Genomic DNA, 72,089 nt, shown 5'->3' with positions numbered 1-72,089 from the left:
TGTGGAGTCAGTGGGCCATTCTCCAAACGTTTAAGTTTGTCTCATGTCGGGGAAGCTCTGAGAGACAAAGGGGTCATTAGCAGCTGCCTGCCCTCAGGGCTCTCCGGGTCTAAGCTGGTAAACTGAAGTAGAGCCTTGGTGAGCTGCTCTGAGAACTGAGACGGATTTTCGTCCTTATCCTGAATTACCATTTTAGTTTTTCATAGTTTACTGGTTTTAGGGCAGCCTTACGGAGGCCTGTCAGCAGACAGGTAATAAACCTATCTCTGGCTAGACAGCCACTCTGGGTGTTGTAGTCCCAGTGTGGCTCCCGGTCAGGAACCGCCTCGGCTCCTGGGGGGTGTGAAAGGTTAGTTTGATGAATTTCGTCTGCATGAGTCCTAGCCTGCTCCCATACCCACCTGCGCTCCTCCAGGAGTAAATTATTAGAAAGTATCATGTATATATCATGAAAGGTGAGACTATAAGATTGAGTTATATATTGAAATTGTTTAATAAAGGAAGCAGAATTCGACGTATAAGAACCCAGCTTACTTTCTATCTGAGAGAGTTCTGCTAGAGAGAATGGAACATGAACTTTAACCAGTCCATCCACACCCGCCACCTCTCGCAAAGGGAGAACAGTGGAAGGTTCTGGATGGCTGGAATCAGCTGATGTAGCAGCTCGAGAGTGGGTGGTAGGGGGAGTGAAGTTTGGAGCGAGGGCAGGGCCTTTGGAAGCAGCTGCTGCCGAGGAAGAAACAGCTTTAGAAGAGGAAGAGTCTGGATCGGAAGGAACGGTTGTTCTAGGAGCTGGAGCTGGAGGTCCGATAGGCGGAGGTTCATTAGCAGGGTCTAAAGTTAGAGAGTCTGGAGTCGGAGAATCCTCCAGTTTAGGCATAGCTAACATCATATGAGCAGGAGAGAAGGAAACGAGAAGAGACAGTTTAGCATTGAGAAAGAAGAAAGCAACTCTTTCCATTTGCCTGAACGCTGACAGTAATTGGATAGCTCCCGCAAAATATCGGGATCCAAGGAGCCGCTAGGCGGCCATTTTTTGTTATTCTCGAAAGCATACTTTGGCCACTTTTTTGAACATAAACAAGTTATCTTAGAAATCTTTACGTAAGGCATTAAGCTGAGAGGTTTTAAAGCTTCAACAAGACAGCCTAACAGAGAGGAAGGACTAACAGGGTTGGAAGCCTTGTTTCCCATGTCTGCAGCGGAGGCATAAAAATAATAAAAAAAAAAATAAAAAATAAACGTGATCCGGAGCCAAGACCTCAGGAGTCCCCAGGGTCTAGGGCGGATACCGGGCACAGCCTGCTTCTCCACTCATCAGCGAGAGGCAGTGGCCCCCTCCACGGTGAGGGAATGGATTCTCTGAGAATCCGGATGGCGGAGGATGGAACCCGTCAACCTCACATGACTCCCGGGGCACACCCCGACGGTGGCCCCAATGCGAGAAATATCTCAGGCTGCAGACGTGGGAGACGGCTAGAAAAGTTAGGCCTGCGATAGGGGCCGACCGTAGCCAATGAAGACCATGGTCGGGGGTTCCCCCGGTCTCAAGAATACGTGTGAGGCGCCGGAAACCGTTTACACTGGCCGAAAAATGGGGGAACTCACCAATTGAAGAAAGCGGTGTTGGATGCAATTTGGATGCAATTCAGGCAAATGGAGAGCGGTCTGTCGCGTACGGAGCAGATTACCCGGTACGCGGGCTTCCAGGCGCAGGGCGCCCGGAAGTGCCTGCTCGGTTTCGGCACCAAAATGTTAGTTATTTAGCTGCGTTGTGTTCTTACCCTGCAAGGAAATGTCACGAAACACGACAGAATCCGCTTATAGAGTTTATTAGAGTTAAAGGGACAGAGTGTGCAGGCCTGTGGGAGAGACACGTGTATGGAGAAGAAGAGAGACTGGGAAGCATGGTGCTCCACTTTAAAACCGGCTGGGGGCGTGGCCAGGTCACGTCACTACTCCATGCGTGTGTGTAGATCACATGGTCACGTTGCACGCTTATGTGGCCATGTAACGTCACGGATCCTGGTCACGTGAGACGCCTTGACCCGGAAATGCCTATCCTGACCTGGAATTGGCTAGGCAGAAGTCTCCGCCCGGCATATGCGACCGTGGGTGCGTGTTGTGAACCCTTCAACCAAGACTGGAAAAAGCACAGGGGCAAATAGCCAAACTAGTAAAACCTGAGTAAAAAGATTCTAAAACAGAGCTAAAAACAGTTCCTAGTTGTCTCTTTCAAGCTAGTGGCAGCCTACCTGTTTGAGCTACTATGGAGGTTTCCTGGCATGCTTGCTCGACCTGCAGTATGGCGGGAATGAGGCCTCTGCAAGTGGCACATTAAGCTGCATCATGGATTTAGCCTTTGCTAGTACAAAAAAAAAAAGAGGTTTCTGGGCTACACGCTGCTTGTGTGTAGCATAGACCCAAAATGGCTTCCAGAGCTGGCGGAAAATGTACCACCACCATGTTGGGAAGCTGAAGTGGGCAGCGGCAGCAGCCACAGTGCTGTTCAGTCTTAGAATGCTGCAGTTTAAAGCAATAGGTTCAAGGTAATATAAAAAATAAGCAACGTAAAGATGGCTATCACACAGAGAATCTGGATTATGTTCTCTTTGATATTTGTAACTAAAGAAAAACATTTGATTGTAAAAGCTGTTGAGTTATACCAAAATCTATATTTTAAAGGTACCTTGACTTCAAAATTTGGATGTAAGAATATGTTGCTTTGTGAAAGAAAAAAAAATTAAAAAAAAAAAAAAAAAAAAAAGAATATGTTGCTTTGGAAAGGAGGCTCTGCTTTTGTTTCCACAGAAAGCCAGAGGCTGTGTATTTGTTCCAGATTAAGATACATCAGGTTTGACCAGCCAAGACCCCCTGAAAGGTCTCCAGTGACACCATGGCCCAGATGATCCAACATCCAGAACCATTTCAAGGCAACTGGCTCAGACAATACACCCTCATGGACTACTCCATAATCCTAAAATTTTCTTTGTGTTGCCATAAGATACAGCGCCCCCCTCCAGCAGGAAGTAGTAAGAGAAGCTACACCCAAATTCCCAAATATACGAAGCTGGCTTTGGAGATGTGTAAAAGTTAAAACCTTCCTCTTTAAAAAAAAAAAAAAGAAAGAAAAGGGGAAGTGCTGTGGGATGGTCTGTATGTCAAATTTCTCTGATTGGTCAATAAATAAAACACTGATTGGCCAGTGGCTAGCCAGGAAGTATAGACGAGACTAACAGAGAGGAGAATTGAGAGAATTCTGGGAAGTGGAAGGCTGAGGAGGAGACACTGCAAGCTGTTGCCATGACAAGCAGCATGTGAAGATGCTGTGAGATATCAGACTGCCAGAGCTTGTTGGGACCCAGAGAGAAAATTCTCCAGCTATAGGAGGGGCATGAGAAGGAAAGGTGAATGAGAAAGGAGGAGGAATAAGAATGGAGGGGGTTGAGTAGGTTGGGGGGATGACAAGGGAGGAGGGATGAGAAGGGAGGGGGATAAGATGGGAGGGTTATAGAGAAGGGAGGGGGATGAAAAGGGAGGGGAATGTTAAGGGATGTGGATTAGAGGGAAGGAAAAATAAGCAGGGAGGGTGATGAGAAGGGAAGGGGGAAGAGAAGGGATGGAGATTGAGAAGGGAGGGGGATAAGAAGGTTGGGAGTATGACAAGGGATGAGGGATTAGAAGAGAGGGGGGATGAGAAGGGAGGTAGAAAGAGAAGGGAATAGAATGGGAAGGGAGGGGAATATAAGGGAATGGGAATGAGAAGGGAGCTGGAATGAGAAGGGAGGGCGGTTGACAAGGTTGGGGGAAGACAAGGGAGGGGGGATGAGAAGGGAGAGGGAGCTACAGGGGAGGGGAGTTGAGAACAGAGTAGGGATAAGATGGGAGGGGGATTGTGGTGATATTGTGTTCCCCAAAATATTGTGCACCCTAATAAACTTATCTGGGGTCAGAGAACAGAACAGCCACTACATAAAGAGACCAGAAAATGGTGGCACACATGCCTTTAATCCTATCACTTGGGAGGCAGAGATACATCTGGATCTCTGAGTTGAAATCCACACTGGAAACAGCCAGGCATGGCAACTCATGCCTTTATTCCCAGTAAGTGATGGCAGGAAGCAGAAAGCTTTATAAGGTGTGAGGACCAGGAACTAGAGTTGGTTAAGCTTTTAGGCTTTTGAGCAGCAGTTCAGCTGAGATCCATTCAGATGAGGACTCAGAGACTTCCAGTCTGAGGAAACAAGATCAGCTGAGAAACTTGTGAGGTGAGGTGGCTGTGGCTTGTTCTGCTTCTCTGATCTTCCAGAATTCACCCCAATACCTGGCTTCAGGTTTGATTTTATTAATAAGACCTTTTAAGATTTGTGCTACATCTGGCACCCAATGCTCGTGGTATGAATTCACAAAAAAAAAAAGCCGCTTGTCTGTGGCCTTTAGGGACCCAGCTCAGACCTGAACTACCCTCAGCAGGGCAGTGATGATGCACGCCTTTAATCCCAGCACTCAGAAGGCAGAGGCAGGAGGATCCCGAGTTTGAGGCCGGCTTAGGAAGCTTGCTAAGAGAAGCTTTGGCCAGGGCCCAGCCACAAATGGTGGCAGTGGGACCATGGAGGCAACGGCTGCTGCTCCACGTTGCTGGCTCCTTCTCATCATGTTGGTGACTGTGGTGATGCTGCTACCTGGGACAAAGAGCTTACTACTGCTTGTTCAGAGAGGAATTGCCAGGACCATCGTGTTACAAGAAAGCATTGGCAAAGATCAGTTTAGAAAAGTTTGGCAAGACAAATGGTGGGGAAATTTTGCTGTGAAGATTTTCTCTTCTAGGGAAAAATATTCATGGTTCCAAGAGATAGACATTTATCAGATTGTGATTGTTCCAAACCACAGAGGAGACACACAAAAAAATCTGCAGGGAACCATGAGCACGCCTAACAGCAACTTTGAAATCTGCAAAAGAATGACTGGCCCCCACAATGATGATTCCACGTGGACTATGATAAAGCCATTAAGCTGATTAACACCATGGAAAGATCAACTTTTGGCTACAAACTACTCAGGACAATTTCGAGATGGCTAGCTGAGATGATCCAGCCTGACAGACTACTCCAACAAGGACTTGTGACAAGCCCTGTACTTTCCCATTATCCAGAGACTGGACAAATGATACAGGACTTGACAATTAACCCAAAAATTTTCTTTTCAGGATTCTATAAAGATGTCTTCACCCCCAGAAAGCAGGAAGTAATTTTAAGAAAACAACGCCCACATTCCCAAGAGGTCGGGTGGGTGTTTTTTGGTCATTCAATGGTTTATGGATAATTGTCATTGTTTATGATGGTTGGTTACAAGTTGTTAATTGTTAATGGTCAGGAAAAAAGCTGAACAAGGAGATTAAATTCAGAGTTTTTGTTTAAAAAAAAACAGGCTGGGCAGTGTGGTGCACGCCTTTAATCCCAGCACTCGAGAGGCAGAGGCAGGCGGATCTCTGTGAGTTCGAGGCCAGCCTGGTCTACAAAGCGAGTTCCAGGAAAGGCGCAAAGCTACACAGAGAAACCCTGTCTTGAAAAACTAAAAAAAAAAAAGAAAAAACAGAATATAGATATGAGGTAGATCACTGAATCTACTCTGAGAAAAAAAGATAAAGAAATAATAGGATAACAGGGTAGATCATTGAATCTAACCTAAAAAGAAAAAGGGGAAGATATAAAAATGACAAAGGTAGATTACTGAATCTATTATGAAGAGAAAAAATAGAATATGGATATGATAAGATAAAAAGGTCAATTATTGAATCTACTTTTTAAAAGGAACTACTTGTTTTAAATAGGATAAGTAATGAAAATTTTTTGTCTGAATTTGTCAAATGTTAATGGACTGGGCATTGTTATATATTAATGGAGTTTTTCATCTGAATCTGTCAAATGTTAATTGACTAGACACTGTTAATCTAATTCTTGACTGTATATATTGTATATACTTATTGGATATAGTTTTTCTTTTAAATTTTAGACAAAAAAGTAGAAATGTGGTGATATTGTGTTCCCCAAAATATTGTGCACCCTGATAAACTTATCTGGGGTCAGAGAACAGAACAGCCACTAGATATAGAGGCCAGAAAATGGTGGCACACATGCCTTTAATCCTATCACTTGGGAGGCAGAGATACATCTGGATCTCTGTGAGTTAAAATCCACACTGGAAACAGCTATGCATGATGACTCATGCCTTTAATCCCAGGAAGTGAGCCTTTAATCCCAGGAAGTGAGGAAACAGGATTAGCTGAGGAACTGGTGAGGTGAGGTGGCTGTGGCTTGTTCTGCTTCTCTGATCTTCCAGAATTCACCCCATTCAGGTTTGATTTTATTAATAACAACTTTTTAGATTCTTGCTACAGGGGATTGAGAATAGAGGCAAGTGAGAAGTGAGTGGTATGAAAAGGGAGGGGGAATAAGAAGGGAGGGTAATGAGAAGGGAGGGATATGAGAAGGGAAGGAGAATGAGAAGGCAGTAGTCTGAGAAGGGAGGGGGGATGAAATGGGAGGGAGAATGAGCAGGGATGGGGATGAGAAGAGAGGTGGAATGAGAAGGGAGGGGGGAATGAGAAGGGGGTAGGACTAGAAGAGAAGGGGCAAGAGAAGGGAAGGAGGATGAGAAGGGAGTAGGAATGGGAAGAGGGGCAATAAGAAGGGAGGAAGGATGAGAAGGGAGAGGAATTAGAAGGGAGGGGGAGGAAAAGTAGGGGGATGGGAAGGTAGGGGAAATGAGAAGGGAGCAGACATTAGAATGGAGGGGTAATGAGAATGGAGGGGAATGAGAAGTAAGGGGGAAAGAGAAGGGAGGGGGATGACAAGTGAGGGTAATAAGAAGGGAGGGGGATGACAAGTGAGGGTAATAAGAAGGGAGGGGGATGACAAGTGAGGGTAATAAGAAGGGAGGGGAAGGAGAAGAGGGGGATGAAAAGGGATGGAGGATAAGAAGAGATGGAGGATGAAAATGGAGGGTGGATGAGAAATGAGGGGCATTGAGAAGGGAGGGGGACAAGAGAGAAGGAATGAGAAGGGAGCGGTGATGAGAAGGGGGAGAGATCTGAAGGGAGGGGAGGATGAAGAAAGAAGAATAAGAATGGAGGAGGATGAAGGGAATGAGAAAAGAAGGAGAATGAGAAGGGAGGGGGTTGAGAAGATTGGTTGGATGACAAGGGAGGAGGGATGAGAAGGGAGGGGATGTAAAGGGAAGGGGATGAAAAGGGATGGGAAATGGGAAGGGAGTGGGAATGAGAAGAGAGTGGCAATGATGAGGGGAATGTGATGAGAAAAGAGGGGTTACTAAAAGGAAGGGGTTTTACAAGGGACGGGAAGGAGAAGGGAGGGGGATGAGAATGGAGGGTGGATGAGAAAAGAGGCACATTGAGAAGGGAAGAGGGACAGGAAGAGAGAAGCAATGAGAAGGGAGTGGGGATGTGAGGGGAGGGGAAGGAGAAGGAAGTAGAATGAGAATGCAGGAGGGTGACCGGAATGAGAAGGGAGGGGAATGAGAAGGGAGGGGAGTTGAGAAGGTTGGAGGATGACAAGGGAGGGGGGATGTGAAGGGAGGGAGATGAGAAGAAAAGGGGAGTGATATGTGAGGGGGAACTTGAAGGGAGGGTGCATGAGCATGAGAAGGGTGGGGTTGACGATTAGTGAGGGGGAATAAGGGGACAGGAAGAAAACTGTGAGATGAGATAGGAGGGGGGATGGGATGTTAGGGAGAGTGAAATGGAGAGGGCAAGAGAAGGGATGGGGGATGAGAAGGAAGAGAGGATGAGAAGTATATGGGAATATGAAGGGAGGTGGTTTGAAAAGAGGGTGGGCATGATAAGGAGGGAGAATGAAAATGGAGAAGGATGAGGAGGATGAGGTGAAGGGAGGGGGAATGAGAAGGGATGGGGATGAAAATGTAAGGGAATGAGAAGGGAGGTGGGATCAGAATTTAGGGGAGATGAGAAGAGAGGAGGATGAGTAGTGAGGTAGAATGAGAAGGGAGGGTAATGACAAATGAGGGGAATAGGAAGAGAGGGTCAATGAGAATGGTGGAAGTATGAGAAGGAAGGGGAAAGAGATGTGAGGGGGAATGAAAAGGGAGGTGGGATGAGAAGGGATGGAGGATGAGAAGGGAGGGCCAATGAGAATGGAGGGAAATAAGAATTGAAGGGTAAAGAGAAGGGAGGGGATTGTGAAAGGAAGGGGACAGAGAAGGAGAAAGAGATTGGCGGGGAAATGAGAGGGGGGATGAAAAGGGAGTGGAAATTAGAGGGAGGGCTAATCAGAGCAGAAGTGGATAAGAAAAGAGGGATGAGTAGAGATAGGGACTGAGAAAGGAGAGGCAATTAGAAGGGAAATTTGCTTAGAAAGGTGGGGGATCAGAAGGGAAGGGGAATGAGAATGGAGACTAATGAGAAGAGCTGGAAGATGATAGCGGTGGTGGTGGGGGGGTAATGAGAAGGGATGGGGATGAGAAGGAAGGGGAATGAGAATGAAGGGGAATGAGAAGGGAGGAAGATGAGAATGGAGGTGGGAACTAGAAAGGAGCATCAATGAGAAGTTACGGGGCATGTGTGGGATGATGAGAAGAATGTGGGGATGAGATTGGAGGAGTTATGAAAAAGGAGGGTGATCAGAAGGGAGTGGGAATATTTAGGGATGGGGATGAGAATCATTGGGGATGAGAAGGGAGGGGAATTAATTAATTTTTAATTTTATTTTATTATTAGGTGTCATCAGAACATGAGGAACCTTTGGGGCCAAAGCATTGTGAAGGCTGAGTGCTACTGCCTTAGGGTTTACTATTCTCCCCATTTCAGCACTATGCCTCAGGTGCCTGTAGTTCTTTGTCTAGGGTTGAGGCCTTAGGGGCTTCCCCCTTCCAAAATAGCATGTCTATTGGTGGCGTCCTTGTTCAAAAAATGCTTAGGTAGCTGTGTTAGTAAGACATCGTGGGTGTAATTCCTGAGATTCCTAGGAGACACAATCTAAAAGCAAACTCCATATCTCCTCTGGATCTTTACAATAGTCCTGTACCCTCTTCTACAATGATCTCTGAGCCTTGAGTACAGAAATTGTGTTGTAAATGTATCATTTGGGCAAACATACATACACACATGCATACATATGTGTGTGTGTCAACAATTACAGAAATAGAAGCAATAAATTTAAGAGAAAGAGCAGGGATTTTGCATGGGAGGGGTTAGAGAGAGGAAAGATAGTAATTATAATATGTTTCAAAATAGTTATGAGGGCTATCTTGATTATTTGAAGAAGGAAAATGAACCCTAATTGTGGATGGCACTGCCTGGTGACTGCCCAGACAAAAGTACATGTAAGAAACACACATCACTGTTTATCTGCTTGTCCTCACTCTCCCTGGCAAGTTTATCAGTGTCCTTGCTGTGGCATTCCTTCATCAACATTAGAACCAACTTCTCTGGGATTTCAAGATACCAACAGTCCTCTAGGAATTGTCCAGGCCTCAGCATTACATTGGGACTGTTGAGACTTCCCACCTCACTTGTGAGCTGAACAGCTACTGGATTCTCAGCCTCTCCAGTGTGAGACAGTCATTGTTTTACTACCTATATGGCATTGCCAATATAATAATCATAGATGTATATATGTGTATATGTATGTATAATAGTTCTGTTCCTTTAGAGAACACTGACTAATACAATGACTTATGAAGGTTTGATGTTTCTTGAACTCCTATTTTTTTTCCATTAAATCATATATGACTGTTTGATGCTGTGGGATCTAGAACACCTTAAATCCTTTATTCTTTCCTTTAAAAATATGTATGAGTATTTTGTCTGTATGTATGTTCATTGTACGTGTTTGCATTGTGTTGGAGACCGACTCTGGATAGCGGTGTCTTGAACCTTGTGTTACCTGCCACGATTTATCAAGCCTCGTGTAAATAGGAGGCTTTTAGTCTAACCTAGGAATGTAGGATTAAATAAACCTCTTTAAATCAGCTAGCTGCAGGGGCCTGGGACCAAAGCGACCTCCTGCTGACCCTCCTTAGGAATTTTCTTTGTCCTCTCCTCACTCCTGCTCCCCCTCCCTACCTGAAGCCCTGTTTATAAGCTCTAACACCCAGTCAATAAACGAGGCCTTGACGCAACTCAGACTGCTTTGTCTTTCTTTACGCGCTTGGTCTCCTTTCCCTCTCACCCCCCATTGATTCACAGGTGGTCCCTCCTCGAGACCCTCGAATAACCTGGCCTGCTGGACGGGTCAAGTGGCGCCCGAACGTGGGGCTCGAGGCATGGCGGCTCACTACTGGACGGCAAAGAGAAAACGTGGTCTGGCCAGACTCACTAGGGTAGAGGTGCCCCAACAGCATCACTCGTGCGCCGCGGGCAGCCTTGAGGTAAGTGCCGTTCATCAATCAATGGGTAAAGCACTCTCTAAAGAGGCTCTCTTCATTAAGGAAATGAAGAAATCAGGGAGAGGGGAATAAGAGTCAAAAACAAAGAAAGAAAAAAAGATTTAACTAAGTTTTTCTGTTTCGTGGAAGAAAAATGTCCCTGGCTGGTTATTAATGGCCCGGGCATCCACCCTTTGACGTGGAATAAAGTTGGAAAGGATATCAGTAACTTACTTAAGGACTGAGAGAACGTCCTCGATGCATTCTTTAGTTTCTATGGAGTAATCAGAGATATTTTAAAGGATTCAGAAAAGGATAGTAGGGTGTCACATCTTCTGGCACTTGCTGAGGACCTACTAAACGATGTGTCCGTCCCAGAAGATGGTAAGAGTGAGGTTGCCACAAATCACATTGAACAAAAGACCAAAAGACCCCACCGGGACCCTCAAGGGTCCAGAGGTTTATTGACATCTACCGGTAAGAGCGCTCTCTGTCTTGTCTCTGTCTCTGTCTTGTCTCGTTAAGTTTTGTGCCAGTCGACTGATTTGTACTTTGCAGGCTCTCACTGGGACAGACGTGTCCGGACAGTGATCCTGGGAGGGAAAGAGAGACGTCTCATTCCCTGATTTGGGCAAGGGACCCCCTAGTCCCGAGCCATTTGGGGCCACCTCAGAGGTGACCATTTGATTTTAGGAGTCTCCTCCAGGGAGTGCTCAGGAGAGGAGCATTTTTGGGTACCTTTCCCCATGGTGGGAGGAAGTGCCACTTTGTATTTTGTTCCGGGAAATTGTTAGAGCCATTTTGTGGGGGATTTTTTGTTGTTGTTGTATGTTTTATTGTGGTCATTGTTACTTTACACTCTGTTTCTCTTCCAAGAAATAAGGTACATGTCTGACTGACAGGGATGTGAAAGCCCCCTGATGTCTGTTTGATCTGGATTGTTTTTGGTGTGATTGAGCCTGGAGGGTCACTCTACACAGAGCACATCAGGCTGTCATTGTTCTTGGAGCTTTGTTGGTTGTCTCGTTGGGGCAAAGTTTTTCTTTCGTGTGCCCTTGGTCTTGTGTGTAGTGTGTTAACTGTTCTCATTGTTGACTTGACTGTGACGGACGCTATGGGACAGTCCCCTTCTTCTCCACTAGACCTTTGCCTAGCCCACCAGAAGGATGTGCGAGCCACAATCGAGGGGCTTGCTTGCTGTGAGTGAGGCCATCATCATCTCAGTGCTGATGTGTTGGCACTTGGATTGTCTGTGTAAATGTCATCTGTTTCTACTACTCATCTCCCTTATTTTCCTGCGGGGAGGAGAGAGAGGCACAGCGAGGGCCACCTCCCTCCCTCCCTAGCTCTCTTGCTATCAGGACTGCAGGCAGCTGGCTGCTCTCACGAAGGTGGGGGTGCGTGCTCTGGGTACAGGTGGGCTAAGATTCTCATGTCCTGCTCTGGACAGGGCAATGGCTGCCTGCAACTGACAAAACTGTGTGAACACTGAACAGAGAATCTGACTTTAGTCAGAGGAGTTAACAAAAACTTTTTTTCAGGAACACTGGCAGCCAAGGAGATACTTTATGACCACTGCTCCCCCTCCCTTCCTTTACTGTGATAACTTCAAAGTCTCTTCTGCCAGCTAGGAATTTCTCTTGTTAACCCTTCTCTGTCCTGATTGTGAAACCTCAGTAACCTCCCCCCCCACAACTTCATCCCCTACAGACAAAGAGAAGCTAAAACCAGGATTCTTAAATGTAGATAAGAACTTAGACGCCTTTTTCCAGGTGGCTTTATCAACTACAGAAACTTAAGAAAACACAGAGTTAGGATATATGACCATCTGACAGAGACTAAGTGGTCATAAAACATCCCAAACTCCCCAAATTAGACTGGGAGTCTAATTAGTGAGTAAGAAGAGGATTTATATGAGCGAGAATTGTTGAAGCCAAGGTTGGATAAAGCACCGGGACAAATAACCAAATGAATGGAAGCACAGGATCTATGAACCAAAGGCTGAGGGGCCCCCAACTGGATCAGGCCACCTGAACGGGTGAGACAGTCATTTGGCTTGATCTGTTTGGGAGGCAGCTGTGCATTGGTGCCAGGTCCTGGGCTCGTTGCATGAGTTGGCTGTTTGAATCCTGGGACTTATGCAGGGACACTTGGCTCGGTCTGGGAGGGGGGAATGGACCTGCCTGGACTGAGTCTACCAGGTCAACCCCGGTCCTCGGGGGAGACCTTGATCTGGAGGAGGTGGGAATGGGGGGTGGGCTGGGGGGAGGGGTGGGCGAGAGGGGGAGAACAGGGGATTCTGTGGCTATTATGTTGAACTGAATGGTGTTATAAAATAATAATAATAATAATAATAATAATAATAATAATAATAATAATAAACCAAAAAAAAAAAAACAGACACCCAGAGAGAGAATCTGGAATTGAAAAAAAAAAAAAAGAAATGTTAAATTACCAGTTCAAGATACTGGGGAAATTATGCTTTTGTTTTCACAGGAAAAATAAAAATTTACATGGGTTTTGGTCATTTGAGTTGAATGTGTTACAAATACTTGCCATCATTTAAAAAAATTGGTTTCAAATTATTGTTGGTTAAAATAAAAGTTTAAATAAATGAATTTTTGACTTGAGGAAACAGTTTAAGATATAAAAATTTAAAGGCTTAAGCATGTCATGACAGTTTAAAAAAATATAATGAAACTTTAAGGTCTAACTTTAAAGTTTAAGTAAACATGTTTCAGATTTCTTTCTCTTGCTATTCTGCTGTTACATGGAGACTCCAAAGGGTCATAGTTTTAAAAATGTCTGTCTACTCTGCAGGTATGAATGAAAATGTGGCCACATGTATGTTTGGTTTTGAATGTCTGAGTTTGCATGCATGTCCTTTGTGTTTAGGAATACAAGTTAATACTAGTCATCTGGCTATCCAGATACTAGTTTAAAGCATAAACGGTTCTATTTAAAATAAAACAAACTGAGAGGTATATTTGACTAATATATCTATAGGAGAACAAATTAGCCTGGTCATTATTACCAAACTTAGAGATATTTTCAAGATTAGGCCTAGATTTATTTGGCTCAGATACATTTAATAGATAATTGTCCTCAAACCTGTCAATGATCTGATGAATATGACATTTAAATTATTTGATTAAAAACTTACTATCAGAAACAGAGACTCCTAGCTCCCCAGCTCCTAGCAATGACTCCCAAGGTCTCCAAAGAAGATATGGAATGACAAAAAGATGCCACCTGAATTGCGAAAGACACTGACCACAGGGCAAGATGCCCCAATGCAACACCTGCCTCCAGGACCCAGCCCAGACTGTGGACAAGTAGTAGGACACTGTCAGTCTTCCGTGTCCCTATTCCACAGAAAAGGTACTCTGCCTTATGGGCTTGATGGTGGTAAAAGATTGATGTTGTTCTGACTGGTACCTCCAACACTATAGAAACCTGGGTAAGGGGTTGATCACTGTAATTTATAGGATTGAAAACTTCTTGGTCTGCACTCAGATATAGTTTATCCTTCTCAGATCTCTGACAGTACTGATGGCTAGGCTAGCTCTAATTTTGTCAGCATGGCAGCATCAGACAACCAGATCTTTCTGCAAGGCCATAGCTAGCTTGTAAGCGCACTTTTAAGAAAATGTTCTAAGATGTAAAAATTTAAATAAATCATAAAGGTTCGGATATGAGTCTAAAATAAGATATGTTTCAGATTACTCTCCTGTTCTATGGTTCAGAGCTTAACATTTAGGAGTCCTGATGAGCTGATAGAGCAATGACCACTTACTGTCCAGTCACAAGCTCAACATTTTGGATTTGTTTTAGATGTCATCTAGATATGTCTAAATGTAAACCTAAAAGTGCTTTTCACCAGGCTTAAAATCTCTGTCCAACTTACACCTGGCTTTCTGGACAGAAGTAAAATGCCCAAATCTGTAGCTCTTGTTGGGACTCAAAGGTATAAGTCTACTTCTGCTGTTTTACAGATACCCATTATCTGCTTTGTCTACAATATGGATTTCAGTACAGATTGGTAATACTAATGTATCTAAAACTTTCATGTCATTTTGTAAGTAGGCCTCAAAGGATTAAAAGAGTCATAAAAACATAAACCCACTTCACAGAGGTCGAAAGGACCCCAGATAAGTATTCCTAAAGATGGTATTTTTCCTTTCTCCTGGTCTTGGGATTACTGCTTTTCCCATTACTATGGGTATAAACCTAAGGGTTCCAAATAAATTCATAAATTTTAACCTCTGTTCCTAGTTTAAATCTGTCTCAACAGATTTCTACTTGGCTGGCAGACACCTCCAAGTTTCAGTTGCTGACTCCACCACTCCAGATGACTGTGGACTCCGGACGTGCTAAAGGCTAACGTGGACCAGCCCAGCTAACATGATTCTTCTCTGTCACTATGGTGTCAGGCAGCTACATGCTACTGACGAATGCCCCCTGCCCAGTCTTTGACCAGATTTTCAGCCTTTTGGGGGAGGGGCCCTGATAACGACACCCCAGTGCCAGCTTGAAGCAGTTCCAGAAAGAGAATACATCGTCCCATTTTCCTTGTTCAAAAAAGGCTGAAATGCTGGGTCAAAAAAAAACTCCCTGACATAGAGACAAGATGGCTAATTGTACATGAACTATGCATGGCCATTACAGGCCATGAGTTACTAAAATAGGCCATAAGGTACCTAATGCAATACCATAATTTTAAGATTAAAATTTGCCAAAAAGAAAATGGGGGAATGAAAGACTCTAGCCCTTCAGGCTTACACCCCCAAGCCTCAGGAAAAGAGAAAACTTCAAACACCAGGAAATGAAAAACTAAAAATCTAGTTCCAAGAACAACCTGACTTAGCCATTGTTCAATCTCCCCTGCAACCATATAACAATGTAAAGAGATTTCTGTTAAGAGATGTGCTCAACTGTGACTGGGATAGTTGCAGGTGTTCCAGGAAGGACCACTGTGACCTTTGTGTAAACTCCACTCCTGCCTTGATACCCCTCCCTTGAGGTTTCAGGAAAAATGTACCTGTTGATGCAAATTACCCGTCTGTGATCACTCTGTACCCAGACCATGATCTTGTGAAACGAAATTGTATGGGAATTGTAATCTTGTGGGTTTTTCTTTTATTAGCTTTTATGGGGCTTCAGTAAGATGCGGCTCTTGCTCTTAGGAGCAGGGTTTGCCCTTCTATATAGAAGCTTTAAAGAATCCCCTTGGCTTTCTACCCTGATCCCCACCCTCCTGGACCCCTGATTATTTTCCTTCTCCTTCTCATTACCTTTGGTCCCTGGACCTTTCAGCAGTTGACTCGGTTTATCAAAAATCAGATTGATTCGGCCTTACCACGACACGTCTCGATTCATTATCACAGAGTAGATTCCGAGGAGGCCGGCCAGGAGCCCCATCAAGGACTCAGATTCAGTGTCCTAAAGCCCTAACGTCCCCACGGTCTTGCTAGAGAGTACTCAATGACGGGAATAGTACAGGGCCCACGCAGGAGACAACAGTGTACAGAGGTCGTTGAGACCGGCTCAACATGGCACGCTGCCGTGCGTGGGAGTCCCCCTGTATAGCCTAAGACAGAGGCTCTCTCGGACCTCCGCAAGCCCGATCACATGGACTTGGTCCATTTTTGAGAAAAGAGGGGGAACTGTTGGAGACCGACTCTGGACAGCGGTGTCTTGAACCTTGTGTTACCTGCCACGATTTATCAAGCCTCGTGTAAATAGGAGGCTTTTAGTCTAACCTAGGAATGTAGGATTAAATAAACCTCTTTAAATCAGCTAGCTGCAGGGGCCTGGGACCAAAGCGACCTCCTGCTGACCCTCCTTAGGAATTTTCTTTGTCCTCTCCTCACTCCTGCTCCCCCTCCCTACCTGAAGCCCTGTTTATAAGCTCTAACACCCAGTCAATAAACGAGGCCTTGACGCAACTCAGACTGCTTTGTCTTTCTTTACGCGCTTGGTCTCCTTTCCCTCTCGCCCCCCATTGATTCACAGGTGGTCCCTCCTCGAGAACCTCGAATAACCTGTCCTGCTGGACGGGTCAGCATTGCCCATGTGCACAGTGTCTATAGAGGCCAGAAGAGGGCATCCGATTCCCATGTAACTGGAGTTAGACAGTTCTGTGTTGATGTATGGGTGTGGGGAACTGAACCCAGGTCCTCTATCAGAACAGCAAGTGCTTTTAAACTGCTGAGCCATCTCTCCAGGCTCAGTATCTTCAGTGTTTTAAATAGTTAATCAGTATTTTAATTTTATAACTGTCCATGCTGAACATGCTGCTTTACATAAATTTGTATTTCAAAAAGGCAGAAAAATCTGTAGGCTTACAGATTTTCAGAAATATTTTTAGACTGTTGTTTAAATATAATTTAATATCTTGTGCAAATAACATTTTTATTTTTTTTTTTTTTTTTTTTTTTTTTTGGTTTTTCGAGACAGGGTTTCTCTGTGTAGCTTTGCGCCTTTCCTGGAGCTCACTTGGTAGCCCAGGCTGGCCTCGAACTCACAGAGATCCACCTGCCTCTGCCTCCCGAGTGCTGGGATTAAAGGCGTGCGCCACCACCGCCCGGCAACAAATAACATTTTTAAATCTCTTAATAAATCATGCAATTTAAATATCTACACAAATATTTTAATCATCCATAACAATACTTCATAGTTCTTCAAACACCATACCTCTAAATTATTTTTGTTTCAATTAAGACTTCTTTTTAAAACCATTTTGTAGCTAGAGTTTTTCTCTCCGGTCCCTGCCAAACCCTGGCAGTCCTGTAGCCCACTTATCAAATAAATACACACATGCTTATATTATTTAAACTGCTCGACCATTAGCTCAGGCCTACCTTTGTCTAGCTCTTACTCTTATACTCAGCCCATTTTTGTTAATCTATATGTTGCCATGTGTTCTGTGGCTTTACCTGCTGCGTTTACACGATGCTCCCTGGACAGCAGGCTGGCATCTCCTCCTCTCTGCCTTCCTGTTCCGAGCATTCTCTTCTCTACTTGTCCCACCTATACTTCCTACCTGGCTACTGGCCAATCAGTGTTTTATTTATCAATCAATCATCCACAACACCATTTCTTAAATTTTCATACATGAATATGCTGTATGTTGGAAAGCTCTAGTTCCTTTTTAACTTTTTAATTAGCATACAATAAAATACATAATAATGAATTTCATTGTGACAATGTCATACATAAAAATCACACACTACGCACTTACTACTTCTTGTTCTTTTTTCACTGGTCCATCCCTCTTCCCAACTAGTTGCCTTCCACATTAATGCATTTTGTGGTATGAATCGGTGAACTTAAATAGGATTACTTACATTTGCATGGATTTATGGGCATATAGATAATTTGACAGTGGCCATATTAATAAAGAAAAATGTTTCTTTCTCTCCCACACCTTAAACTAAGAAAAGGATGAGGCCTTGTGAGCCTCTCACCCTTCCATCCAGAAACATGTTCCAATTCTATCCTAACTCCAGGTCAAAATTTATGTAGTAATTTTTTTTAATGAAAATCAATTCAGTGTCAGAGATAGTGCTGGCTCTAACAGACACACACAGGTCAAGTAGTGTTCTTGAATCATTAATTCAGTTTATAGGCCTGGTTTTTCTGGGGTTCTCTATGCAAATACAAAGGAATTGGTTATCTAGTCTACACTCCTGCTACACCTTATAAAGTGTCTGTCTCCCTCTATCATGGTATCTCTTTCATTGCTCTCCCACTCCATCCCTGTTCCACCTCAACCATCCCATTCCCTTATGTTCTCATCCCCCATGCCCTACCCTCCATTGCTCCCTCTCATCCCCAGTTTACTCATGGAGATCTCATCTATTTCCCCCTCCCAGGGAAATCCCTGCATCCCTCCTAGGGCCCTCCTTGTTAGTTAGCTTCTCTGGAGCTGTGGGTTGTAGTCTGATTATCCTTTGCTTTACTTCTTGTATCCACTTATGAGTGAGTACATACCATGTTTGTCTGTTTTAGGGGCCCCTGGCAGTGGGATCAGGATCTATCCCTGGTGCATGAACTGGCTTTTTGGAGCCCATTGTCTATGGTTGGACACCTTGTACAGCCTTGATGCAGGGGGAGGGGCTTGGGCCTGGCTCAGTTCTGAATGTGACAAGGTCTGCTGACTTCCCATGAGAGGCCATACCTTTTCAGAGGAGGGGATGGGGAGGTGAGTTGGGGGGAAGGCTGGGGGGGTAAATGGGAGGAGGGATGAGGGAGGATCTGTGGAATGAAAAAAAAGTTTCTTAATAAAAATAATTTTTTATAATTAAATACTCTTTTTTACATTGTTTTCTTGGTACTTTTTTAAAGCTTAAGTCAGCATTGTCTTCCAGTGTTAAATGCATCCCTTGTTTCTTCTTTGAACTTTCTTGGCAATACAATGCAATGGGCAGAGCATCCATCCTGAGCCAGTTCAATTAGGTGTAAGTTCATATTGTTTTAATCTTTGTGCAATCTGATAAGTAGATGAGCTCAGATTTAAGATCATTGAAAGCAAATTTATTATAAAAGGAATTGTTATGCATTAATACTGCAGTTTTCAATAAACATTGATTTGTGTTTCAAAAAAGAAAGAAAATCAGCATCTCAAACAGATTTATTTTATTATTAGTGTGTGTGTGTGTGTGTGTGTGTGTGTGTGTGTGTATGTGTGTGTGTGAGTGTGTGTGTGTGTGTGTGTGTAGTGTGCACCCTCGGAGGTCAGAAGAGGGTATCAGATCCCATATAAATAGAATAACAGGCAGATGTTAGTGGCTGGTCTGAGTGCTGGGAACCAAACTCAGGTCCTCTGCAAGAGAGGGAAATGCTAACAGCAGAGCCATCCCTCCAGTCCTTCAAACAGTGTATTTTAAAATCAAACCTTCTAACATAGCAAAATCACAAAAGTATAATAATTTGATAATTACCATACTAAGGAGGACCAGACATTTTAGGATCCTTGGCCTTTGAAATCTTTCAGCTTCATTGTCATTTTCCCTAGAAAAGAAGTGGCTTAAAAATCAGCATCAGAGGTAGAGTTAGAACACTGGAAGCTTTGGCCTGAATTGTTTTGAAAACCTGATTTGGATGGTATGGTGATATTTTGTTTGTGCTTTAACTTGCCTGGAGACCAGAGGGCAGAGCTAGCCACCAGATAACCACAGAGGCCAGGCAGTGATGGCACACACCTTTAATCCCAGCATTTAGGAGGAGGAAGCAGGAAGATCAGGAGTTCAAAGACACCCTAGGCTACACAAGATTGATGCAGTCTAAAAGAGAAACAGACCCAGGCAGTAATGGCACACACCTTTGCTCCCAGCACCAGGGAGATGGAGACAGGAAGTGATATGACTGGGGGAAGAGAGGAATATAAGGCGGGATGTAGTGGGTAGCCATTCCACTGGATCTGGAAGTTCCAACCCCCATTGAGACTCTGGCAACTGTCACGCCTACAAGGCGGGGCCAGGGGAGGCATCTGGAGACCCGAGATCTGGATGGGCCAGTGCTCTCTTTGTTCCTGGACCCTAGACGGTGGAGGTTGACTGAGCAGAGCTCCAGAGAACACCGCTGGACTGGGATACACCTTCCCCAGACCCCACAACCTACCTTTCCCTTTTTTATAAGTTACCCACTAAATAAATCTTCCTTTTAACTATGTGGAGTGGCCTTAATAATTTCACCAATAACTGGCGCCCACGTGGGTCAAATTCCAAAGGCCTGGGTGGCTCCTGCCCTCAGCCTCCTCCCTGGCTGGCAGGTACCTAAACCCGCCTGCAAAGTTCCATATAACCAGGCAATGCCTACACGGTTCCATTCCCGAAAAAGGGAGCAGCTAGTCCGGTCTCAGCTCCCTAGCTTAGCCCCGAGACCAGTGAAAAACCACTGTGAGTAAGGTATCCCCCTCCTCCGTGGGTGCAGGCTTCCGCTCCTACCACCCCAGCTCCTCGGCTCCGGCTCCTGGCCATTCTGCCATCTGCTTCCAGCTGCTGCCAGGCAAGGTCGCCAGCAGGCCCTGCTTTGGAACTGTACCAGCGCCGCCTGCTGGCTGAAAAGCGCTACTACACACCCCCACACCATGGAAAGGTAAGATAGACAAACCAGCGTTTTATTTCAAGTAAAAGTACTTGATAATTTTACATCTTAAAATTGACTAACAACTTTTGAGTAATTCTTGTAATATGGCTGACAACATTACCTCACAAGAATTTAAAAACCTTTTTGCCTGTATGATGAATGACATTCTCCTGGAAATATATGACCTTCCTCAGGCATATTTGGCCTGTACCATTTTGGCATTCATCGTAATAATTCACACAGTGTTCAAACACTGGTTTAATAATAAGAACAAAGATGAGTCATTATTGGGACTGATACAGGCTTTAAAAGATAGCAATGAAGGCTTACAGAAAAAGAATCTCTTTCTGGAATCTTCTTACAAAGATAGCAATGAACACTTACAGAAAAAGATTCTCTTTCTAGAATCTGCTTTAAAAGATAACAATAAAGGCTTACAAAAAAGAATCTCTTTCTGGAATCTGCCTTCAAAGATAGCAATGAGGTGAGGGCTTACAAAAAAGATTCTCTTTCTGAATGGAATGGATAGGTATAAGATATTATGGTAGATCATTGTATATACTAGTAAACAAATTTAGTAAAATAGCAACCTTTGATAATTTTCTCTGTAACTTGTACTATTATGGATTCTTATATGTTGATACAAATGTAAACTATTTTTATATTCCTGTTTAAGATAATTTGTATATTGATACAAATACAGAACTATATTTGTTATAATGTACATATATTTCTACTCTTATTTGAAACATTTTTATATTGATACAAGTGTAAATTTATATCTGTCATACTTTATGTATGTTCTACTTCTGTTTAGGATATTCAGTATATTGATATATATTTAAGATTATTGTCATATTGCATATCGCACTATATATTCCTACCTCTGTTATAAATATCTTGTGTGTTGTCACAATTTTGAAGTCATCGTTCTTAACCATACATTTGCTTATAGATTGTTTACCTTATTTACATGAAGCCTTAGTCCTTAGGTTATTTCAGTAGATAAGACTTATAGATTTATAGTCACCTATGCCTGTCATCTCTATAGTTACATTAGTTAGGTTATCCAGATTTACAGATACATAGGTCAGATGGACAGGTAATCTTCAAACACTTCATAGACCTAGAGAATATGGCATTTAAATAACTTAGAATTCTGTTGACATGAGACACAATTGCTCCTGGCTGCACCAATTTGATCCCGAGAGAATGTTGGGCTTCTAAGACATTTCCATTTGGAAGTTTGTCTTCTTGGCACAAAATGGCCTACTGGGCAAAGAACTGCCCTTGTCTTGATGGCTGACAGTACAAATGCAATGCTGTCCTTCCTGGACAAGTGGGACACAAGGAAAGCGACCACTATACTCTGCCAAGACAGGGTAAGATGGTCTTTCAGAATTCCTGCTTCTGAAAATGGTCTGTCAGATACTCTAGGCCTGTAGCCAATTTGAATGCACCAACAATGCTGAGAAATATTAGGTGACTGTCCAGGCTGCCAGCTGTCTCTGTCTACTCTTGCAAGACTCCGAAAGTTGCTTGAATGCATCTTCCATTTCTCAGGTACCATTATGCTCCTTCTCAGGTCTTTGATGGGATTGAAGACTAGCAGTTATAGTTACAACTTAGTATATATAATATCTTAGATAGAACATATTAAGTATTAGATTCAGGTTCTTTAGGATAGGACACCTTTTGGAATGATCTTTATAACATGACATTTACCTATGCTCTATACTTCTCTGAATTTTAGTATGTGTTTCTTGCTTGATATTGTTTGCATTGGTTGTAGTTCCATCTTATCTAGGTCATTATCCCTCATTATTCCTGGACAATATTTGATAACCATTCCTTTGTATATAGTCTTGTACTAGTTTAGAACCTTATTTATACAAAAAGGGGGAGATGTAGTGGGTAGCCATTCCAGCTTTGATCTGGAAGTTCCAACCCCCATTGAGGCTTCAGCAACTGTCACGCCTACAAGGCGGGGCCAAGGGAGGCATCTGGAGACCCGAGATCTGGATGGGCCAGCGCTCTCTTTGTTCCTGGACCCTAGACAGTGGAGGCTGACCGAGCAGAGCTCCAGAGAACACCGCTGGATTGCGATACACCTTCCCCAGACCCCACGACCTACCTATTCCTTCATTTGTAAGTCACCCACTAAATAAATCTTCCTTTTAACTACGTGGAGTGGCCTTAATAATTTCACCAATACCAGGAGGAGACAGGAGCTCAGCACCCTTTCAGGCTGAGGATTCCTAGAGGTAAGAAGTTTTTCCAGTGGCTGGCTGCTCTGCTTCTCTGATCTTTCAGCTTTGACCCTGATATCTGACTCTGGGTTTTTATTAAGACCAGTTAGAATTCACGCTATAGGATGGCAACACAATTCTCAAGAACACGAGGTTCAACTGGCTGTGAATGTAGAATGAACAATAAGTTTCATACATTTTGATTTGGGTTGAGATTATAAAATGGAATATCTAGCACTTCTGACAACATTCCAACCTAGGATCACTGGGCCTGATTGATATGGATTCACAACACGCCCCCACAATTGGGCATGGTTGTGCATACCCAGCAGACCTAGTCACTTCCACCTAGCCACTTCTGGGTCAAAACGTCTCACATGACCAGGACCCCCTGGCTTTGCATGGTTGCATAAAGCACATAGCACAATCATGTGATCTACACACATGTGTGGAATAGCTACATGGGCCTGTGTGCACAGGCATGGCCCAGCCTTTATAAGCCGGCGCCATGATTTCTGGCTCCATTTTTGCTCATGTGTCCTTTCCACAGGCCTGTGCACCTCTGTCTCTTTACCTTATCTTAATAAAACTCTTGTTAGTGGATTCTGTCGTGTTTCGTGACATTTCCTCGCAGGGTAAGAGTGCCGCAAATAACCAACACTGATGTGAATACTGAGATGAAAAGCATTTAGTGACATTTAGTTTTAATAGAGCTGAAATATGAGGGTGGTGACACACTCGCTGTACTCACCTCTTTGATCTCTAATATAAATCTTGTAATGGGCCACTACATTTCACAGACAAGGAAGTTGAAGGTCAGACACATCAAGCCACCATCCAAGAACACAGACAACTCAGGCCTGGGACCCAAATGTGGCCAGTTGCCATCACCCCACACACACACACACACTGCTCATCCTCTCCTTACCTCATAGCACTCTTCCCTTCATTGTAGATGTAACCAACCATCTTATTAAATAAGAAACACAGAACCAATGTAAAAGAGAAAGCCCAGAGGTCAGAGCTCAGAGCTAAAATCTCACCCTTCCTCCTGCTGTCCCAGCTTCGGGAAAGAGACCTATTTCCTGTCTGTTCGTCTATTTATAGTATTTTGTTCTGCCTTCTCATTGGTTGTAAACCCAAACGTGATGGCCTCCTCACTGCCTGTAAGTACTGCCCCCTAGGTCTTAAAGGCATATGTCTCCAATGCTGGCTGTATCCCTGAACACACAGATATCTATGGGATTAAAGGCGTGTGCCACCACTGCCACACTCTTGCTATGGCTCTAATAGCTCTGACCCCCGGACAACTTTATTTATTAACATACAATCAAAATCACATTTCAGTACAATTAGAATACCACCACACTTCATAGTTTCTTTTTCTCTTATTCTTGTTTTTATTTCTTTCCTCCTTTCTTCCTTGGCTGTGATTAGAATCCAAGAATGTCCTGACAGTGAAAGGGAAAAGTGACTGTGTCCTTCTCTGCAGAGGCTCATGTGCTGCAAAAGGACCCTTCCCTGCTGAGCATCACCATGAAGGCTGGAGCTTCCTGCATCAGCAGCCTGCAGGCTCTGGCTCTGCCCCTTTATCTACAATGCACAGAGCTGAAAGCAATCAAGGAAGCAAGTTTTAGAAGTTCACATATGAGGCAGAGGCAGGAGAATCTCTGGAAACTCATGGGCCAGCTAGCCTTGCTTATACAGCAGTGAGCCCAATAGAGCCCAACAGAATTTTAAAAACATGACTTACACAACTTTAGGAAAGGAGTCCCTACTGTAATTCCTCCTGACAGGTCCTTTAGAAGGAGTCTGAATGGACTTCTTGGGGTCAGGAGTTGCGGAGGATGTTATAAGTCTCTGTGGTGTCCATGGGGCCTCTGACCAATAAATGGAATGTTCACAGATGATTTCCAAATTGGAGGTTTGTGACAAGCTTGCCCTCATGAGCCTCTGCCTGTCCCATGTTTTGACCTTGTGTCCCTATGGCAGTCCTGCATTTACATGCTGCTTTCCTGCCCCTAAATGCTTTTGTGTCCATTTTGCTATGCATACAAGTCTCTCTTGCTTAGCCAAAGATATTCACTGTCAGTTCATCATGTTCATCTTCAAACTGTTAACTGTCCTCCTTCACTGTATTAACTCAAAGTAAGCTTTTGAACGTCACAGACCCCAGTGTGTTATAAAAAAAGGTTCACTATGTGGGTATTAGAGAACTCTATTTCTCTCAGCATGGTATTCACCTCCTACCTGAAATGAGAGAATTTATTTTTATGTCACTTGTGAGTCTATGAGTATTCAGTGGGTGCACAACTATCTCAGCACCTGTGTGGAGGTCTGCAGACAACCTTGGGTGCCTTCCAGCTTGTTTAAGACAGGGTCTGTTGGGCTCACTGCTGTATAAGCAAGGCTGGCTGGCCCATGAGTTCCCACATATTCTCCTGCCTCTGCCTCACATCTCCCAGTAGGGGTGAGCTTGCATCTCGCAGCCTGAAGTACTGTGTTCAACTTTTAAAATGTTCTTTATTGAGAATTTTGTACATGAGTACTGTATGTACATCATTTCTACCCCTTCCTATCCTCCTCCCACTCCTCCTGGGTCTACTCCTCTAATTCCTCTTCTTCTTTAATAATTGTTACATAAATAGGAACCTAGTGAGTCCATTAAGTTTCACTCTTACATACATTGCTTAGAGCTGGCCACTTGGGATTGGGTAACCTATCCGAATATTTGTTCCTGGCGGGAAAAACAGATTCTCCCTTTCTCATGATTACATGTAGCCCCTCATGTAGGGGCAAAGCCTTATGAGGGTTCCCTCAGCCATGTCAACCGGTATTGTCATTATACAGGTCTTTTTTAGGCAACCATAGTATTGAGATTTTGTGAGTGCAGTGTCCCTGTCATACCTACAAGTACCCGGTGCCAGGGAAACTCCCAGGGATCCACAGAGATGACCCCACCTTAGAATAATACTAGCTAGAGTAGAGAGGGTGCCTAAACTGGCTTACCTCTGTAATCAGATCAGTGAATATCCTGTCATCATAGAGCTTTCATCCAGTAACTGATGGAAGCAGATGCAGAGATCTACAGCCAAGCACCAAGCAGACCTCTGGGAATCCTGTTTAAGAGAGGGAAGAAGGATTGTATGAACCACGGGGGTGAAGGTCATCAGAAGAGAACCCACAGAGACAGCTGACCTGGACTCATAGGCGCTCACACACTGGACAGACAGCTAGAGAGCCTGAATGGAACCAACCTAGGACTTCTACACATGTGTAATGACAGTTGTGTAGCTTGGTCTATCTTTGGGACTCCTAGAAGTGGGACCAGGGCCTTTCCTTAAGGCTTTGGTTGGCTTTTAAGAACTTATTCCTCATACTGGGTTGCTTTGCCAAGTCTTAATCCAAGGGGAGGAGCTTAGTTCAACTTGGTATGCCATGCTTTGTTGACACCCATGGGAGGCCTGCCCCTTTCAGAACAAAGACATGGGAGTGTATGGGGCATAGAGGAAATAGGCGAGGGAATAGGAGGAGAAGAGGGAGGGGAAACTGAAGTTGGGATGTAAAATAAATGAAAAAAAAATAATAAAAAGGAAAAAAAGAAGATACTGTCTCACAGTGTCTTGGTCTTCTTGCTTTTACAATATTGCTGTTCTCTTTTCCTCCATATTTTCTGAGCCTTCCATGTAGGTGTTGCATTATACATGTACCAGATGGGGCTAGGTTCCATGCTCATTTCTTCTCTGCATTTTGACCATTTGTGGATTTGCATAGTAGCCTCTGTGTGTCACAAAGAAAAAGAAGCTTCTGCTGTGAGGAATGAGAGCTATACTTCTCTGTGGGTCTGAGAATGAGTATTTAGAACCATTTGAACTCAGACCATGCTTGGCAGCAAGCATCCTTACCTACTAATCTATCCTGCTGGTCCACTCCTTTAAGACATTTTTGTTTAAAATGAAACATCTTTTCAAAATGATAGTGATAGTGCACAACAGTTTTAATTGAACAACAACAGAATAAATCTCTCTAAAATGTTTTCAAATTGAATAATTCAGTGAAAATAAAATGAGAATTTACTGTTTTAGATCATTGCAGTGGTTAGTTTTAAATGTCAGCTTGACACAACCTAGATTCATCTGGGAAGAGCACAATGAGGGATTGTCTCAATCAGGCTGGCCTTGGGCATGTCTGTGGGGGGCTGTCTTATGTGAACTGATAACATAATTGGTTATATATTACTGATAACAAAGTCTGAATGAGGGTGGCATCATTCCCTTGTTTTGAGCCCTAGACTGTTTGAGAGTAGAGAAAGCTAGCTGAGTACCAGAAGTGTGCATGTGTTTATTCTCTCACTCCTTTGCTGTGGATGTGACATGCTGCTGAGAGTCCCTGCCTTGATGTCTCTGCAATTACAGGCTGTAAGCTAGAAATATAAGCCCAATAAACCTTTTCAACCCTAACTAGATTTTTGCCAGTCTATTTTATCATATCATATTTTATTTATCATATCATAAAGCCTACAAACCACAACAATGACGAATATATAAAGACAAGCCCAACAGTGCAATTATATCTTGGGAGCACACAAGTTTCTAATTGGACATAAGATCCCTATCCTGCCCAACAGAGGCCATACCTCTGAATTGAAGCCCCCTGCTCCATCAGATGCCATGCCAGCACCCAGATCCTCAGCCCCTGCTCTCCTCATCATCCTATCCTGTCCACAGCCAGCACCCAGATTCCCAGACCCTCCTCTTCTAGTCACCCTTACCTACCCACAACTCTAGAAGAAGCCCCTGCTCCACCAGAGTACATGGCAGCACCCAGGTCGCCAGGTAAGACTGCTATTCAAGGACCACCAACATTCCCCCAGAACCCTTGTAACCTAACCCCAAAGCCCCTTCCCTCCTCACCATCCTATTCTGCCCACACCTCCAGCAGAAGCCCCCCTGCTCCACCAGAGGCCAAGACAACACCCAGAGCCCCAGAGGACCCCTACTAGACCAGAAGCCGAAGAATTCCTACAGCTGATAAACACCTTCAGTGAAGTGACTGGATATAAGAGTAACTAAAAATAAATCATTAGCCCTCCTATATACAAACTAACAGGCTGAGAAAGAAATCAGAAAAACAACTGCTGTGGGTATCACTCTGTATAAATAAAATGCTGATTTTAGCCAGTAGCCAGGCAGGAAGTATAGGCAGGGCAAGCAGAAAAGATAATTCTGGGAAGTAGAGGCTGAATCAGGAGACGCTGCCAGCCACCACCATGCGAAGCATGATGTAAGATACCGGTAAGTCACGAGCCATGTGGCAAGGTAAAGATTTATAGAAATGGGTTAATTTAAGATGTAAAAACTAGATAGCAAGAAGCCTGAGCCATTAGGCCAAACCGTTTAAATAATATAAGTGTCTGTGTGTTTATTTTATATGTGGGCTGCAGGACTGTGGAGGCTTGGTGGGACCTGGAGAGAAACTCTCCAGCTACAGACAACATTCTTCACAATAGCCACAAATAACATAAAATATCTTTGTGTAACTCGAACCAAGCAAGTGAAGGACCTGCATGACAAGAAATTCAAGTCTTTTAAGAAGAAAATTGAAAAAGATATCAGAATATAGAAATATCTCCCATGCTCTTGGATCAGTGGGATTAACATAAAAAAATGGCCATCTTACCAACAACAATCTATAGATTCAAGGCAATCCCATCAAAATTCCAACACAATTGTTTACTGACCTTGAAAGAACAATACTCGACTTCTTATGGAAAAAACAGAAAACCCAGGATAGCTAAAACAATCCTGTACAATAAAAGAACTGCTGGAGCATCGCCATCCCTAATTTTGAGCTGTACTCCAGAGCTACAGCAATAAAAGCATCATGGTCTTGCCATGAAAACAGACAAGTTTTTCAATGGAGTAGAATCAAATCTCCAGACATAAATCCATATACATATGCATAACTGATTTTTGACAAAGAAGCCAAAAATTATACAATAGAAAAAAGAAAGCATCTTCAACAAATGTTGTAGGTATAATTGGATGTTAGCATGTAGAAAAATGCAAATTGGCACAGGAGACAATTCCCTGAACAGCACACCAGTAACACAGGTACTTAGATCAACAATTAATAAATGAGATGGGACTTCATGAAACTGAAAATCTTCTGTAAGGCAAAGGACACTGTCAACAAGACAAAACAGCAACCTACAGAATGGGAAAAGGTTTTCTCTAACCCCACATCTGACAGATGGTTAATATCCAAAAATATATAAAGAACTCAAGAAACTAAACATCAACAAACCAAATAATCCAATTAAAAATGTAGTACAGATCTAAACAGAGACTCTCAACATAGGAAACTCAAATGGCTGAGAAGCACTTAAAGAAATGTTCAGTGTCCTTAGCCATCAGGGAAACGCAAATTAAAATGACTCCACGATACCATATTACACCTGTCAGAATGGCTAAAATTAAAACCACAAGTAACACCTCATGATGGTAAAGATGTAGAGCAAGGGGAACAAGCCTCCATTGTTGGTGGGAGTGCAAATTTGTACAGTCACTATGGAAATCAATATGGAAGTTTCTCAGAAAACTGGGAATCAACCTACCACAAGACCCAACTATCCCAATTCTGAGCATATACCCAAAGGACACTCCATCCTACCACAAGGACACTCAACTATGTTCATAGCAGATTTATTCATAATATCCAGAAACTGCAAACAACCTAGATGTCCCTCAACCAAAAAATTGATAAAGAAAATGTGGTACATCTACATAATGTAGTATTACTCAGCTGTTAAAAAATAACATCATGAAATATGCAGGCAAATGGATGGAACTAGAAAAAATCATCCTGAGTGAAGTAACACAAGCACAAAAAGAAAAATATGGTAGGTAGTCACGTATAAGTGGACATTAGCTGTATAGTAAAGTATAATCATGCTACAACCCACAGACCCATAAAAGCTAATTAACAAGGAGGGCTGGAGGGAAGGGGCACATGAATCTCCCTGAGAAGGGGAAATAGAAGAGATATCTCGAGTGGATGGGTAGGGTGGGGGATGATGGGAATAGGAGAAATAGAATGGAGGGGAGAAGGAAGGAGAAGGTGCTGAGAGAGACAACTGGATTTGGGGTGCATTTTGGGGGCAAAATGGAAACCTAGTGCAGGGGAAATTCAATGGAATAAATGAGGGTGACCCTAGCAAAGACTCCTAGTAATAGAGGATTTGGAGCCTGAACCAGCCCTGTCCTGTGACCAATCAAGTCTTCCAGCAGAGGGATTAAGGACACCAACCCAGCCACATAATCTTCAAACCTGCAATTTGTCCTATCTACAAGATGTGCTGGAGTAAAAGTGGCACAGACCCATGCCACAAGAGGAAGCCTATCCCTGACACTGCCTGGAACACCAGGACCCAGAGGCTGGATAGCCCAGAGACCTAGGATAGAACCAAACATGACAAGCAAAAAAAAATCAATGAAATGATTCCTAACGGTATTCTGCTATACTCACAGACCAGTATCTAGCCCAATTGTCATCAGAGAGGCTTCATCCAGCAATTGAAGGAAACAGATGCAGAGACACACAGCCAAACATTAGGCCAAGCTCTGGAAATCCTGCTGAAGAGTGGAAGGAAGAGGGTCAAGGACATCAAAAGAAAACCCACAGAATCAACTAACCTAGGCTCATAGAGGCTCACAGAGACTGAACCAACAACCAGGGAGCCTGTGTGTGTCAGTCCTCTGCATGTATGTTACAGTGATATAGCTTGGTCCTCTTGTGGGACTCCTAGCAGTGGGAGCAGGGCCTGTCTGACTCTTTGGCCAGCTTTTGGATCCTTTTCCTCCTATTGGGTTGCCTTTATACAAGGGGCGGTGCCTAGTCTTAGTGCAACTTGATATGCCATGTTTGGTTGATATACTTGGGAGGCCTACCCTCTTCTGGAAAGAAACAAAGGAGGAGGGGGCAGGGGAAGGCACGGGGTGGGGGGGAGGAGACTTGGAGGACAGGAGGCAGGGGAAACTGGTCTGGATGTATATGTATTTCTTTAGCCTCTGTGTAAAGTGTTCTAAGAGAGTTGTTCAAATGCTCTCTCAATTTGAAGTTTTAATATCCCCTGCAACATAAAGAGGGCAAGACCTCCATGATATGTCAGCATTTTTGTCTAAGATCATCCATAGGCAGCATATTACATGTAAATTCTGACAAATATTCTAATTTTAAAAATCTGGCAAATTTAGATTTTCAAACAGTGATCATGAGGGTTTGGTACTGGGTCTCACCAAGTAAAACGCTTTAATCTCTGCTCCTGTGTCTAGACGGACCAAGCCAACTCTGCATTCAGTGTCTGCAAAGAGATACAGAGAAGAGACCCTTAATTTGTAATACCATCTTAATTCCCAGCGGGAAAAACATTGGGCTGTGACATTGGAAGGTGGGGCCATGAGATGGCCCCCAAGTTAGACACAGTGTTCTTTTGAATTTTTGTTCCTACCCTATTCTCTGCCTCCAAATAGCCTTAAAACCCATTGTTAGTCCTTGCCAGGGGCCTCTCTGAGACCTAGGCAGATGCCTGAATCCAGGTCCAACTCGGGGCCTATTTCTTGAAGATATCATAAAGGTAGCATTTTACTTCAAGCAGCCCTTTTGCCACACCTCCTAATGGCTACTGTAGCCTCCCGTGGGGTGGACCCACCTCTTTACGCCCAAACATACCCCCCACTTCCGCACCCAAACTAGCCACACCCAGGAGCACGCATATGTGTACTGTGGAACATGCGCAGCCTGCTGTAACAATTTTCGCCCAGGAACTGGGAGGTACTCCACGGTGGCCTCTATCTGGAAGCTCTAGTAATGGAGAGCAAGTACTTCTACTTCGACCTCGACTATTATGGGGTAGGCTTCTATGAGGAAGAAATAAAGACCGAATCTCAGCAGAAGGCAACTTCAGCAGCATCCCGGAGATGCTTCCGAAGAGGTGGAGGAGTCTTGCATGAGCTGGGTGATAAAGACCACACGAACCCCAAATATGGCCACTACTATAACCGTGAAACGAACCAAATGCAAGGCAGCCTCAGTGAGCCCGGATGGAGAAGTATGGAGGGGCCTGGGAAAGCAACTGGAGGAGTTTCTCATCGCCCCACCAAGAAGCATACAAAGCACCACAAGTTCACCTACGGGCAAGTTTGTGAACTGGAAAGGGTTTTCCGAGAAACCCAGTATCCCGATGCACTCCGAAGGTATGTACATGCTTTTTAAAGAACCCACTCTGTTTCTCAGGACTTTGGGCCCTTTTACTCCCTAAGTTACATCCCGATTCCATTTTACTTTGCAACTTAAGACAGAGTATGAAGCCAGGAGTCGGTGGCGCACGCCTTTAATGCCAACACTAGGGAGGCAGAGCCAGGCGGATCTCTGTGAGTTCGAGGCCAGCCTGGTCTACAGAGTGAGATCCAGGACAGGCACCAAAACTACACAGAGAAACCCTGTCTCGAAAAAACAAACAAACAAAAACAAAAACTTTGCCCTCTGTTTATTATGAACTTGAAATCCTGTCTCATCCTCCTCAGTAGCTGAGATTAGTTTGCTACCTGAGTTGGGCTCCTTCCCCCTTGGCCCTGAAACCACAAAATCTTCAGCCGAATTTATGGTGGGGGTGAGGAAAATGGCCTCTGAGGATAAAGGTCAAACTTTTGGTGCCGGTTAAAGGTCAAACTTTCCGTGCACTTTTGAAAAAGAAACAAGCCTCCATAATGCTCGTGGTGGGTGTCTCTTTGATTTCACAGTTGTTGTTATTTCACAGTTGTTGTTTTTTTTCTGTTTTTTTTTTTCAAGACAGGGTTTCTCTGTGTAGCTTTGCGCCTTTCCTGGAGCTCTCTTTGTAGACCAGGCTGGCCTCAATCCGCCTGCCTCTGCCTCCCGAGTGCTGGGATTAAAGGCATGAGCCACCACCGCGCGGCCTCAGAGTTGTTTTTTAAAAGAAACATAAAAGTCCCTGTGAATACCAAGACTAAAGTGAAGAGTATGCAGTGTTTTCAAAACTCTTTTGTGAAAGCCTTTTCAGAGTGTGTTTATGATGCTAAAACAGAACCTTGTGCTTATGAAACCTTTGTCTCCACTCTTCCTCTAGACTAGTGCATTGTTTTCTTTTTTCATCCCGAGTCTGACTGCTTCAGCTCCCACACACAAAGGAAATCATGCAGAGCTTGCCCTTTTCACAGTACCCTGTTTGTCTCAGCATAAGGTTCTCAATGCTCATCAGTGTGCTCCTGCATGTGGCAGAATTTTTACGTTCTTGAAGCTGAATGTTGCAAAGATTAGCTTCTTTGCATATCTATTCTGTTTACTTTTCTCACCACCTGTGGAGGGATGTCTGGATGGGTTTAATCTGTGGCCCACATGAATTGTGCTTTGCTTCTGTGGACAAATACCTCTTTAACTACAAGTTTTAAGTCTTTTGTGGTATATACCAAGAAACTGAAATGCTGGGTTTATTAATTCTATGTTTACTGCTTTGAACAGTCAGTAACTCTGTTCCTTTGTGGAACAGATAATACCATCCACAGGAAATCCTAGTTTTGGGGAGGTGAGGACATGCCAGATCCCTAGGGATCACAGTGAATATGGGACCAGTGACAGATACTATATCAAAAAAATAAAGTGGAGCCAGGCGGTGGTGGCTCACACCTTTAATCTCAGCACTCAGGAGGCAGAGGCAGGCAGATCTCTGTGAGTTCGAAGCCAGCCTGGTCTCCAAAACTAGTTTCAGGACAGCCAAGACTACGTAGAAAAACCCTGTCTCATAAAAACAAAAATAAATAAATAAATAAATAAATAAAGTGGGTCATGGGGTAAGAGTGCTTAAAACACAAGCCTGAAGATGTTTGTTCTCACAACTCATTTAGAAAGCCACAAGTACTGATGGGCACAATGTGATGATCCAGAAAGACCTAGTAGGCAGCATAACCTCAGAACAACAAGAAAATCTCCCACTCAACGAGGTCAAAGAGAAGAGACTCCCAAATTTACACCCAACTCTACTCGACCTGCCCTTTGGAGCACTTGTATTTTCCATATGTCTTCCTTTGTGTGTGTGTGTGTGTGTGTGTGTGTGTGTGTGTGTGTGTGTGTATAATATTATGCAATACACACATACACACACACACACATATATATATATATATATATATATATATATATATATATATATATGTAATGACTGAAATAATTTTTAGAGCAAGATGACTGACCTGCAAGCATGTCTTCCTGGATTCAGACCCATACCCAATATCCACACAAAACATGAGAAGCTGCACAGAAAAAAAAATGAACACTGCTATAAACAAATACAAATCATATAGTCAATTATCAGTATATTTCTCAACTTCAGTTCCTTATTAGAATTTTACTTCCAAGAGTATGTGTGTGAGCATGGCACAACACCTGAACATGTGGATGTCAGCGGAACATCTGAGACAGTCTGTTCTCTCCTTCCATCCTGTGGGGCCCAGGGATTGAAATTGGGTCTTCAGGAATGTCATTGTGTCCCTTCGCCCACTGAGCAATCTCCCTGGCTGCACTAGGGAGTTCTTGAAACAACAGTTAGTGTTTTAACAAGATGAAGTCACTTCTAAAGGGTCCTATTTGGGAAAAATGATGGAATGAGTATTTGCTGGGGGGGGCGGGGATAGCAAGATACCACTGTGGAGAAATCATATAGGTGCACTTTCCTTACCCCACTTCTGTCCCTTTCTCTCCACAGAAAAGCACTAGCCGAGCTCATTAATGTGGAAGAATGCAAGGTGAAGGTCAGTAGAGACTCGGCGGGGCACTGCATCTCAGACCTGCTTCGAGACAGGCATGGCCTTGTCTTCCACACCCAGAGCTCCTGGGTCCTTTATTCCTGCTTTATTCGGGCAAACAAGAGTAGAGAGTGTTTGAAAAAGTAAACTCCAGATAGTGTTTCTTCGCCATTTCTGGAAGTAAAGGAATATGTTTTCCCAAAGGAGAGCAAAACAAAGAAACTGGGTCTCCCATTCTCTGTGTGAAAGGAATGTGCTTATGTGTGTCTAAATATAGCATATATACGTATAACTGATGTATGTATGTCATACACCTGCATATTCCTTAATTAATACTGAACTATGTGTGACAAAAAGATCTTCTGCACAGTATTTCTGTCTGGAGTCATGTTGGGACTCAGGATTGCCATGAGAAATGATTATGTGATGGCAAGAAGAAACATTAGCAGGCATTTCAATTGTTATTTAAATACATGCACATAGCTGAAAGAGTGAATGGGTAAACATGGAGCAGGGGATGGCTTGCATTTATACACAGTGAGGAAAAGTGTGGGAAAAGGGTGTGGGATAAGAGCTGAAAAGCCCTTGTGGCTGGCTTTTCTGATTTTCTTTTGTAACATTTAGTAAGATGGCCCGGACAAATGCAGCTCTGAATTTAATTTCCCCAGGTTGATATCTTGTGTCAACTCTGAACGATTGCCCCAACTCTTCTTTAATTGCAAAGAAGGCAAGGACTGACAGTTTTGAAAGTCTGTCTACAGAATAACCCTGATAGTTTACAGGAGTTGGCATACAGCTGCTTTTCCAAAGGCTTCTGCAGAAGAGTGAGTCTGGTGCTGTGTGTGCTAGGCCAATTTGTTTGCTGGTTTATAGTGGTGGTAGAATGGGAACCAGGATTTCCTGAGCTGTGAGCACATCTTCCACCCTGGGTAATACTTGCAGTCTTGAAAAGTTTGTGAGGAATGGTAAAGTCTATTCTTCTGAGAAGGGAAGAATGTCCATCCCATATAAAGTTGCATATGTTTTTCCACCATAATATTAATTACTCAGTATGATAAACCAGCCTCTATCTTCATCTGATTTCAGGCTTGGTTTAAAAATCAGAGGGCTAAATTCAGGAAAAGACAGAAAGAATTACTACTCAGCAGTGGCACATCTGATAACCTGACCAACTTTTCCCCCAAGATGGATGAAGATTCTGACAGCTCCTCTGATCCTGAGGAACCAAAAGGGTTCCTTTTGTGCCAGCAGCATCTTGGCCAATCCTGCTGGTGATGAAAACATTGTCTTGTCCCATACATTAGCAATAAAGACCAGATTTCTCAAAATATTGGTTGCATTTCTCATCTCCTTACCACAGAATGAGACAACACTTTCTTCAGCTTCCTGCTAAATGGAGGCCAGAAGAGAAGCCCAAAGCTTGGACAAGAAATGGCCTCTCTTCTACAGCAGAAAAGATAAGAGGATATGGTGGCCACACAGCCTTTATATGCAGAATGGGCTTCTATCTTCACTCTGCTGTAGCGTCCTAGGTGACTGTCACCATTCTACTTTGGGGATCAGTGACTTGACACTGGGAGCAATAGTCATGACAAGTTTTTAAGGCTAAAACTTTGCACACAAAACTCTACACAGAGTTAGCAGTGAGGAGCTGAAAGGGTATACTCAGAATATGGAGAGAATGGGAGAAGCCAGAAAGGGGCAGGGAAACCTGGTTACTAGTGCCCAGGAAAGAGAAGGATCCAGAGTAGAAGTGGGAGGTGGGCATCTGTTTTATTTCCTGTAGCTTGGCAACAACTACTTTTTCTACAATGGGAATCAGATTTCTTTTCTTTTCATTCTTTCTTTTTTCTTTTTCTTTCTTTTCTTTTCTTTTTTTTTTTTTTTTTTTAGGTATTTCGAGACATGGTTTCTCTGTATAGTTTTGGTGCCTGTCCTGGAACTCGCTCTGTATACCAGGCTGGCCTCAAACTCACAGAGATCCGCCTAGCTCTGCCTCCTAAGTGCTAGGATTAAAGGTGTGTGCCACCACCACCCGCCTTATAGGAATTAGATTTCTATTTATAATTTTTTTAAGTGAGCAATAATTTCATTTATTATAAAATTCATTCAAAACGTACATAAAATATGCAGGTGGTGTTACAGGGTTCAAGACCACCTGGGAAAGACCACCAGACAAAACTTTTTTCGATTTTAAAGATAAACCATTCACTTGTGGTGGATTCAGGAACTAGAAAATTCACATTCCTACATCCTATTCAAAATTTCCCTGAAATCCACAAAAACCCAAACAAATAACTAAGCCTTACCTTGCTTATGGCCTGGCCTCAGGCAAGGAAGGAAGCAAAGAGCAGCAGCAGCAACAACAACAAAACAACTTCGGGCTGGAGAGATGGCTTACAGGTTAAGAGCATTGGCTGTTCTTCCAGAGGACCCAGGTTCAATTCCCAGCACCCACATAGCAGCTTACAACTGTAACTCCAATTCCAGGGGAATCGGCACCCTCACACATACATGCAAGCAAAACACCAATGCACATAAAAAAATAAAAAGTAAATATAAAAAACAAACAAGTTTACTTTTAGAAACGTTGCAACAACAGCCACCTTCTGCCCTTCAGAGAGCTGCTGCAAAGGGGGAAGACAGGGGCTCGAGTGTCTAAAGACACAAACCACAGTTGTCTCAGCTCTGGGGATTTTTCTGCTATTATCATGTTTTTGATGTCGTTTTTGCTTTTTTTGTTTGTTTGTTTGTTTTCTGAGCAAACAGTGGTTAAGCAAGATTACATAAGCAGAATGGGTGTATGGTTAGTATTTTAGGATAACAGTTACACAGTAAGAGGAAGGGGAACAATTTTGGGAAATGAGCCAGATGGCTCTGGGATCAGTTTCCTCTTTAGATTGCTGTCAAGACTTTAACTGCTGACCAGGCTGACAGTAGGGTCATGGTCCAGATAGCCTGTAGTTAACAGTCCATAGGCTAAGAATAAGGTCATGCTTAATCCTACCTAGATTTTCTTTTTTTCCCCACACAGTAACTTAGTTCGAAACTCACTTTGAAATGGAGCTACTTTTTAACCATTACAATGGTAAATGTTGTACAAATTTCTAAAAGTTGCTCTGTGTTATTATTTTATTTTATAGAATTTTGTGCTTAGGATATTTACTGGTTTGTATTGAACAAATGGAAGGCTGTGTAGACAATGTTGAGAGTTTATTTAGAGTGGAGGACACAGCAAAGCCCTTTCTCCATGCCTTAGAAATTTCTAGGTATCCCTTCTTGCCTGCCTGCACAGACTCCATGTTGGACATTATTCCTGAATGAAATTGGAGCCTGCCAAGCTTTCATGGTCTTTAATTCTGGGAACTTCAAGAGAGCTTGCAGAGCTTGCTGGCTGCTCTAGAAGGAATTAGGGCTCCCTGGAACAGGATTTGAGTAGTGCTGAGCCTTGTGAAAGATTGCTAAGAACTGTTCCATGCTATTTGAAATGTCAGCTGTGTGCTGAACTATCTTTCAATTCTTAACTCTGCAGAGTCCTGTGATGATTTGTGTAAATGATCCAAAGTGTCAAGAGCTGCCTTCATCAAGGATCTCTAGGCCAGAAACAGATGATGCCAGGAGAAGACAAAAGAAAGTCAAAAATGTGCACATCTGGGTTAGCTGTGAAATTGTTATCAAAGCTGTGAGATTTTTCCCCTCTAACACCAGGGCTCCAGTTGTGTGTCCTCCAGACACAGCACAGGTTCGAGAAACTCTAGTCCATTAGGGCTCCTGCTACCCTCAGAGTGAAGGTAAAGCTAATACAACAGGCAGGCTATTATCAGGGAAGTCCCTTGGGCCATCATTAAAGGGGTTCCATGCTGGAGAATGTCAGCCTTAAGGCTTCCAGACATAAAGACTTGGTCTTGACACACTTATTGTCAATCACAGAAAGCATTAGAATGGTAGGTGCAGGGATGGTCCTCTAGGACCATCATGAAAATGTCCTGGCTCCTATGCGGTACATGCATGAACATTACTCTCTTCCAGTTTTCTTTTGTTGTGGCTTTCTGTTGCTAAGCCATGCCTGAACTGAACGAGTGGAAAGGAACTGGTTTAACCTATGAGCTAGTTAATGTGATTATGGAAAAAAAAACAAGCAATTCAGGTGCCTCTGAGACTAGAATTTGTAGAGTGGGTGTAGATGATGCTTTCTCATTGCTCAGGTATAGATGTTTTTCTATGGTGTGGGTTACATCCAGAAAGCCACGGGCAACTAGAACATTTAGAATGTGACACCACACACCTTATCCATTTCATCCATAGTGAGCACCAGCTGTGTGTCATGGCAGACAATCAGCTGAGTCCATTTTCTCTTCTCCAAATTTAGTGTCTTTGTTGGCTTCTTCCAGAATTAGATGAGCAGTTCTAAATCCTTAATTCCATCTCAGAGTCTTATCAGAGGATGAAATAAAGTCTGCATTCTGACATCTGACAATGAACTGTGCATCTGCCCCTTGCAGTTCCTCTCTATGCAACTCCTCTCTAATCCCTTATTCTTGTGCAGGAGACTGCAAAGGTCTCAAATGTGGTCCTAATATGCTGTTATATGCATGGGGAAATGCTGTCTTGCAAAGCCCACCTTCAGGATAAAGTCAATAATGAATAAGAAGGCACCCATGAGCTGTTTAGACAGCAGGGAAACTTCAAGCCTACAAGGTTGTCTAAGGATACCTTAACCAGACACGGATAGCATACCAGACTCCCACCCGCTGCCTCCACTCTAGGCCATTTAACTTCTCGGGGTCAGTAGTAATGACCAGCTAGCCCTCTCCATTCCCAAGTTTCCAGTTCCTTGTTTTGCTCTGGACAGATCTGTTGTTTTGGCTGAATGGTTGCTTTTTAGGTACACACAACAACTGCTGCTGCCAGTGCATGATGCTCATGTTTATGGCCTCCTGATTCTGCTCACATCCCTTTCTCCCAAGAGCTTCTTCGTAACAACCAATGACCGATCTGCCTGAATTCCTCAATAGCTGAGATGACTTTTGTACACCATCAGGCTTATTTTCTTTCTTCTATTGACACTCAACTTGAGTGTCTTCACCATGCCAGGGACAATGACGATGTCTTGTGGGGATCAAGATGAAATATTTTATGCAGTTTTTCATGGTCAGAGCAGGCATAGTTGGATCAGCAGTCATAGGGACATTAGCTTTTATCATGGGAGATAAATGTAAAAAACTAAGCATACAGGTTGGTTATGACCTAGAAGTATTAAATTTTTCCATTTCTGAATTAAAACAACAGTTAGATTCCCTTAGAAAAATGGCCTTACAAACTCAGAGAGGCTTAGACTTCTCATAAGACAAGGGAGGCTATGTATGGCTTTGGGAAAAATCTGTTGTTTCTGTGCTAAGAAATCAGGAGTAATTAAAAAAATCTTGCCATGGTTGGAAAAAACCTCAGACAGAGAGAGAGAGAGAGAGAGAGAGAGAGAGAGAGAGAGAGAGAGAGAGAGAGAGATCAGATAAATAGTACCAGTCTCTGTTCTCTTGGTCTCCCTGGCTAACTACTCTGCTATTAGCACTTGCTGGGCCTTTAATTCTCATTCTAATTGGATTAACAGTGGGGCCATGCATCTTAAACTATATGGCCAATTATATATCAATTCAATAAAATTAATGGTCCATAGGACCAACTATACTTCTTTAGAGCAGAATAAGTCCATAATATGACTCATTTACTAAGACCAGTGTGGAAAGTAACAGGCCCTTTGACCATAATAGTCCCCAGACCTTAGCACAACTGACTCCATTCAGGCTATAAGACTCTGCATGTAGATAGCACCACCTGCCAAAAGAAAAACAAAGACCTAATCCATCAAAGTCCATAATAGTTCTGGAAAAGTCTCTAAATGTACTAACCTTGCTGTTTAGCTTCTGTAGTCCTGCTTCTGGCCAACTGTTCCTGTGGACTGAAGTATGTCCACTCCTTGGGGGAAGGAGATGTGTGTGGAATCAGGTGGCCATGAACAAGAGCATCAGGCACTGGGATGAGGACAAGAATAGCTCTATCTCACTTTTCTTTTGTAGTCTAGAGTCTATATTATATAAAGCATCAGACAAAGTACATTTAGTTAAACCATTAATACATAACCACCCTCAGCTTCCTGGATTTCAGGAGGTGGGATTCTGGCCCCAGATGTATTAAGTATTTTGGTGGGGAGAGTTGGTCAGGCTTTGGCAGGGCTAGGATATCTTTTATGACCCAAAAGTCCTGGGTGGGTAGTTTAAATCTATCCCTAGGGTCCTTTCCTGTTGTATTATGGTGGTTTGAATAGGTATGGCTCCCACAGGCTTGTGTGTTTGAATGCTTGGTGCATAGGGAATGGCATTATTAGGAGATGTTGCTTTTTTGGAGTAGGTGTGGCATTGTTGGAGAAAGTATGTCACTGTGGAGGTGGGCTTTGAGGTCTTATATGCTTAAGCTATGCCTGGTGTGGGATATAGTCTCTCCTGCTGCCTGCAGATCTGGATGTAGAACTCTCAGCTCCTTCTCCAGCACCATGTCTGCCTGCATGCTGCCATGTCCTGCCATGATGATAATGGACTAAACTTCTGAAACTGGAAACAAGCCCCAATTAAATGTTTTCTTTTATAAGAGTTTCCATGGTCACAGTGTATCTTCACAGCAGTAAAAACCCCAACTAAGACAGGTGTAAAGTCTGGTTCCCCAGGTTTTCCCTATTTCCCAAAGGCCAGAATTGTTTTTAAAGAATTTTTTAAGGAAGCCTCCATTTTATAATTCCAGTTTTTGCAATGGAAACTTCCTTATTCCTAGCAACTAGGGGTTTGGCTTCAGGGCATGCATAGAATTATAAATTCTGTATTCCTATCCCAAAACATAAACTCCCACATCTTTTCTTTTCTCACTGCAACCAGGCATTTAAAGTGGGCATCAGTGAGCAACAGTCAAAATTAATATGGGTTCTGGTCTGTAGACATATTAGCTAATACCTTCCCTGGATCTGTCTTCCTCAGTTCCCAGATTCAGGCCTAAGGGTGCTAGGGTTTGGACCATGACCCTGTATTCATACCAAGCATAAGACTCAAGAAGAGGTAGATGAAAGGCAAGTGGAAAGTGGAAGGGCCTGGGACCCAATGAAACCTTGATTTTAAGGTGTCCATAGTCTGGAGACAGTCCGTTTGTTATCATCCATGGCTTATAATCTCTTGACCTGGGTGCAGTAGATCCATGATATAAGGCCAGCTATCTCCAGGATCATGGGAGTGGAGAGAATTACTATGTAGGGTCCTTTTAAAATTTCAGCACCCAATTGGTTATCCATTGGTTACCAAACAGTACCACTATGCTTGAATAATGGAAAACTGGTGGTGGATTCTGAGGTCAGCTGGATCTCTCAAAAAGTCTGATGAATGGAGGAATGAAGGACTTGTAGTGACTTGAGAAAGGAATGATTAGGGAGTTCTACCAACTTCTGGTCTCTGAGCCAGGGAAGCAATGGGGAGGTCTTCCAAACAGAGTCTCATAGGTGATAAATCTCTCCTTATGTGGGGTGCAGCAGGCCCAAAGCAAAGCAAAAGAAGGTCTTTTCACCCTTCGATGAACTCTAATGTGAGTTTTGTTAGTTTTTTTAAAATGTTTTATTTTTTTAACCTGCCCAGAATTCTGAGGTCTATATGCACAATGAAATTTTCAATCTATTTCTAAAGCTGTTACTATTAAGTATATTACCATTACTTTTAATAGTAAAAGCTTTAGGGATTTTATAGAGGTTTTAGCTATGAAAGCCAGGCCATTGTTGGACACCATTGCTAAAGGGAGGCCAAATCAGGGGACCAGTTCCTGAAGAAGCTTTTTAGCTATTATTTGAGCAGTTTCAGCCCATATGAGGAACACTGATACCCACCCAGAAAGTGTATCTATAAAACTAGTAAGTACTTTTATCCTCCCCGGCAGGATGGATCTCAGTGAAGTCAGTTCTCAGGATGTTGGCCTCTCATTTGGACCCTTCCTGGGTAAGGGCTCTCTGTTTGGATTTACTTGAGCACAAACCTGGCATCTGGCTGAGAAAGCTTGAGCCAGGCTGTCCAGTCTAGGTATAACATACCCTGGTCTGACCACCTCAGAAAGTTCTGTGGACCCTAGATGAGTAGCCTTGTGAAGGTCAATTACCAGAGTCCAGCTAGTTGTTTGTGGTAGAATGATCTTCCCCTCTGGTGTTCTCTATTGACCTGTGGGTTTTAGTTGGCCATTTTTTTTCATCCTCTATTTCTTTTGGTTGTACCAAGGAGTCTCAGGCATCACTGGGTTGGGGTATGTCACCAGAATATCAGTAGGCCCCACTGGTCTTAAGGCTATTTGCCAGGCGGCCAGGTCAGAGGCCTGGTTACCTCTTGCCTCAGAGAAATTATCTTTCTTATGTCCTTAGCAGTGGAGGATAGCGGTTTGTAGGGAAAGCCAAATAGCCTCTAGAAGGACCAAGATTTTCTCTATTTTTTTTGTAATGTCCATTTTCCCAATGGTGAGAAGCCCTCTTTTTCTACAGACAATTCCATGGATGTGCACAGAGGCAAAAGCATAGCTACTGTCTGTGTATATGGTAGTGAAGTTTCCTTTTTGTTGTCTGAAAGGCTGGGTCATATTGCCCAGTTTTGCTTTCTGGACTGAGGTACCTGGCTTGGGCACAAATCCTTTCAGATAAAGTAATTACTGCAGCCCCCGCATACTTGGTTTCCTTGTTTGTAGATGAATTTCTAAACAGTCCGTGTGCATTCTGCTTAGAGACAGGGAGCCCTGGATGAGAGATTTGGCCCCTCCCAGCTTCAGTGTGGGGACCAACTGAGACCAGACCGTGAGAACGAGTCATATGATGAAACAAGTGAGCACTCTGTGAATGGGACAGGCAGGATTTTGGGGGTTTCTCTGGGCAACCTGGCAGAGCCAAAAGGATTTGGGTCCCCAACAAGAGGCATGGTTATTAATCAGGGGGTTGGGAATTTCACAGCAGAGAAAGCCATTGGGCAATACAGGGAAACAGAACTGACAGAAACAAATGGAAAGACACACGGAGACACACACAGTAAAGACAACCAGGGATGGCTACCACACATTCATATACCTGAACAGAGAGTGGGACTCTGGTGACATCTCACATGGATCCAGGACACTGGATCAGAGGTTACCCCCAACCTCTCCTATGTGTCTAAACATAAGGTGCCTTAACCAAGCTTAACTCTGGAGGTGGCAGACTAGGCAACTTTCTAACTTGTTTCCTTTTGGGGTGGTGGTATCAGACTCCTCCAAAATGTTAAGCAGCAATTGATCAAAGTGAATCCCGGAGCCCTGGAACACATCAGGTTGCATACTCCCTAGGAGTCTCCTGAGCACCACCCTCTTCCTGGCTCTGAGATCCCAGTGTCTGAAGTTCTAGTCTTCAGGATCTCAATGTGACCTCCAGAAATGGGATGACATATTTCAGTTAACAAGAACAGTTAGCCAGAAGCAGAACTACAGAAACCAATAAGCAAGATCATTACATTTAGAGACTTTCCTAGAACTATGGACTTTGATGGATTAGGCCTTTGTTTTCACTTTGGTATGTGGTATTGTCTATTTGCTGAGTTTTATGGCCTGAAATGTGCTTCCATCATGGAGTCAGTTGTGCTAAGTTCTGGGGGCCTGTTACAGTTTCCAGAAATCTCTTTATGTTGCCAAACAGAAGTTCATACCCATTAAATACATGCTATTTCTCCTTGATGGAGACCATGGCTACAACTATGCGTTTTCATCTCCTGAATCTGAGTCCTTTAGCTACATCACATAAGATGAAGTCATGCAGAACCTGCGCTTTTCAGACTACCATGTTTCACTTAGTACAGTGTCCTCCGGGCTCATTATTGTGCTCACACACATTTGGAATTCTCCTTTCACAAGGCTGGACAATAACCCAAAGAGATCTTTGCAAAGATGTCGTGTGTTTTCTTTTATCAACGTCTATGGAAGGGTATCTGGGTGTACTTTGTCTAGAAGCCCATATGAATTGTGTTTTGTTGCTGTGAATCAGGGTGGTCAAATCCCACTCCAACTCTAGGTTTTAGGTGTTTGAAGGGTATAACCCAAAAACTGAACTGCTGGGCAGGACATTAAATCTGTCTCAACTGCTTTGGGTGCTTACTGAATATCTTCCCTCCTGGTGGAACAAATTCACATTATTATTCATAGGCAGGGACTGGCTAGATTCCTGGGGGTCGCTGGTAAGCCAGCCTAGTTAACTTGATCATCTCTAGGCCAGTGAGAGAGAGGTCTTGTATCAAAAAACAAGGAATGTTTTCTGTAGAGCTGGTTCAACAGATAAAAGCATTTAGCAAGAAAGCCTAAGTATTTGAATGTGTTCTCAGATCCGCTTAAGGCCAGATACAGTGGTGAGCGTCTGGAATCCCAGCACACATACAGGGGTATAACCTGCAACAACCAGAGAAAAGTGACTGCAAGCTGTTAGTCTAAGTCCCAAAAAGAAGGAGACAGCAGGAACACTGGCCGAGCACCACAGAAGGCAAAATGAGACTCCTAAAAGGTGTTGCCTAGCATCTGCCATTCACACATGTGCCTGTGCCCTGTGTCCCCTCTCTCTTTTATACCCCCTCCATCTTCCTCCCCCTTACTCTCTTGCACTTTCTCCCTCTCCCTCCCCCCAATTCTCTGCCACATACACAACACACAAACACACACACACACAAATGAATAAATGAATTAAAGTATGAAAAATAAGGTGGGGAGGGTCTCCTGAGTGTGTCCTCCTAAATTTTTACCCACAATCAGAAACATGCATACATACACCACAAAAAACATTCATAGCTAAAAGTGAATATACCTGTAAATGAACACATATGATGTAGTCAATTATCAGTATATTTCTCAACTTCAGTTCCTTATTAGAATTTTACTTCCAAGAGTATGTGTGTGAGCATGGCACAGCACCTGAACATGTGGATGTCAGAGGAACATCTGAGACAGTCTGTTCTCTCCTTCCATCCTGTGGGGCCCAGGGATTGAAATTGGGTCTTCAGGAATGTCATTGTGTCCCTTTGCCCACTGAGCAATCTCCCTGGCTGTGCTAGGGAGTTTTTCTTTTTTAAAATTAATTTTTCCCAGCCTGATCACATTTTCTCCTCCTTCCCTCCTCTCCTCCCAGTCCCTCCCCTCAACCTCCCCTCTCCTTTCTCTTCAGAAAAGGGCAGGCCTCCCATGTATATCAGCCAGCCATGGCATATCAACACTAGGGAGTTCTTAAAACAACCTTAAATGTTTTTGACACGATGAAGTCACTTCTAAACAGTTCTCTCTGTGAAAAATGATGAAATGAGAATTTGCTGAAGTGGGAGCAAGGATAGCAAAATAGAAATGTGGAGCCTGCCCTGATGGGGGTGAACAAAGGTAGTAACCATCAGCTAGCCCTCTCCATTCCCGAGTTTCCGGTTCCTTGTTTTGCTCTGGACAGATCTGTTGTTTTTAAATGAATGGTTGCTTCTTAGGTACACACATCAACTGCTTCTGCCAGTGCCCGATGCTCATGTTCATGGCCTCCTGATTCCACTCACATCCCCCTGCCCCAAGGGCCTCTTCACAGACAGCATGTGGGGAATCAGTAGCTAAGACACTGATCACACAAGTCCCAGGAGAGTTCCTGACAGGCCCCTGGGAGGCTGCAGCAGACTGTGAAGCCAGGACAGTACTGCCCATGAAAGCTGCTCAGGCAGAGCCTTCCCTCCCTGCCAGGAAGGGTGTGACCACTATGTGCTCCAGCCCCTCACCTGCTCTGTGCTGCCTTCTGTAGAAATTGTAATAAAGCAGCCTTTTCTGTGGAGGGCACACACAAGGAGTAAATGGATAATTCTTTACTTTATTGCTAATGTAAAGGGGGGAAGATAGGGATGTTCAGGCCGGCATGGATGTCAGAGTCCTGGTGAGACCAGATGAGCCCATCCCCAACTTGTTCCTGGAGAATGATGATATTCTTGGACTCCACCAAAGTCTTCATGGCGAGTTCTTCCTTGGTAGGAGGGGGACGTGTGTTTGTCATTGTCCTCTGATTCTTCCTAAGTTTTGCTCTCTTGTTGTTAAACCAATCCTGAAATCAGAGGGAGAGCACTGCTAGACCACTTTTAATAGTTTCTAAAATATTAAACAGTTTCCTAATTTAGTTCAAATTGTTTTCTCTGGTAAGGGCTTCCTTTATCCTGGAGACACATATTCTGAGCATATATTTCAGTGTTTCAGAATGTCAGGCGAATCAGGATTATGTCTAAGAATATTTACCTACAATTTTCTGTCCTTAGAGGTATGAACACCAATATTCAGAGAAAAAAAGGATTTGTCTCCTATCCCACTGCTGGCTATCTCAGAATCTTTAATATACAAAATCCCCACTGTGAGTTAGTGTGATGAAAAAGAACTCCAAAATTTAAGGATGAAAATTAGCCAATGGAATCTCCCAGAATTTAAAAGCTTCTGTATAGCAAGGGGAGCGATCAACTGAGTGAAGAAGAAGTCCACAAAGTTGGAAAAGATCTTTCCCAGTTACATATCTCATAGAAGATTAATATCCCGAATATACAATAAACTTGAAAAATAAAGAATCAAGAAAATAAACCCAATTAAAATGGGCTATGCAGATGGGGAGAACTTACCCTCTCTGAGGAGTGGTTTGGGGGGTGCAGGAAGATGGGTAAACGGGAGGAGGGGAGGGAGGGGAAACTGTGGTTGGTATGTAAAATGGAAAAAACACTTTTAAATTAAAAAAAATAAAATGGGCTATGGATATAAAAGGGGAGTTATATAAGGAAGAAATAAAAATTGCAAAGAAATATTCCAAATGTATTCAACATCCTTGGGAATTAGGAAATTTAAAATTAATATTATTTTCATATTTCCTTAGTATCTTTTAAAAAGTTGTGTAAGCACAATGACCACCATGGCTAGATATAAGAGTGGCTCTTCTATCTTGGTGGTAACCAAAAGTTGTCTCATTAGACTTATGATCTGCTAACAGGAGGGAACTCATGCTTGATACTATAGATCCAGTCAACTATGTATGGCTAGTGAGGTCACATCTCTTAGAGGAGAACGTACTATTGTCACTTTCCTAACTAGTATAATTTCTAACTTCACTCTAAATACTTACTTTTATACCCACAGATAAGGGTAGATCTCACCCATCAACAAAGAAGCATCTTTTTGCATCAGGAGATCATGACATAAAGCCACAACTGACCAAATTGCAGAGACTACCTTACCATGTGGTGCCAGCCCCAACTTGTACATTTACCACACACTTTTTACTCCTAAGGCTCCAGATACATGAATGAATAGGGAGCATAAAGACTGTAAGATATGGAAGACCTGGAAATCTGTTGTGAGATTGTGTCCTCTAACTATGAAAGGGAAGCTATACCCATGAAATCTCAACAACATTGCTCTCTAAACAAAATTTTAACAACTCCAATAGCAAGTGACATCCCAACAAAATTGGTGAAATCTTACTAGACTCCACTCCTAGATGAAGAGCTATAAGCAATTATCAATTTCTGATAAAGGGAGAACTAGTCTTCCACAGAATTGATGCCTTTAATTCATTATTCAATACCAAATGATCATCCCTAAATATATACACATACAAGCAACACTAAAGAGACTCAGCAGGTTGTATTTGTATATTTATTCACACATATGTAGTGATAAAAATTTTTAAATGAGGTCATGAATTTGAGAGAGAGTGGAGGCTTGGGATGGGTGAGAGGAATAAGATGGGTAGAAACTATGTAATTATATTTTAATTCAATTTCATTTAAAAACTGTGTAAACTGCCGAGCGGTGGTGGCACGCACCTTTAATCCCAGCACTCGGGAGGCAGAGCCAGGTGGATCTCTGTGAGTTCGAGGCCAGCCTGGACTACCAAGTGAGTTCCAGGAAAGGCGCAAAGCTACACAGAGAAACCCTGTCTCAAAAAACAAACAAAAACAAAAAAACTGTGTAAACTACAACATGAAGCTCAGAATCTCTGCCCAAAGGACCACATTCATGCATATATCTTGATGTGGTTTTGTGTCTCCCAAATTATCCCACCATCAAAAGTCCTATTACATATTCCCCAAACCTCCACTCATATGACTAAAGAAATCCAAGAATTTCTTTAAGGCTGTATCTCACCTGTATAGGTCTCCTACGATATCAATATAGTTATATCTGAAGGCCTTGTATTGTTGAATAGCTCCTTCAGGGATTGTCAGTGCCCTTGGTGTTGACTATGCAAGATTACTTCCCCACCACCAACAGTGGGAAGAATTGAACTGTAGGAGTACAGGTAAGGATGCAGACTCCAGAAAAGGTAGGGAAACTCTTTCCACACATGAAATAAACCCTTCAGGACCAAAGAGTTCAGTGTTCTAAGTTTCATCAGTGTCTTGGGTCTCATCAGGATCCTCCCTTATATCTCCACACCACCTTACAGAATCCCATCCTTTTACAATGAGAGTCGTAACTCTAACTCCCTGTCCCCTTCCAGTCTGAGACTTATTAATATAATATTGTAAGTCAGCCAGTCTCGCAATAAAGGCTTTCTTTTTTTATTTTCTTTGCTTTTTTTTTTTGACAGTTTTAGGCCTGGTTTCTGAATGGAAGATGTTATAAAATTAGATTGTTTATGAAAATTTAGACCTAGGAAAATGTATCTCTCTACATTAATTTTCTTTCCTTTGTTACTTTATCCAGACGTGCCAGAAGCAACTACACAACATCTTTATATACCTTAGGAACAATTTTTCAGAAATGTTCAAAAGTGTTGTATATACAATCCTTAAATTCTTTGTCTCTCACAGAGGTGAATCGATAGTATGTAATGTTTTGTTTTGTGTATTTCATTAAACAGTTTGTCCAATGAGAAATCAGTCATCTCCATACCATCTGGAGAGAAATTTTGCTAATTTAAGTACAGCCAAATTAGATAGCCAGCTCCAGACACCATCAAGCCTGTATGAGAAATTCATCATTAGCAATTATTTCTCTAGTACCATAGCAGATCTAAAGAAAATTTCCTAAATTGACTCATGGAGCAGAAGCTGAGTAATCTAACCAAGGCTATCTGTACAATGGAGATGCAGAGAACTCAGTAGCTGCTCAGACCAAGAAGCTGGACCCCTCAGCAATTCTAATCTGAAAATCTGGAAGATCCCTGAAAAGTCTTGTTTTGAGTCTGTCAGACAAGGGAACAACAAAGATGATAGATTTATCCAGTAAAAAAGGAAGTGAATGTTTTTCCCTTGACCTCATTATATCTGGACTTCCAGGTGGAATATGTTACCCATATTGAGGGGTAATTCTCTCTAGAAATACCCTCAGAGTCTCCTAGGGGATGTTTCCTAGGTAATTCTAAATTCAGTCAAATTAACAACCAAGAGCATCCATCACAGAGGTCACAGAGAAGAGAAATACCTCTGAAGACTTCAGAAAACCTATCTAAACTGGGGTCAACCTTGTGATTTTTAGACCGACAGCTGTGGAGCCTGCATGGGACCGGACTAGGCCTTCTGCATATGGGAGATAGTTGTGTAGCTTGGTCTGTTTGAAGGGCCCCTGGCAGTGGTTTTACAAAGCTCCAAGGTCAGCAGATCTGCAGGGACTATGAAGGGTCATCACTCTGCCTACCACTCCTATTCCTGGCTACTGGGTGGTTTCAGTCAAATCTTGCTGTTACTGCCTTTCTATCTATGATCTGGACAGTGTCCTTTGGTCACTCTTCACTAGCATTCTTCCTATTGTCCTTATCTGAAAGAAGTGCCTAATCTAACTTCGCCTACAATGACAAGACAGTCTGTAGCAAATCTTGGCTCTAACATCATGAAGCTTACTCTTACCATTTTCGTATCTTTGTGCCTTGTGCCCTTTTCTGTGCTTTTCTTCAGTCCACCCACAGTGCCAGGTAATAGCCATAGGCTTCCTTTGAAATGTAATTTGAGGGAAGGAGGACTTACTTCTGACTCCTTGGCTAGATATTTTTTTTAATTTAAGATTTTTTTATTCTTTTTACATACCAACTGTAGATCCCCCTCTCATCCCTCCTCTTGCTCCCCCTCCAACCTTCCCCCCCCCCCGGGACCCAAGTCCCATCCCTTCCTCCAAAAGGATAATGCTTCTCATGGGGAGTAAAGCCTGGTACATTCAGTTGAGTCAGGACCAAGCTCCTCCCCACTGCATCAAGGATGAGCAAAATTTGACTGAAGCCACCCAGCAGCCAGGAATAGGAGTGGTAGGCAGAGTGATGACCCTTCATAGTCCCTGCAGATCTGCTGACCTTGGAGCTTTGTACACAGATCCAGAAAACTCTGGATACCCAGTCACTGCTGAATGCGATGTCTGGTCCATAAAAGAGTCCTTGAACCTTCACAAGACCTCCCTAAATATTTTAAACTGTGACCTTCTTGGACCTAAAATTTTATGGAATCAAAGGTAGACAGGCATGAAACACTTGTATACAAGTCAAATACTTAATAATAAATCATTAAGAATTGCACCTTAAAATGATTGTGTACATAACTGTATCAGGGCCCAGACCTTAGTAGGCTCCTAGACCTTAGCACAACTGACTCCATGATGGAAGTACCATTCATGTTGTAAAACTCATCACATAGACAGTACTACCTGCCAAAATGAAAACAAAGACCCAATCCACCAAAGTCCATAGTTCTAGAAAAGTCTCTAAATGTACTAATCTTGCTTTTTTGCTTCTATACTTTGGCTTCTGGTCAACTGTTCTCATTAACTGTAGTCTGTCAACCAAGAACATGGTTTTTGTGCTTAAAAGATCACCCTGAGAAAGGTTTAGGGTTTGGGGTCCCAAACTCTTAAACTCCTGTCCAAGCAGTTTTTTCTGGTGGATATTCCACAGCATATATAAATATATAAATATATATATATATATATGATTGTACTATTTGTTAAAATTAAAAACAAATCTTTATAGTCACACACATGTGCTTCCTTTTCTTTTTACACGGAATTAAATCATGGCCTAATTTGATTTTCCAGGATGTAATGAATCAGCCAATATTTTTCAGAGTTGATCATTATTTTGATTTCATAATTTCCAACAATGAGATTGATGCTTCAAATAGTAGATAGTACAAAAATATGAAGGTTTAGGACCATATCAGAAAAATCAGAAATTATATAATAATATGATAGTTTAATTATCTTATTTTTATTGATGTTCTGTCTCCATCTTTCGATCACCTTAAAATGCATTCTCAGCCATCGTCAAGATCCTCTCTTAGGCCCAAGGAAACTCCTCATCTCAGGATCAACTACTGGTCTGTTTCTCGAATGAGTCAGAAAACTAGCATTCTGCTTCAAGCAGCTTTTTTTTTTGTTTTGTTTTGTTTTGTTTTGTTTTGCGGGTTTTTTTTTTTTTTTTTTTTTTTGCCACACTACTTATGGCAAGTGTTGTTATTACATGGGGTGGATCCATACATAAGTTTGTGCCTACACTCCACCTCTTGTGTGCCTAAACTAGAATCTCACCCAGGGTTGTAAGTTGAAAGCCAATAGCAGCGGTGGAGAGAGGCACGTGAGCATTCATAGAGTGACGTGTGCAATCTCGGGTAGCCTGGGGAATCCAAAAGCTCCTCAGCTGGCTTCAAGGCGCACAGTCTCTGCGTAAGCCACAAGGGTGCGCCCTCTGACGAGCTCAGGTCATGGCACGCAAGTACTTTTTCTTCGACTACGACTATTATGGCGTGAGCTTCTATGAGGAAGAAGTAACGACTGAATCTGAAAAAAGGGTGATCTGTGCAGCAAACAGTGGCAGCTTTGACAATCGAGTCATAGGCACCCTGAATAAGCCATACTTTGAGGGCCACCAGAGCTCTGTAGATAACCACCGCTATCAAGGCTATGACATGAATGACAACCAAGACACTGAGCAAAAAGAGCTGGAGGTGGCCAGGACTGTGGTAGGTGAACAGCCATCATTCAGGGTTCGTGAGAGACCATACAGATTCACGCCTGGACAGCTGTGGGAACTGCGGGCAGTCTTCGAAGAAACTCACTACCCAGATGCCCTCAGAAGGTGTGTATGAGGTCTGTCCTTCAGGACTTTGGGCTCCTTTCCCTCTCCTCTGACCTTTCCTCACTCTTGTTAAAAGTTTTTAATGTCTTTGAGATTCAGCATATAGACTCACCCACGCTAAGTATAGATTTACCCCTGAGGTAGAAGCTCCTCGAGGAGCTTCAGGGTAAAGAGCCTCCTCCATGGGCGCCACAGGAGTGCGCCCTCTAGCTAGCTCAGGCCATGATCTCACTCTGAGGAAGAAATAGCCATTGAACCTGAGCAAAGGGGTGATCTATACAGCAGCAGGCAGTGATGGCTTTTGCAAAGGAGTCTTGGGTTCCTTGAATGAGTGGCATTGTCAGGGCCACCAGAGCCCTGTAAGCGACCACGACATCTTTCTTTTTTTTTTTTTTAAGATTTATTTATTTATTATGTATTCAGCATGTATGACCAGAAGAGGGCACCAGACCTTATTACAGATGGTTGTGAGCCACCATGTGGTTGCTGGGAATTGAACTCAGGACCTCTGGAAAAGCAGTCAGTGCTCTTAACCTCTGAGCCATCTCTCCAGCCCTCTGAACAGGTTTTTTATTTTTTATCTTTTATTTTTTGGTTTTTCGAGACAAGGTTTCTCTGCGTAGCTTTGCGCCTTTCCTGGAGCTCACTTGGTAGCCCAGGCTGGCCTCGAACTCACAGAGATCCACCTGGCTCTGCTTCCCGAGTGCTGGTATTAAAGGCGTGCACCACCACCACCCTGACATCTTTTTTAGTTTTGTTAAACCGGGGTCTGAGTTGTACAGGCTCGCCTTGAACCAACCATGACGTATCTTCATGGTCAAATGTCTTTACGAAGGTCTTCTTCTTCTTCGGCCAGGCAGTGGTGGCACAGGCCTTTAATCTCAGCACTCGGGAGGCAGAGCCAGGCAGATCTCTGTGAGTTCGAGGCCAGCCTGGTCTACAGAGTGAGATCCAGGGCAGGCACCAAAACTACACAGAAACCTTGTCTTGAAAGAAAAAAAAAAGTCATCTTCTCCCCTCTAAGTCTGGGTATGTTTTGAAGTGAGTTATCGATGTTCAAATATGCTGTCTGACTGCATAATGTTTTCTTCTCAGGATCATTTCTTTCAATACACAGAAACGTTAAAATTTATTAAACATTCATATTTATCTATTTTATGTGTATTGCCTTGTGGGGCCTGCTTTTTGTACATAAAATTTTTCAGAGATCAAATGTTGAGAGAATGAAGACTTCCGTGCCCCTACAAACATATACCATTCTGGCAGTCAGTTTGTGTAGTTAGCTGTACCTAGTGGCACAGCTCTGTAATCTCAGCCACATGAAAGGTAGATCCAAGAAGATGGAAACTTCCAGGTTTATCGGGGCTCAGGAGGATGCTCAAGGCTAGCATGAGCAGCTTACTGTGATTCAGTCTCAAAATAAGACTGAAAAAATACAAATATAAATATAAAAACACATACAACTCAGTGGGAGACCCCTTGCCTAGCATATCTGGGACTGCAGTAAAATTCCTAATGCCATAAAAACTGTGTAATTTGTATGTGGCACATTTAGGCATTTGTTTCTTTAAGAGTACATTAATAATGCTAGACCACACAGCAATAAAAGCAGTCTTTAACTTTCAGACAAGGTAAAAACCACTTCTTTTTTTCTCTCTCTCATATATTACATCACTACCATAGTTTCCCCTCCCTCCACTCCTCTCCTACCCCCCCACACACCCCTTCTCCCCAAAATGCACCACTCCTCCATTTCCCTTCAAACCACTTCTAAATAAATCTCCTTCTAAGGATTGCTGAAAAGTCTACTTGTAGAGGTGTGATGAAGATAGTATTTTTTAAAAATTTTATAAAAATTACTTTTCTGTAGCCGTAAGTTTTCTCCAGTCCCACCTGGCCCAGTAGTCCCACAGCCACTTATAAAATAATCACTCAGAGGTTTAATATTATTTACAGACTGTATAGCCTGTGGCAGGCCTCTTGCTAGCTAGCTCTTATATCTTAAATTAACCCATTTCTAATAATCTATGTTTTGTCACGTGTTCTGTGGCTTTACCATTCTGTTGGCATGTTGCTCTTGAGGTGGCAGGCTGGTGTCTCCCCAGACTCTGCCTTTTTCCTGTCTCTCTCCTTGGAATTCCCACCTGCCTCTAAGCTGCCTTGCTATAGGCCAAAGCAGCTAATATATTAACTGATGGGAGCAGCATATATTCACAGCATACAGAAAAACATCCTTCAGCACTTCCTCTTTTATACCTAATCAAAAAGGAAAGTTTTATCTTTAATATAGTAAAATCATATATAACAAACAGTTATGAAGCAAGAATTACATTTACAGTATCTAGTCTATTTGTATTTGGCAAAACTAAAGAAAATACTCTATCATCTATCTTATTTCTGTGAGTCAAAATTTTCATATCTAATTTATCTTTTATCATAACCAAGGAAAATTATAATTGTGACTATCTAGTCTTCAACTACATCAAAGACCCCAGAAGGATATAACATTACCTAAGTAAACAGGACGTGCTTTGTAAGCAGCTTCCTAAATTCTGGAAATGACAGAGACAGCTGGCTGCCTGGACAGTCACCCAAAGTTCCTCTGCAATGTTGGGGCATCCATTCTTTAGCCTACAGGCCTCGAGTCTGTCAGTTGCTTCTCCCTGTGTCCTGCAGAATATCTGACAGTCTCCTCTGAGAAGGAGGAAACTGAAGTACCATCTTGCCTTGTTTTGGCAAAATTTAGTGATCATTTTTCCATGAGTCCTGCATGTTCAGTTGATATAAAATTTTGTCAAGCAGTACAGGCAGGCAACAACAGTTTCTTGCACAAATAGCTAACTTTTGCCATATGGAATGCAAACTCCATATGGAATTTCTTCAATGCCCATCATCTTTTTTGAAGTAAATTGGTGCTGTCAGGAGAAGATGTATCTCATTGTCCAGAAAGTCTAAGTTTTTAAAACATTTTAAATGCCATATTCTGGAGGTCTTTGAAGTCTTTGAAGATTACCTATCTGAAATGTATCTCTACATATCTAGAAAACATAATTAATATGACTATAAGTTTGACTATTATAAATGACTATTAATTTGTATTTTTTAATTACATATTACATTTTAAATGAGCTGCATAAGCATAATACCCTAAACAAGAGTAAAAATACACATGCAGTATAACAAAATTAACTTTAAATTTTTATCAATAAACTAAAATCCATAGCAATGTAAAACATTTCAAATAAGTTGTTGCTCTTTAAAAGTAGGTTCAATAATGTATCCTTTCATCCTATCATATCTATATCCCCTTTTCTTCTTTAGAAAGAGGTTGCATTTATAATCAACCTCCTTTAAATAAAATAAACATTTATAAACAATATTTTGGGAATTTGGGCATACTTCTCATACTACTTCCTGCTGATTGAGGACACTGGTAATCTTATGGGGATACTGAGAAAATTAAGAATTATAGTTAAATCTTGGCTGTAGTAGTCTGTGAGGCTGTATTGACCTTTCAGGGGGTCTCGGATGATCAAAGCATATTAGCCTGGAAGCAATCCACAGGTTGTCATCTTCTGTGGAAACAAAAGCAGAACCTCTTTTCCAAAGCAATGTATCTTTAGACACAAATTTTGAAGTCAAGATATCTTTAAAATATACATATTGGTTTAAATCAGCAGCCTTACAATCAAATGTCTTTCTGCAGTTAAAAAAATCCCAAAGATAGTATAATCCAGACTCTCTGTGTAATTTCCATCTTTATGTGGATTAATTTTTATACTACTTTTCTGTCTCTTTAAAGACTTTATTTTTTTAATTATCTATTTCTTTATATAACTGTCTATCCTCCTTTTCCTCTCTCTTCTAAGCCTACGTACATTTTTACACACACTGTAAACTGTTTAGAGGTTTATTCCATCTGAATCTGTCTTTTGTGTATTTATAAACCTTCTCTGAACAGAAGACATGTTCAATTGATAAACTGTGTGGCTAGGACAAAAAGTAGCAGCCTTGGCTGTTGACTCTGCCCATTTCAGCTTCCCAACATGGAGGAGGTACCCAGGAGAGTCACATTTACCTTGTTAACTCTGGGGTCCATGCTGCTATCGGGTAGCATGCAGCTGGCCCATAAACCCTTCTTGTCTGTATGACTAAAGGTTAAATCCACCATGCAGCATGCTGTGCAGCTTGGATATGCCACTGTGTAGCAAAGTGGGAATCCGCCAAGCTGTGCTCAAGCTCACGTACTGCGGCATCTCTGTACCTTGGCACCCCTATATCTTGGCCCACATGAGACATGAAGTAGGAAGCTGTTTTGGACTCTGATTTAGAATCTCTTATTAAGTTCTCTCAGGTTTTAGGTGGAAACTTGAGCCAACACTTTGGGTAGCCAAATGTAGCCATAAGTTTTCTTCAGTCCTGCCTGGTCCCATGGTCTAGTAGCTACTTATAAAATAATCACTCAGAGGCTTAATATCATTTACAAGTTGTATGGCCTTGCCATTGGCCAAAGCAGCTTATTTATTTATGAAAACAACATATATTCACAGTGTACACAGAAAGACAGCACTTTTCATACAATATATTTTAATCCTAGTCTTCCTCTCTCCCAACTCTTCCAATATCCTCCCTATCCATTCAACTTCATGAATTTTCACTTTCTCAAAAAAAGAAGACAAAACAAAACAGGAAAAACAACAAAACCGAAACCCACATCAAAGCAAACAAACTTAAAAAAAGAAAACAAGACAAAAAATAACAAAACAAAGCAACACACACACACACACACACACACACACACACACACACACACACACACACACACACACGAAACAAAACAAAGTATCTTTTGTGTTGGCCAACTACTCCTGGACATGGGACCTGCCCTGGAGTGTTGTGCTGATGATGGTGTCCTTTGCCATACAGAAGCTTTTCAGTTTCATGAGGTCCTATTTATTAACTTTTAGTTTTATGGCCTGTGCTATCCATGTCCTGTTCAGAAAGTCTTTTCCTGTGCCAGTGTGTTCAGGGCTGTTCCCCACATTCTCTTCTATCAGGTTCAGTGTAACTGGTTTTATGTTGAGGTCTTTTTTCCACCTGGACTTGAGTTTTGTGCAGGATGATAGATATGGAACTATTTGCATTCTTCTACATGCAGACATCCAATTTGACCGTATTCATTTGTTGAAGATGCTGTCATTTTTCATGTGTATTTTTGGGTTCTTTATCAAAAATCAGTTGTGCATGTGTGTGTGGATTTATGTCTGGGTCTTCAATTCCATTCCATTGGTAAACCTGTCTGTTTTTATATCAATACCATGCTGGGTTTTTTTTAGTTGCTGTAGTTCTTTAACACTACTTGTGATCTGAGATGGCAATACCTCCAGCCATTCTTTTATTATTGAGGATTATTATGCTATCCTGGGTTTTCTTTATTTTTATATGGATTTAAGATTTTTTAAATTTCTATGAAGAACTATGTTGGAATTTTGATGGGGATTGCATTGAATCTGTGGATTTGGTTTTGTTAGGATGGCCTTTTTCATAATATTAATTCTATAAGTCTATGAGTATAAAAGTTCTTTTCGTCTTCTGGTGTTTTTGATTTCTTTCTTCAGTGTCTTAACATTTTTATTATATGTCTTTCACTTGTTTGGTAAGAGTTTCCTAAAAATATTTTATATTTTTGAGGCTTTGTAGAAGGTACTATATCCATGATTTCTTTTATAGTATGTGTGTCCTTTGTATATTGCAACGGTACTGATTTTTATGTGTTGATTTTGTATCCTGCTACTTTGCTGAAAGTGCTTATCAGCTATAGCAGTTTCCTGGTGGAGTTTTTCGAGTCTTTTATGTATAGTAGCATATCACTTGCAAATAAAGAATACTTTGTCTTCTTCCTTTTCAAGTTGTATCCCCTTGATCTCCTTCAGTTGTCTTATTGCTCTAGCTAAGACTTCAAGTACTATGTTGAATAGATATGGGGAGCATGGGCAGCCTTGCCTTGTTCCTGATTTGAGTGGAAATGCTTTGAGTTTCTCTCCATTTATTTTGATGTCAGCTATAAGCTTGCTGTATATTGCATTTATCATGTTGAGGTATGTCTCTTGTGTCCTTGGTCTCTCCAGGACTTTTATCATGAAGAGATGTTGGGTTTTATCAAAGGCTTTTTCTGTATCTAATAAAATCATCATGTTTTTTTCTTTTAGTCTGTTTAATGTGGTGGATTATGTTTATTTATTCATGTATATTGAACCATCCCTGCATCTCTGGGATGAAGTCAACTTGAACACAGTAGATAATCTTTTTGATGTGTTCTTGGATTCAGTTTGTAAACATTTTATTGAGAATTTTTACATGTGTGTTCATAAGGGATTTTGGCCTGTGATTTTCTATTTTTGCTAGTTCTTTGTGTGGTTTTGATATTAAGATAAAGTGGCTTCAGTTTCTATTTGTAGGATAATTTGAGGAGGGTTAGTGTTAGTTCTCCTTTGAAGGCCTGGTAGAATTCTGGACTGAATCCATCTGGCCCTGAGATTCTTTTTGGTAGGTAGATTTTAAATTACTATTTGTATTTCACCAGAAATTTAAACTGTTATTTCATCTTGATTTAAATTTGATAGGTTGTATATATAATAAATTTACTCTCTTTAAGGTTTTTCCACTTTGATGGAATACAGATTTTAAAGTGTTTTTATGATTCTCTGAATTTCCTTAGAGTCTGTTGTAGTTCCTCCCTTTTCATCTCTAATTTTATTAATTTAGAACTTCTTCCTCTGTCATTTGGTTAATTTAGCCAAAGATTTGTTGATTTTATTGATTTTTAACAATGAACCAAATCTTTGTTACATTGACTCTTTGTAAGTTTTTTTTTCTATTGCATTGATTTCTTCCTGTCTAGTCTTTTGGGGTATTACTTCTTATTTTTCTAGACCTTTCAACTGTGTAATGAAGTTATTAATATGGGATTTCTCCATTTTTTTTTTTTTTTGGTTTTTTGAGACAGGGTTTCTCTGTATAGCTTTGCGCCTTTCCTGGAACTCACTTGGTAGCCCAGGCTGGCCTCGAACTCACAGAGATCCGCCTGCCTCTGCCTCCCGAGTGCTGGGATTAAAGGCGTGCGCCACCACCGCCCGGCAGGATTTCTCCATTTTTATGTAGGTATCTAGTACTATTAACTTGCCTCATTGTCTCCTACAGGTATGGGTAGTTTGTGTTTTCATTTTAATTCGATTCTAAGTTTTTAAATTCCATCTTGATTTCTGTCTTGACCAAATTTTCATTCAGTGGTGAGTTGTTCAGTTTTCATGATTCCATATAATTTATGCCACTTCTGTTGTTGATATCCAGCTTTAATCCTTGGTGGTCAGATAGGATGCAGAATGTTATTTCAAATTTCTTTTATATATTAAGACTTGCTTTGTGAGCTGGTAAGACACAATGTCTCAATATTTTCTCTATTTATTTTTGAAAAAGTTTGGGTAGATTGTTATAGAGTTCTCTGTTAGGTCCACATGATTTGTGACACTTTTTCCCTTTTTAATTTTTAAAATTTTTATTTTTGAGATCATAATTTAATTGCAACATTTCTCCTTTTCATTTCCTCCCTCCAAAATCTTCCATATACCCCTTCCCATTCTCCTTCAAATACATGGCCTCTTTAAAAAAATCAAATTGTTAGTGTGTGTGTGTGTGTGTGTGTGTGTGTGTGTGTGTGTGTGTGTAAACATATATATTCCTAAATAGAACCTGTACAGTCACTATAAGGCTACCTGTATGTATGTTTTTGGGGCTTTGGCCTTAGATAGCCAATTAGAGTGCTCTTCCCTGGGGAAGGCCACCTCTCCCATTTCTAGCCTTCTTCAGTTGCCTATAGTTCTTTGTGTACAGTTGAGGCCTCGTGGGCTTTTTTCCCTCCAGTTTGGGATGTTCATTGGTGTCATCCTTGTTCAGCTTGCCTTAAGTGTTGGAATGTTTTGCAGATGTATCATTGGAACTGGGCTCCACAACTATACATATTGATTGGTTGTGCTTTTCTGTTAGTGGTCTCTGTCTGTTGAAAAGAGAAGCTTCCTTAATGAAGGGAGAAGACTAAACTTATCTGTGAGGATAAGGACAAATGTTTTAGACTATTGTTAGGGATTATTCTGGTTTATTAAATTAGTGGAATGTTGTTAGTTAGAAGTTTCTGTTTATTTTTTATCTAGATGACCTGTCTATTGGTAAGAGTGGATATTGAAATCACTCACTATCACTATGTTAATATGTGATTGTAGCTATTTTTATGAACTTGGAAGCCCTTGTGTTTGGTGCATAAATGTCCAGAATCGTAATTTTTTCTTTTGGCAGATTTTTTCTTTAATGACTATATAATGTTTTTTTCTATCTCTTCTGATTAGTTTTGTTTTGAAACCTGTTTTGTCAGATATTAAAATAGCTACACCTGCTTGTGTCTTGGGTCCATTTGCTTGGAATACCATTTCCCATCCTTTTACCCTAAGGTAATATCTGTCCTTGGTGGTGAGCTGTGTTTCTTGAATGCAGCAGAAAGATGGATCAGCAGAAAGAAAGATTTTCTTATCAAATCTGTTAGTCTGTGGTTTTTTTTGAGGGGGGAAGAGTATAGATCATTAGTATAGATAGTTATTAATGATTGGTGTTTATTGATTCCTGTTATTTTGTTGTGGTGTAGGATTTCTCCTCTTTTGATTAATGATTCCAGGATTATTTATCCTTTGTGTCTTCTTGAGCATACTTAACATTCTCTTCAGCCTGAAGTTTCCTTCTAGTGCCTTCTATAGAGCTGGATTGGTGGGCAGAAATTGCTTAAATCTATTTTTATTTTGAAATGTTTTTTTCTTTTTCTGTCAACTGTGATTAATAATTTTTCTAGGTCTAGTGGCCTGATCTGACATCTATGATCTCTTAGAGCTTCTAGAACATCTATACAATCCCTTCTGACTTTCAGACTCTATAGAAAAGTCAGGTGTTATTCTAATTGTCCTGCCTTTACATGTGACTTGGTCATTTTCCCTTGCAGCATTTTGTTCTATATATTTAGTGTTTTGATTATTATGTGGCCAGGGTATTTTCTTTTCTTGTCCAGGCTATTTGGTGTTCTGTATGTTTCTTGTACCTTGATAAGCTTCTCTTTCTTTAGAGTGGGTAAGTTTTCTTTTATGGTTTTGTTGAAAATATTTTTGGCGCCTTTGAACTAGGCTTTTATTTCCTTCTCTATACCTATTATTCGTAATTGTGGTGTTTTAATATTGTCCCAGATTTCCTGGGTTATTTATGCATGGATTTTTCTTTTTAATATTTAACACTTTCTTTTACTAAGATATTCATTTCATCTACTTTGTCTTCAAGATCTGAAATTCTGTCTTTTGTGTCTTTTAATCTGTTGCTGAGGCTTAGATATGAGCTTTTTGTATGGCATCCTGAGTTTTTCATTTTCCTTTTTATTTCATTTTGGGTTTTCTTTGGTGATTCTATTTCTTTGTTAAATTCTACTCGCGTGTCTTGAATTGCTTTCACTATTTCACTCAAGGGTTTGGTGTTTTCATGGTCTTTACGGTATTTATTTATGTCTTCTTTAAAGTCTTTGAACATATTAAGAATCAGTGTTTTTGAAGTCCTTGACTTGTGTGTCAGCTAAATTGCTTTTCTTATAGTCTAACATAATAGAGTTGCTGACTTCTTGAGGAAGCACATTGCATTGATTCATGTTTGTGTTTTGGTGCTGGGACCTAGGCATCTAAAGTTATGATGTTTAAGGTGTTTCTTGGTATAGACATCTGGTGTCATCTTTGTTAGGTGGGTCCTTTGGTCCTAGCTGCTGTAAGGCTAGCAGTGGGGTAGCTGTGCCTCATCCAAGTATGGTGGCTGGGGGTCCTTGGCAGAGTTGTTGTGCAGGTCAGTGAGGAGTCACAAAGGAATGAAGCTGGGCTAGAAAGAAAGGATGAGAGGGGAAGTGGGAGAGAACTAGAGGGAGGCTGAGTCCCTAAGGGATTAGGGTGGGCTGTGAGGAGGGCCTCCTGGAGGCAGGGTACAACAGAAGTAAGAATAACTATGGAGAGTGAGGTATTAAATTTTAAGGTACACACGGCATATACTAATTATAGTTGATTCCTTGCCTAGTATGAAATATTCAATGTTTGTCTTTTTTTCTCTCCACAGAAAAGAGCTGGCAGACCTCATGAATGTGGATGAACAGAAAGTGAAGGTCAGTCAGTTTATGTATTAGTTTACCACAGTGCTGATCTCAGACCTGCCTCAAAACATGGATGACCTTGTCCTAGGCATGTGCAATTGCTGTATTTTTTCCTTGTGTGTTTTATGTTGGTAAATAAGATTTGGACTACATGGCCTTGGAAAATGGAAAAGGGAAAAGGGAAACATCAGCTAGTGTTTCTACCCCATGACTGGCAGTCACATGTGCTCCTAAAGTAAAAGCAAAACAAAATAAACAGCATCTTCACCCCCCCTCTCTTATATATATATACATATATATATACATATGTATATATGTGTGTGTGTGTGTGTGTGTAGTATGTGTGTAGCATGTATATTTTCACATATATGAATGTTTATACATATATATCAGCCATAATTAACATTTTGTTCCTTGTGACACACAGGGGTATTTCACAGAGGTCTTCTGTTGGGCATCATTTGGAAACTCAGGGTGACTTGGAAATGATCATGTGGTTGCAGAGAGTATCTGGGTCGCAAGAGATCATGTGTACACTTGGTAAAAGAATGAATGAATGAAAAACTATGAGAGAAATGGAATAATTGTGCCATAAAATACTCTTTCATAAACTAAAACCTTTCCATATTACATGAGAAAAATGTGGAAAGAGAGCTTAAAGTCCAAGGGGGTGAATTTCTTCATTTCTTTGAGAAGGTTTTGTAAAAAGTGATCCAGACAGTAGCAGTTCTAAATGTAATTTTCTTGCATTATTATATCTTGTGTCCAGGACAAACATTGCCCCAAATTCCCACTAGGGTGGAAGAGTTGGTTCTTGGCTACAAAGGAAGTTCATGATCACCTTGGGATGCATGAGACTGTCGAAGGGAAATTTTTTTTAAAAAAAATGACTGTAAGCCTATGCACAGAGAGAGAGCTTGACACATGGCTCTAATTGGGTAAAGTTGTATAGACTAAAGGGTGTGGTATTGTGTGCTATGTGATACTTTTCTTTGCTTTTCTGCTGGTGGCATACAAAACAGGAATTAAGAAACTGTAGACAAGTTCTTGACCATGCACAACTTGGAGCTGCAGCCATGCAAAGCATGTGAGCACTTAAAAACTGCCTTGTGGGTTCAAAAGAGATTCATGGGGGCAAATGATACTCCATGATGTGTTTTCCCATCACAGCAGCAACTGCTAAATATGTTAATCTAATCCTCTCTCCCTCTGATTTCAGGATTGGTTTAACAACAAGAGAGCTAAACTTAGGAAGAATCAGAGGACAATGACAAACACACGTCCCCCTCCTACCAAGGAAGACCTCGCCATGAAGACTTTGGTGGAGTCCAAGAATATCATCATTCTCCAGGAACAAGTTGGGGATGGGCTCATCTGGTCTCACCAGGACTCTGACATCCATGCCGGCCTGAACATCCCTATCTTCCCCCCCTTACATTAGCAATAAAGTAAAGAATTATCCATTTACTCCTTGTGTGTGCCCTCCACAGAAAAGGCTGCTTTATTACAATTTCTACAGAAGGCAGCACAGAGCAGGTGAGGGGCTGGAGCACATAGTGGTCACACCCTTCCTGGCAGGGAGGGAAGGCTCTGCCTGAGCAGCTTTCATGGGCAGTACTGTCCTGGCTTCACAGTCTGCTGCAGCCTCCCAGGGGCCTGTCAGGAACTCTCCTGGGACTTGTGTGATCAGTGTCTTAGCTACTGATTCCCCACATGCTGTCTGTGAAGAGGGCCTTGGGGCAAGGGGATGTGAGTGGAATCAGGAGGCCATGAACATGAGCATCGGGCACTGGCAGAAGCAGTTGATGTGTGTACCTAAGAAGCAACCATTCATTTAAAAACAACAGATCTGTCCAGAGCAAAACAAGGAACCGGAAACTCGGGAATGGAGAGGACTAGCTGATGGTTACTACCTTTGTTCACCCCCATCAGGGCAGGCTCCACATTTCTATTTTGCTATCCTTGCTCCCACTTCAGCAAATTCTCATTTCATCATTTTTCACAGAGAGAACTGTTTAGAAGTGACTTCATCGTGTCAAAAACATTTAAGGTTGATTTAAGAACTCCCTAGTGTTGATATGCCATGGCTGGCTGATATACATGGGAGGCCTGCCCTTTTCTGAAGAGAAAGGAGAGGGGAGGTTGAGGGGAGGGACTGGGAGGAGAGGAGGGAAGGAGGAGAAAATGTGATCAGGCTGAGAAAAATTAATTTTAAAAAAGAAAAATAAACTCCCTAGCACAGCCAGGGAGATTGCTCAGTGGGCAAAGGGACACAATGACATTCCTGAAGACCCAATTTCAATCCCTGGGCCCCACAGGATGGAAGGAGAGAACAGATTGTCTCAGATGTTCCTCTGACATCCACATGTTCAGGTGCTGTGCCATGCTCACACACATACTCTTGGAAGTAAAATTCTAATAAGGAACTGAAGTTGAGAAATACACTGATAATTGACTACATCATATGTGTTAGGCCAGTTTTTTTCAATCTTCCCAATGCTGTGACCCTTTAATACAGTTCCTCATGCTGTGGTGACCCCCCAGCCATGAAATTATTTCTTTGCTACTTTATAACTGTAATTTTTGTACTATTACAAATCATCATGTGCCGGGCGGTGGTGGCACGCACCTTTAATCCCAGCACTCGGGAGGCAGAGGCAGGTGAACTCTGTGAGTTCGAGGCCAGCCTGGTCTCCAAAGCGAGTTCCAGGAAAGGCGAAAAGCTACACAGGGAAACCCTGTCTCGGAAAAAAAAAAAATCATCGTGTAAATATCTGTGTTTTCTGATGGTCTTAGTAGACCCCTGTGTAAAGGTTGTTCAACCCCCCAAAGGAGTTGCAAGCCACAAGTTGAGAAGCCCTGTTGTAGGGTAGGCCCTCTCTAGTATCTGCATCCTCATCCACACTCCTGTGGTCCAACAAGACAGTACTGAGATGAACCAGAAAAGGCAGGTATAGGCAGATTTTTCTGTCTGTCCTGCCAACTCCCAAATCACGACATGGATACTTATTAATTATGAAAGCTCAGCCTGTAGCTTTCGCTTCTTTATAACTTGTTCTTTTATAATTTAAACTAACCCATTTCTTTTTAATCTATGTTCTTTTATGTCACTCAGTTACCTTTATATTGCAATGCCCATGTTGCTTCCCTTGAATCTGGCTGGTGACTATCTGAGTCTTCGCTGTTCTTCTTCCCAGCATTCTCTCTGCCTCAAAAGTCCTACCTAGCTACTGGTCATTTAGCTTTTCATTAAACCAATTAGAGTGACACATATTTGCAGTGTAAAGGAATATTCCACAACAGGCAGGTGCAGTTGTAAAGAAATCCTTAAGTTTCCGCATGCACAGTAGTAGAGAACAGGAGCATGTATAAGGCTATGGACTTTGAGGGGAGGGGCTAATTTTTGCTGGGACAGGAAACTACATCAAGGTAAAGGTATCATTAGTGGTCCCTTGAGCAGATGTCCTGGGCTTCATGTTGCAGCTTACACATACACAACTTTTTAAATGATAATGGGGACTGAGGAGATTGCTCAGTGGTTAAGGGCACTTAGTGCTCTTGCAGAGGACACAGGTTTTATTCCCACCACTCACATGGTAATTGACAACCATCCATAACTCCAGTTAAACTCCAGTCCCAAAGGGTTTGACAACCCCTTCTGATCTCCACAGACCCCAGGCATGTACATGGTACACATGCCTGTATGCAGTGAAAACACTCTTACACATTATGACAAATCTATTTTTTTAAAGACGCTAATGTTTATTTTATTGATTTTGAAACTAATGTAAAAAGATGGCCAACTGTGAATGAGCCTGGATTGTTCCATGTTGATAAAGGGAATCAAAGGTTCAGGGAAATTGGAATGCTGGCATCGATTTGTCCTCTAACACAGACTTCTGCATACTGGGAAGGCCCTGAAGATTGTTTGTGAGGAATACTACAGAAAACGGACTTGTGAACCAGTATGACTGAAAAGATCTGTCATTGCTGTTCTCTATATGCCACACTTCACAGTGGAGGTCAGAGGTCACAACTGGATAAATCAAATACAACAAGTCTACTTGTATCTCGGAGTAACAAGGGCCACGTGGCAGCACTGAATCCCCAAAGACAGGACGTGGTCAACAGAGACAAAGTAATGGTTACAGTAGAGAGATGTGTGTAGACCTATCGTGCTGGCACATGCATCCAGTGTTTCCAGAAGTGAAACACATAGAAAGCTCACAAATTACCCTGTCTGTACAAGCAGCGATGCTCTAGAGCATTAAGGGTCTGCCCAGTAAATGGGCAAAGGCCAGCCTTGTCAGATTGCCAAGGCTTAGTAGGAGACAGTGCAGCATGCCTGGCTGAAGCCCTGACTAGTGTCATGTAATCAGGCATGAGAATGATGCCTTCATACCCTCATCTTATACATGGGGAAATAAAACAGAGAGGTCAAGTGACTTTCTCAAAATCACACAGCAGGCTGAGAAGGAAATACAGCAGACCTGTAACTGTAAGGAACCATGTCTCAAAGGAACATGGACTATCAGAGGGCATGGATGACAACAAGGAGGACCAGGCTCACTACATCAACTAAGCAGGACTCACATGGGCTCATAGAGACTGAAGCTGCAAGCAGGGGTCTGCAAGGGTCTGGACCAAGTCCTCTGTATTTTGTTATGGCTGTTAACTTCGTGTTTTGTGGGACTCCTAATAATGGGACCGGTCTCTCTGACTCTTTTGCCTGCTCTTGGGACCCGTTTCCTCCTACTGGGTTGCCTTGTCCAGCCTTGATATGAGGGCTTTTGCCTTGTCTTATTGCATCTTGTTTTGTCCTGTCTGTCTGTCCTCTCTTGAAGGCCTGCTCTTTTCTGAAGAGGAAATGGAGGGGAGTGGATCTGTGGGGGAGGATAGGTGGAAGGGGTAGAGAGCAGAGGAAGGAGAAACTGTGGTCAGGATATAATGTATGAAAGAAGAATCTATTTTCAATAAAAATTTAAAAAAGAGCATGGATTGTACCTGAAGAATGACACCAAAAGCTACCCTTATTCTCCACATCGATTAAGCATACCCATAAATGAACTCACACCAACAACCTACATCCACACACATGAACATGCACCTACATATAAAAATGACATTTCACATCCAATAGAGTATTCAGTTTTCCAAGTTCAGTTTACCTTAGATGCCTCCCAACTTTCCATCATTTTCTTTGTAGTATTTATGTTGGTATCAGCTTCTCTAATATACAATTTGCCTGAGTGATTTTCTGGCTTCTTTGGCATGAATGAAAATTCATGGAGAGTTCAGAGACTGAACAGAGGAGACAAGCCTCCTCAGCAAAGGCCTCCCAGGATTTTCTGAGTATCCTTTCTTCCACACTTCCCTAATCTCCATGATGGACACTCTCCTGGAAGAAGATTTGCTGCTGGGCCCTCTTCTTGCCCTGAAGCTTCAACGGAGATGTAAAAGATCAGATTTATCTCTATTCATCAACAACAAAGAATCAGGGACAGACAGAAGACAAGGAAACTTTGGGAACAATAGGATACAGGAGGAAAAGAGAACAAGATTCCCTAAAATCATATCCCAGGCCACCTCAAGACCTGCAAACGTCACAGTGAATGGCAGAGAACACTGGCAATCCAGGTGACCCAGCAGCATGATCTGCTGCCCAGAAAGACCAATGCCACGTGACACACACAAGGCAAAAGGAAGCTTAGCCGATGACCATGACCCCTAACTGAGGCTGTAGGAGTGAGGACCTGTAAATCAGTACTCCCAGTCCCCTCTATCACCTCCAGGCTGTTTCTTCTTATAAAATAAGGGTTCACTTACTGGGGTACAGCACTAGTGCACAAAGCTCCTGTCCCACCTATGATGAAGGGGTAGCCACATCATATTAGCTGCAGTTCTAGCTCACCTATCTCAAGCCCTCTGCCTTGTCTTCTATTTCTGTCTGAAGCCCTGGAACTTGGGGGGACCTTTTCTAAAAGCAAGATGAGAAAGGACATGAACACTTAAGACCCTTTCCACCTTCTTCCTGGCCCTCAGTGCCCTTTTACTTCTGCCCAGAGGAGATGTTAAAGGACACTGAGAGAAGAGGTACAGATGGAAAGGATGGGGCCACACCCTCCCATTGGCACACCCCAGAAAGGCAGCAGGAGACAAGAAAGCTAGGCTTCCTAGTTCGGCAACACTAGCAGCTTCTCTTCCTGCTCAGGTTTCCCATCCATAGCGTCACAGTCACAAGAAGTGGGAAAAGACACGGGACACTCAGGACCAACCCCAGTCTTGGTAGAGCATCTCCATTTAGTCCACTGGTCTGTGAGTACACTCACCCTGGCGGGCTTCAATGGGGTCTGGAGAAGAAGAGAGACACCTGTTCTCTGAAGGTGGATGCCCATCCGGAAGAGGTCACTGTTTGCAGTGTGGCTCAGGTAATGTGCCCTATGACTGGGGAGGAAGAGCCATAACTACAACAGGGAACCTCCTGAGGCTTGTTTTTGATTTGTCCCGTTCGGGCTTGTTGTACCCCATCTCGTCCTCCAGAGGGAGACAAATGCTGCTGGTTTGGTCTCCTAGGCCTGCTTCTGAGGTTTCCATGCAGTCAGCTGTCTGGCCCAGGTCTCCCTGCAGAATTTCTCTAGGCTTTGGCACTTCATGGGACCCCTCATGGAACTTCTGCATAGGTGCAGTAGGGTGCATGGGCCCTAAAGTTGCAATCAATGGGAAGCAGGTGGCAGTTTAAGGTTCCCCGTTCTTCAGTGCCCACATTGGGGACAGCTGCTGCAGGAGATGTTCTGGGGTTACCTTAGGGTGAAGAAACCAAGCAAACACAGAGGGAGGGTGGGTCTTGGAGGTGGCCAGAGGGAAGTGGTCTGGAGGAACTTCCTCAGACAGGAGAGGATCGGCTGGTTAATTGATCTCTCCAACAAGGGCCCCGGCAGGACAGGTTGCCCCAAGAGCTGGTGGTACCTGAATGTTCTGCTTCTAGATATTTCACTGAAGTTATTTTTCCAAGACCACATTTCATGGACTCACATACATAAATGAGAGAGATTGCATTTCCTATTTGTTTGAGTTGTGTGCTGCCTTGAGAGGTGGTTTCCAGTCTGAGTTAGGATGTGATTTTGAACTTCCAGAAAACTTTATTACTCTGCTCCTCTCAGAGGAAGGAACACTAATGACTGCTTCCTGACCCAGAACCACCTGCTCTAATGTTGGACATTATTACTCCTGCCACTTGTACAAACCTCATTTCATCACAGCATCACACAGATGACTTTTATCATGTGAACATTAGAGGATAAAGTCAGTCGGAAGATGTTAGTGGGATAGACAGAGCCAGGCCCAGCTTACATTGTAAATGCTTATAAAATGGTAGGGAGTGAAAAGCATTCAAGAGGGGAATTAATCTTTAAATCACACAATCTGGGCCCTTTCTAAAGCTGCCTTGTGCTTGAAAGCCCATTTCTACTCTTGGAGTCTGTTTCCTAAATATCAATGTAGTGGACAGGAAGGGATGTACAACTTCCAATACACAGAAGGAACTAAAATACCACTCTAGCAATTGAGCAATTGGGTGCAGGATCAAGTTGCTGTGCAGGCAACTAGTTCACACAGGCTTCTAGATTTCCAAGTCCAAAGCATTTTTGTGTTTCTCTGTCTGAGGGGGCTACTGAGGTGTTCTTTCAGCAAACTGATAGAGGCTAATGGTTCTTAAGGGTCCGTTCTGTGTGACTCTGTGCCCCAGACATCACTCCACACCCTCTTTAGCCTTCTCTACCCTTGGATGGACAATACTCAGGAGGATTCCATATGCAACCTCTAGCTTCTGAAGAAGAACATTTTCCTATGACTTCCATTTAATGCTGTGGAATGTTCTGGTTTCTGTGCCTAAGAGCAAGGCCTCTTTCCAAGGCTGCTGAGCCCAATACAAGAGTCTTTCCTGAGGTGGAAAATAAAGAAGCTCTGTCCAGTCTGAGAAAGTAACTTTTCTGTTCACTCCAGAACTTGCCATTTGCGACTGTCCAAAGCAGAAGAACCTATGTAAACAAAACCTTGCAGATCCAGCAGGTTTTTCCCAGGGCTTGTGGCTTGGAGTCAGACTCTAGGTATGTGTGTAATAAAGCTGTGGAAAACCTGTCTCCAAGTTCCGTCCTTTACCCGTGCATCTCCTGAAGTGCCTGCTGAAGAATAGATCACATCATCCTCAGCACAGCACCTGATACACCTGAAAGGGAAAAGGACATAGGGCAGAAAAAGCTGTGTAACAAAACAAGTGTTTGTAACTGTGTTTGAGGTGCTCCCTGGGTGCGTGCACATATGTAGAGGAAGTGCTCGGGTCGTATTTTTCTCCTGGAACCCTCTTGAATCACAGGACTAATTCCAAAAGGTCCAATTGTTCAAGCTCATTGTAAATCAAATAATGACACATTAATTTTACAATTGTAGTTCTACTAGAGAACCATTAAGGTATATTTAAAATAGAGGTAAACACTACATACATGGTGTTAAAACTGAGCCTCAGTGTATACCCAGGCTGATCTTGTATGCTAGACTGTCTGCCTCAGGCTCCCAAATGCTGGCACCACAGGCATGTGCCACCACAGATAAAGGTTCCTGTTTGATGTGTATTCTCCATACATTATTAGAGACATATTTATGCTAAAAAGAATTATGTGAGGGGTTGGAGAGATGGCTCAGGGTAAAGAGTACTGGCTGTTCAAGAAGAACTGGGTTCATCATTCACATGGTGGCTCACATGTATCTGTAACCAAACTTCCAGAAGGATACACCACCCCCTTCTGACTTCCATAGGTACCAGGCACATACATGGTATACACATATGCATGCAGGCAAAACGTTCATACACACGAAATAAAATAAATGTGAAGGCAAAATTTAAAAGAATTTCTTATTTGTAGCTAAAATTTACCTTACTATCTAGCACATCCTTGAAACGACTTGTTCCTTCCCACACTCCAACATTTCAGGAATGAAAAAAATGCATTTTTCCTGTCCACTAGAACTTTTTTCAATCACTCTGCAGTTGTAGGCACATAAAATATCACCTGTCAATGTTAAAGCCAAAAGAAATGCTCACTAAATAAAATCAAGGAGGAAAGAACAAATGCATCGCCATCATACTGGGAAGAAATGACCAGGGTGAAGGTGACATACGTCCCCACAGCCATCTCTGT

At 42.4% G+C, this 72,089-nt stretch overlaps 2 protein-coding genes across 2 annotated transcripts; both read left to right on the top strand.

The window, feature by feature from the left end:
* Window positions 1-30,855: 30,855 nt before the first annotated feature.
* On the top strand, window positions 30,856-35,833 carry LOC102927635 (retinal homeobox protein Rx-B-like). Its single transcript, XM_006981576.4, has 3 exons — window positions 30,856-31,996; window positions 34,519-34,564; window positions 35,645-35,833. The coding sequence occupies exons 1-3, from the start codon at window positions 31,611-31,613 to the stop codon at window positions 35,831-35,833; spliced, it is 621 nt and encodes a 206-aa protein (XP_006981638.1). The 5' UTR covers window positions 30,856-31,610.
* A 16,475-nt stretch (window positions 35,834-52,308) lies between these two features.
* Window positions 52,309-64,336, top strand: LOC102906724 (rhox homeobox family member 2B-like). The gene is made up of 3 exons (XM_006981581.3): window positions 52,309-52,682; window positions 62,862-62,907; window positions 64,115-64,336. Exons 1-3 carry the CDS (start codon window positions 52,309-52,311, stop codon window positions 64,334-64,336), a joined length of 642 nt encoding a protein of 213 aa, XP_006981643.1.
* Window positions 64,337-72,089: the final 7,753 nt, after the last annotated feature.

The sequence above is a fragment of the Peromyscus maniculatus genome, chromosome X (assembly GCF_049852395.1).
Source record: "Peromyscus maniculatus bairdii isolate BWxNUB_F1_BW_parent chromosome X, HU_Pman_BW_mat_3.1, whole genome shotgun sequence".
Classification (NCBI taxonomy): Eukaryota; Metazoa; Chordata; class Mammalia; order Rodentia; family Cricetidae; genus Peromyscus; species Peromyscus maniculatus.
The sequence above is the reverse complement of the archived record's forward strand: the minus strand, read 5'-3'. Positions and strand labels throughout refer to the sequence as shown.

Coding starts and splice junctions, on each gene's coding strand:
- LOC102927635 (XM_006981576.4), top strand. CDS start 31,611: ATGGAGAGCAAGTACTTCTACTTCGACCTCGACTATTATGGGGTAGGC. Junction 31,997..34,518: donor TATCCCGATGCACTCCGAAG/GTATGTACATGC, acceptor TTCTCTCCACAG/AAAAGCACTAGCCGAGCTCA. Junction 34,565..35,644: donor TGGAAGAATGCAAGGTGAAG/GTCAGTAGAGAC, acceptor ATCTGATTTCAG/GCTTGGTTTAAAAATCAGAG.
- LOC102906724 (XM_006981581.3), top strand. CDS start 52,309: ATGGCACGCAAGTACTTTTTCTTCGACTACGACTATTATGGCGTGAGC. Junction 52,683..62,861: donor TACCCAGATGCCCTCAGAAG/GTGTGTATGAGG, acceptor TTCTCTCCACAG/AAAAGAGCTGGCAGACCTCA. Junction 62,908..64,114: donor TGGATGAACAGAAAGTGAAG/GTCAGTCAGTTT, acceptor CTCTGATTTCAG/GATTGGTTTAACAACAAGAG.